We start from the raw sequence: 72,089 nt of genomic DNA, 5'->3' as shown, positions 1-72,089 counted from the left end.
GCTCAAATCAATAATTGTATATTTTGTTATTCTTATAATAAGAACTAACAATTTGGTTTTTGATCTTGGCTACAGTTGAAGATGAATAATTTGAGTTATTTTTGGCACCATACATTTTTAGTTCAATTATAAGGTAATTTTAGTTCAAAACAATTCGTGTCGTAATGGATCAATTTGGGTCAATTTTGGGTATCGGGTTTGTTTGAGTCAAACACTTTGGGTCAATTTTGAGTGTTGGGTCAGGATTGGTTCAACTCCTTTTTCGGGACGATATTTTTGGGTTAATTTTTGGTTGAGTTAGGTCGGGTCGGGTCGGGTCGGGTCATCAGATCTGGGTCAGGATTGCCAAGTCGAATAACATAAACATTTTTCTCTTATATATATAGTGTATATTTCTATAATATATATCCTATGTATAAATATTCCAAATCAAAATTAGTCTCTTACACCACAATATAATGTTTGTATCAATGATGTGTTTTAAATTTGACATATAGATCAAGATTTTATTTAAAAATTTAATTAACAAATTGGGCATCACGTACAACCAAAACTAAAATTCCAAATGAGCAATCTATCGTCTTTTACTTCGAAAAAAAAATCCTAAAAGTCTAGGAGCTTCACTGAGGGATTTGCATAAAGTCTAGAAGTACTCAGGGCCTGTTCACATTTACTGAACTGAACTGAGCTGAACTAAATTGAACTGAACTGAACTGATTGAAGTTGAGCTGAACTGAATTGGACTAATTGGAGCTAAACTGAACTGAACTTAATTGAATATTTTATGAGAGAAGGAAATTAGGAGCTGAAGTGAACTGAACTGAACTGGACTGAAATTAAGTAAATGTGAACAGACCCTCAAATTATTAAATGTCAACTGAACAATAAAATTAAGTTACTCATCCAATTATGAACATTTAAAGCAACTAATGTTTCAAATGTGGATAGAATTAGACATTAGTGATATGCCTTTGGGAAAATAATTATTCCTTATTTTCTATATAGGAAAAAAAGAAAAACATTCCTTAAAATTATTTTATAAGTAGTCAATTAAAGTAAAGATTTTTAAAACATAATGATACATATTACGGAGGGAACTCGGGGCATTGCACGTAGTTAATATGAATCAAATGACATTGCAGCCTTTGCAGGCTTTCTTTGGATATAAGTAAAATTATAAAAACTTCACATTAGTAAATTCACTAGTTTTCTTTCAATATAATGCAAAGGCCAATTCACAAACTAGTTTTCTTAATGAAAAATCCACACTGCATATCAACTCGAAATAAATTAAACACCATGTAATGTGCCGGGAATGGAGCCAGACTTGTCCCGTCAGATGTTAGTGCTTGGGAAGTTTACACCATAAACTTCCAACAGCATATACAAACGTTTAGCTTCCTCCTCGTCGGCCTTCTTCTTTAAACGCTGAGCCTCCTCCTCGTCGGCCTTCTTCTTCAAACGTTGTGCCTCCTCGTCGGCTTCTTTCTTCAAACGTAGAGCCTCCTCTTTGGCCTTCTGTTTTTCCGGTGTAATCCGCAAAGGCCCTGACATAGCTGCCAATGGTCCACCAAGCCCTGCTCCGTAATCCAGCTGATATACATTAGCCAAATCGTCTTCTCTCACAATAAAGGCGGTTGACAAGGAGAACAACATGACTAACAAAAACATAACCTTTACCATCATCAACCCCAAACAATTATGACTACTAACCTTTGCCTTTAATTAAAGTATTGTTGGCTACTGCTCATATATTGATTGGATCAATAACACTGCCCTTTTTTATAGGCACATGGTTTTTCTTTTTATGACCTTTTTCTTTAATTAAGGTATACGAGCGACGTATATAATAGCTACTTGCATTCGACTGTTATGCGCAGCTGGCTGTTATTTGGATAACAATACAACATGTTCAATAGATGATGGTTAGATTATAAATTCACAATCATCATTTTTCAACCATTTCAGTTTAGTTTAATTATTTAGCGTGTGTCGTGCTTTATTATTTTTAAGTTGTGGATATGGATGGATTGACTTGGAAGTTGGAAACAAAGAGGAAATTGTTGTATGGATTGAACAGCGTGATAGCACGATCGTTTAAGACATCGGAAACTTGTACAAATTTAAAAGTGACGACTGTACACGACTGTGTACCCTAGCATTATTGGAAATAAGGCTCAACTACACCAAGCGACAGTATGGTATATTATTCGTCGTATGTATATGCATAATTATGCAGTGTAGTACGCCAATTTTCCAAATAAAATCGATTTAGGCGTCGTTCTTTAGATCAGATCTGCTCTATTCTGTTCTGCTTAGATCAAATCTGCTCTATTTTCAAATAATAATTAATAATAACAACAACAACAATAATAATAATAATAATAATAATAATAATTAATATTCAATAAGAATAATTAATATTGTATTAATGATAATAATAATTTATTATTTTAATAATTATAATAATTATTAATATCAATAATAATTAGTATTTATTCTTCATAATAATTAATAACAATAATTATCAATAATGATAATTAATAATTCAAAATATTAAGAATTAATGTTTGATAATATTATTAATTAATAATTTCAAATAATTATAACAATTCTTCAAAAATAATAATAATAATTTGAACAATTTCTTTTTTTTTTTTTGAAATAAAAATAATAACAATTTCTACTATTTACCGAGAATAATAATATCAAACGGTTAATATTTTTTTAGGGAATAGTAATACTCAATATTTTTTTTTTGAAAAGCAATACTTAATATTTTATAATAATACTAAATACATAAATTTACTTAATAATAATAACCAATTATATAAAAATAATTAAAAAAAAAAACTGCAAAAAAATTGTGTGCTTTAAAATATGTGATAACAACAAAGATCAAAGCAAGATGATGAAAATGAAAATCATATGGAAGTAGATGGTAAATTCACCACGATGTTAAACTCTTATCTAATTACGTTCCTATTTTGATATGCGGTTGTAATAATTTGAATATGTTAAACTATTGTCTTTTATCTTTCTATACTACTATTAACCTATGTTAAATATGGTACACATTTAAATCAATGGTATATGCACTTAATAATAATAATAATAATAATAATAATAATAATAATAATAATAATAATAATAATAATAATGTCGAAATCTTCTATGCTCTGCTCGGTAGGGCTGTTCATTATCGGGTACCCGGGTTTTCAGGTACCCGAAGAGGCAAGTACCCGCCTTTGTGGGTAGTCAAGTGCTCAGCCCATGACCCGACCCGCAAAAAGCGGGTACTCGAGAATCGGGTACCCACTTTTCACAGGTCAGGTCACGGGTACCCGATTAAACAATATTAAACAAAAAAATGAAATTAAATAATATGGAATAATATCTTTAGATTTACTCTATTTGCTTGTTGAAACAAATGAAATGAAGTACCAGTATCACAATTAATTTCCCCATTATTCCCACAAAAAAAATGCTCCTAAATCTTCAATTGGTGGAGTGTGGGGTTGTTGGAGATAGAGGATTAGAGGGTATAGCAGATTTGTGGTGGGCAAGTAGAGTGAAGAGGGAAAACCAAACAGAGAGAGGGCTATTGTAAATACTCCGGCCAGATATGAATACTCTGGCCTATCTCCACCTTATCTTTTCCTCCGTCGTCGTAGTTGTTGCGATTTTTGACCCCACCGCTGCTCCAGGTTTGTGGTGGTTCGTAATTGATTATTTTCTTTTGGTGGTGTAGAATTTGGGAAGCATGATGTTGAGTTTGCTGAGAAGCTAAGATTTGAGAAGGTTATAGAGTAGTTTATAATTGATGAATGTAAATCTAAAGCTTTTGAGAGTTAGACTGTGACATGAGAGACCAAGAAAGACCAAGAAAGTGGTTGAGTGGCTTTTAGAGGCGCATGGGAAACAAACAGATAGAGTAAAAAGTAAACCCTAGCTAGGTTAGTGGTTTTTTCTAGAAAAAAACAAAAAAAAATATTCGGGTTATTAACGGGTACCCGAGTCATTCAGCAGCCGGCCCATGACCCAACCCGAAACTTGAGCTTTTTACCGGGTTGGGTACCCGACCCGAAAAATTGGAAAAAATTCACTAATTACCCTTTGGGTAATTTGCGGGTCTTCGGGTTTTCGGGTCTGGTCAAGCGGGTCGGGTTTTTTTTAACACCCCTACTGCTCGGCTCGACTCTACTCTACTATCCTGAAATCTGCTTTACTCTACTCTGCTGAAATCTAATCTGCTCTGCTCTGCTCTGCTGAACCCTACTCTGCTATGCTCTGCTCTGCTCTGCCCAGAAGCTCAAAAGAATAGAGACTTAAACCATGCATGTTTAGTTAGATTTACTCTGTAAAATATTTTTAATAAAAAAATTAATTTTCATTGAAAATATATTTTCAAGAAAACCATAATGGAAAATTAAGCTTGAATTGCTGCAATTAACCTAATTTCTAGGAAGGTAAGTTGTTTTAATTTATTTAATGAAATTGCTTGTTAATTTTGTTAGGTTTTCTAATTTTCAATAGGACTTTTAACTGAAAATTAGGGTTTTATTCTATAACTGATTTAAGCCCACCTAGAGGTGGGCAACGTGCGGCAGGCCGTGTCTGGTGGTGGTTCATGTCGTACCGTGCCGTGCCTGGATCTTGGCGTGTTAGGCCACCATTTAGCACACCCCAGTCGACAGCACATGGCCCACGTGCGTGCCGTGCCGGGTACCGGACCGCCCATAATTTTTTTATTTTTTATTTTTTTTGAACAACTTTTAAAATGGATATACTATTTAATTAATTAGCGGATGGTGACCAATGTGTTGTTTTCTCGATTTGGTAAAAATAAAAAATGGCCCGGCGAGAATGGTGATCGGGATATTTTTCAGCACGTAAATCGAGAAAATAAAATTTTAATTCACCGGCTCCGCGCGAGAATGGTGACCGGAAAACTCACTAAAGATGCGCTTTGCACCTAAATCATCAGTTTGTGGTGTTTTGACTACTAAGCAAAGTACAGGGTGCTGGGTGCACCCAAGTCATAGTTCAGAGTGTTTAGGCCAATTTTGCCTTTTTATTTTTATAGTTATTTATTATTATTTATGTTGTTTTATGGTCGTGCCTGGCGTGCCGTGCTGGCGGACTAAACTACATACCGTGCCACTCGCGGGTTCGTGTCTTGCTCGTGCCGGATTCTTGAAATCGTGTTCACGGCCCAAGGCCCACTCCTTAGTCACCGTGCCGTGCCGCTTGCGAGCTCGTGCCGTGCCGGGCAAATCTCGTGTTGGGCACATGCCGCCCGCTGGTCGGCACGGCCCATGCCCACCTCTAGCCCACCAATGTGTTTAGGATGGAATAATTAGCAGAAATTTCGATGTGCCAAAAGTAGCATTGTAGTATTTGAATTTTTTTTTTTTTTAAGTATGTGCTTGTTCTATTGAGCTTCAAAGGATGAAGGAGGTGAGGAGGTGGGGTGGGGTTTTTGGGTGGATAGGGATGAATTAACGGGGGTGGAATTGTTAAAAAGTGATAAACTTGACATTTACTACAAATAGCTAATTAAATCTTATTCATGAATAATGAAATTAGGAATGCTATTATTATGAGAGAAAGAGCGAATGTTAAGAAAAAAAACATTCATTTATTAGCATACACAATATTATATAAACGTAATATGTACTCATTTTGTATTAAGAAGAAAGAAATAGAAAAAGTAAGACACACATTTTATAAGAGATAAGAGTTATTGTTTAGTGCATTTGTTTTCCTCTCTATATTACTGTCTCAAATATATTTGTGTGTCCAACATGCTTCCAACAAAGTGTTCCACGCTATATATAATATATGGCAACAAAAAATAATGTCGTACCTTTTCAATACCCAAAACTCACAAAAGAAAATTTGATAAGTGGTCTCTACGAATGAAAACTATTCTCAGCGCACAAGGATTTTGGGAGACTGTTGAAAAAGGTTTTATACAACTAGAAGATGACTCAAAATTAAATGAGGCAGATAAACAAGGTTTGGAAACCGAGAGGAAAAAGGATCAAAATTCACTTACGGTCATCCATCAAGGATTGGATGATGATATGTTTGAGAAAGTTGCTAATGCAACCAACTCCAAACAAGCATGGAATACTCTTCAAAATTCGTTTGAAGGAGTAAGTAGAGAAAAGAAGGTTCAACTTCAAACTCTAAGAGGAGAGTTTGAACATCTTGAGATGTCTAATAAAGAATCCATCTCTGATTATTTTGGAAGAGTTTTATACATTGTGAATCAAATGAAGAGGCTTGGTGAGTTAATACCAGATTCTCGTGTAGTTGAAAAAATACTACGCTCTCCTAATTCCGATTTCAACCATGTAGTGGTTGCTATCGAAGAGGCCAATAAGGACTTGGATTCCATGACGATTGATGAATTAAATGGGTCTCTTAGAGCCTATGAACAAAGAATAGTTAAAAAAGGTAAAAAGGAAGATGAGCAATAAGTGTTGCAAGCTAAAATCTTTTTTTAATAATAAAGGAGACACACGTGATAAGCAAAGATTTCAATCACGTGGTAGAGGCGGTTCACGAGGACGTGGACGTGGCCAAGGAAGAGGAAGAGAAGACCAAAACACCAATAATTATGTTAGAGGTGAAACTTCTACCAGAGGTCGAGGCCGAGGAAGAGGTAGATGGACGAGCCAGTTTCAAAGAAACAGTAACAAAGCTAATATCCAATGTTACAATTGTGATAAATATGGCCATTTTGCATGGGAATGTTATCCAAAAAAGGTGCAAGAAAAAAAAATCTTATTGAAGATAAAGAAGATGTAGAAGATTCAACCATGCTATTAGCTCTAAAAATAGAAGACAAGAGAGATGAAAATTGCACATGGTATCTTGACAATGGAGCAAGTAATCATATGACAGGAGACAAAAATAAATTTGTTGATCTAGATACAACCGTGACAGGGAATGTTACTTTTGGCGATGGCTCAAAAGTAAAGATTAAAGGGAAAGGTATGATAATGATTGAAATAAAGGATTCTAGTCACAAATTAATTCCGGATGTTTATTATATTCCTAACTTAAGAAGTAATATCTTAAGTGTGGGTCAACTCTTAAAGGTCAATGGATGTAAAATAATAATGGAGGGACAAAATTTGTGGCTACGTGATAGATACTCTAAGCTTATAGACATAGTCTCTATGACAAAGAACAGAATGTTCTTGATAAACTTACAAACAATTGGACCTATGTGTTTGAAGACGTGTGTTGAAGATACATCTTGGAAGTGGCATATGAGATTTTATCACCTTAATTTTGAAGGACTAAAGGAACCAGGTCACAAGAAAATGGTACAAGGATTACCCCATGTTGATCATCCGAATCAATTTTGTGAAGCATGTTTGCTGGGCAAACATTCAAGGAAGCCCTTTCCAAAACAAACTAATTTAAGAGCTCAAAAGCCACTTGAGTTAGTGCATTCAGATTTATGTGGACCTATCAAACCCTTTTCACTCGGTAACAATTCATACTTTATGCTTTTCATTGATGATTATAGCCGAAAGACATGGGCTTATTTCTTAAAAAATAAATCTGAAGCTTTTGAAACTTTCAAGAAGGTCAAAGAATTAGTAGAGAAAGAAAGTGGTTATGAAATAAAAGCGTTAAGGACTGATAGAGGTGGTGAATTCACATCTAATGAATTCAATAAATATTGTGAAGACCAAGGACTTCGCCGACCGCTTACTGTTCCTAGAACACCACAACAAAATGGGGTTGCTGAAAGGAAGAATAGACTCATTCTCAACATGGCAAGATCCATGTTGAAAAATAAGAAGATGCCGAAAGAATTTTGGACAGAAGCAGTTGCATGTGCAGTATATTTGTCTAATCGTTCACCAACAAAAAGTTTGAAGAACGTGACACCTTAAGAAGCTTGGAGTGGATGGAAGCCAAGTGTATCACGTCTTCGAGTATTTGATTCAGTTGCTTATGCACAAGTTCCTAAGAAACTAAGGTCTAAACTTGATGATCGGAGTGAAAAACTTCTTTTCATTGGATATGATGAAAAGTCTAAGGGTTATAAGTTGTTTAATCCAAACACCAACAAGTCAGTAATTAGTAAAGACGTAGAGTTTGATGAAGAGGCAACGTGGGATTGGAGCATAGAAGAGGAAGACTCTTAGAACTTTCTTCCTTATTTTGAAGAAGAAAATTCAACACAAATGTTTCAGAGACTGCTCCCACTACTCCACCATCATCTCCTCAAATGTTATCACCTTCATTACATTCAAATGGAGATTTATCTAATTCAAGTGAAGGACCAAAGAAATATAGAAGTATTTCCGATCTTTATGAAACGACAAAAAGGTTAGAAGATACTACTTCTTTATTTAGCTTATTTAGTGATATTGAACCAATGAGCTTTAATGAAGCAACGAAACAAAAGGAATAGATTCATGCCATGAATGAAGAAATACAAGCCATTCAAAAGAATGAAACATGGGAATTGACACCACTCCCAAAAGGAAAGAAGGCGATAGGAGTCAAATGGGTATTCAAAATCAAGAGGGATGCTAATGGTGATGTTGAAAGATACAATGCAAGACTTGTTGCTAAAGGTTATAAGTAAAAGCAGGGAATAGACTATGAAGAGGTATTTACCCCAGTTGCCCGATTAGAGACAGTGAGGTTGCTAATCTCAATAGCAGTACAATTTCAGTGGAAGATACATCAAATGGACGTAAAATCTGCTTTTCTAAATGGAGTTTTAGAAGAAGAAGTGTACATTGAACAACCAGAAGGTTACGCTGTCAAGGGACAAGAGAATAAAGTACTTAGATTGAAAAAGGCTTTATATGGGTTGAAGCAAGCACCTCGAGCATGGAATAGTAGGCTCGATAAATACTTTCAAGAAAATGGATTTTCAAAGTGAATTCATGAGTATGCACTCTATGTTAAGAGGAAAAACAATAATGTGTTCTATGTTTGCATCTATGTAGATGATCTAATTTTCACATGAAGTAGTATTGAAATGTTTGAAGATTTTAAGAAAAGAATGGCACGTGAATTTGAGATGACGGATATGGGACTCATGTCCTATTATCTAGGAATTGAAGTAACTCAGAATGATGAAGGAATTTTTATCTCACAGGAAGCTTATACAAAAAGAGTATTGAAGAAATTCAATATGTTGAATGTTAATCCAGTGAACACACCAATGGAATGTGGGTTGAAATTGTCGAAGAATGATCCAAATGGAGAAAAGGTGAATCCAACCTTGTTTAAAAGTTTAGTAGGAAGTTTACGATACTTGACATGTACTCGCCCAGACATCTTATTTGTTGTTGGACTAGTAAGTCGTTTTATGGAAAATTCATCTACTTCTCATCTGAAAGTGGCAAAGAGAATTCTGTGATACTTAAAAGGTACATTAGACCATGGGTTGTTATACTCTACTTCACATGATTTCAAGCTTATGGGATATTGTGATAGTGATTTTGCTGGAGATATTGATGATCGTAAGAGTACAACAGGCTTTGTGTTTCTACTCGGAAACAATGTTGTTTCATGGAGTTCAAAGAAACAACCAATTGTTACACTATCGACATGTGAATCAGAATACATTGCTACTACTTCGTGTGCATGTCATTCGATATGGTTAAGGAGATTATTGAAGGAACTCCAACTGCCACAAAAGGAACCCACTGAGATCATGACTGATAACAAGTCAGCTCTTGGTTTGGCGAAAAGTCATGTCTTTTATGACCGAAGCAAACATATTGACACGAGGTTTCATTTCATCCGATAGTGCATCGAACAAAAAGAAATTGAATTGAAGTTTGTAAAGTCTTTGGATCAAATTGCTGATATCTTTACGAAGCCATTGAAATTTGAAGATTTTAATAGGATGCAAAAGTTAATTGGTATTGTGAGAAAGTCAAGTTTAAGGGGGAGTGTTAAAAAGTGATAAACTTGACATTTACTACAAATAGCTAATTAAATCTTATTCATGAATAATGAAATTAGGAATGCTATTATTATTATGAGAGAAAGAGCAAATGTTAAGAAAAAAAACATTCATTTATTAGAACAATATTATATAAACGCAATAAAGAAATAGAAAAAGTAAGACACACATTTTATAAGAGATAGGAGTTATTGTTTAGTGCATTTGTTTTCCTCTCTATATTAGAGTCCCAAATATATTTGTGTGTCCACCACGCTTCCAACAGGAATTTCATGGGAGTGAATTTATATTGCGTGAGATGGTGTATGTTGGTGACCAGAGGATGATAGTGAGTAGGAATGGCAACGAATCGGATTCGGGTCGGACCTAACAAGATCTGAATCCGATCCGACTGATAAACGGACTACAAATTTGGATTTGAATTCGGATCCGAATCTGGACAAGCCTCCCCCGAGTCTGAATCCACCGGATTTTCCGGACCTCTTAACTGTCGGACCTACGAATCCAAATCCGATTATCTGACATAAAAACGATTGTAACGGCAAACAAAAGATGTAAAATTGACATCCATCCTTATATATTTACAACAAATGACAAACAAAGCAAGGCCAAGAACAATTGACCACTTTCTCCCAAATAAAAAGTTAGATATTGAAAGGCAGCTAATTGTTAGGTAGTGGAGACTCTTGCATCACCATTTTCGTATCTAATTTCTTCTTGAAAAGAAGAGTGTGAGTGAGAGTCAAACAATGGAATATATTATACTAGAAATTTTCTTGAATTATAGTAAGAAATTAAGGGAAGTGAGGTGCTGAGAAAGAGGGGAGAGAAAAAGAGATTAGATAGGAGATGAACCACAGGAAATAGAATGTGGCGGCTAGGGTAAAAGACATAGTTAGGGTTTTTGTTTCATATGGAGTATTTATATACTCTGTAAGGAGTAATATATAATGAAAAAAAATAGACGATATCTTCAAATGGGTCGAACTCGGATCTTTCGGATCGGACCCTACTCAAGATCCGAGTCCGATCCACCACTCATTTGGAGTCAGATTTTTTTTTAACGGACTCGGATTCGGACTTGTTAATATCGAATTCGAATCGGATTTTTTTTCCTTGAATCGGATCGGATTCAAATCGAATTTGAACTAAATTGTCATCCCTAATAGTGAGTTGGTGGTGGCGGTGAGGTGGTTTTGGTGGGGGTGGAAGTGAGGTGATGGCGGCGATGAGGTGGTGTTGGTGAGCTGAGGGAAAAAGAAAAAAAAAATTAAAGGAATGTGGTTTTATGAGATCACGTGACCCACACGTGCAAAGTCAATTACTGAATACAAGTCAAAGACCTTAAACCGGTTTAGTTACTAAAAAAATTGGTTTTAGGTGTGCTTTGATATGAAAATTTTTATAAGGTGTTTTTTTTTTTTTTTTTGACAATTCACCTCAATATGTTGATTCAAGCAGGTTAACTTTTGTATGAGTTTTACTTTTTTTTTTTTTTTTTTTTTTTTTTTTTTGAAAAAGATTAATCATTTAAAAAAAAACAAATTATAGACCGGTTGGTGCATGAGCTGACATATAATAATACATGTAACATTTTATTTGACCAGTAACAATACTATAAGATAATATAAAACTCCTTGATTAGAGTAATTTACATTGATAAATATTTATAGGGTTACAATGAAAGTCCTAAATCCTAATAATATTAGGTAACTAATGTCTTGTTTAGTTCACCTTATTTTTACTTATTTAAAAAAAAATAAGTTCAGATCAAATCATCGTTTTATGTGTAGTTTTTTATCGCTAAATATCTTTAATTTCGTAATGAAAAAAATTCTAAAAATCACATATCAATAAAATAAACATTATTACGAATCTAACAAAACCCCACTTGATATATATAGATTATCGTACATTTAAGGTCAAAGTTTGGTCAAATCTGACATTCTAATCAGATCATATCAGATCATACCAGACCAGATCAGATCAGTTCAGATAAGTAAATATAAGGCATTCAGATAAGTAAATATAAGGCGAACTAAACAGGGCCTAACAAGATATGTAAATATATCATAAAGATATTCTTATACTCCCTCTGTTCTTTTTAATTTGCATCAGCTTGATAGGCACATTTGCCGAGATGCAATTTTGACCATTAATATATTTAATTGTCTATTAGTAAAAAATTGTAACAAAATTACATTATGAAACTAGATCTTATGACTAATCTAATGATATATTATATAATAACATTTATTTATTTTATAAAGGTGAAAAAATTAAGTCTAACATAGTATGTGAAATAGTGCAAAAATAAAAGTAATGCATTTAAAAAAAACAGAGGGAGTACAAAATATATCCTAAACCTAGGATGAGAATATTCTATGCATATTCTATATCAAATACATTAATATTTGGTTTCAAAAAAAAAAAAAAAAAAAAAAAAAAAACATTAATATTTAATACATGTATGTTAAGCACTTAACATTATGTACGTGAATCAAATAACATTGCACACCTCCAATTCTTCAAAGAAAGAAAAAAAAAATCAAAATTCACATTGCACATTTTCTTACTAAAAAAAAAATAGAAAAATCACACACGAACAAAAAAAAAAAAAAAAATATTACAGTTATGTAATTTACCCTTTTAGTTTAAGATTTGTTGTAATAAAGTTTTTAAACTTGGTTTAGCTAAAGTAAAGCATATTGAGGGGAAATAATATGGACGTAGACCCTACCCCGGCCCGTGATTACTACAAAAGTCGCCTGTTCTTGGGAACCTTTACACCAAGGCTTTCGAACAGATCGTAAAACCGTTGAGCATCCTCTTCGGCCCTCTTTTTCAACTGTCGAGCCCGCTCGTCGGTCTCCTTCTTCAACCGTTGAGCCTCCTCTAAGCTTATGTTGATACTCGATGCCGCAGCCAATGGTCCACCAAGCCCTGCTCCGTAATCAAGCACATAAGCATTAGCCAAATCATCTTGTCTGACAGGAAAGGCGGTCGAGAAGGAAAAGACCATGATTAACAAAACCATAACCATCTTAGCTATGAACCCTAAACAATTGCTAAGCTTTCTCATTTTAGGCTCCAACTAGATAGATACAGTTGACTCTACGTCTCGTTTGGTTGGATCATTAACCCTCCCATATATAAAGTATATATGTGGATTAAGTCGTACGCGGTAGTATATGTTAATAAGAGATTGTGGGAGAGCACTTCTTATTAAGTACTCCGTAATAAGTTAAGAAATGTGAATATATTTTATCAACTTAGCTAAAGTCAAACCATGCACATTATTAGAAAGATAGAAAAATAATAATCCCTTCGTTTCATAATGTTAGTCTCATTTAGGCTCCAATTAGATAGATATAGTTGACTCTGTCTCATTTGGTTGGATCAATAACCCTCCCATATATAAAGTATATGTATGGATTAAGTCGTACCCGGTAGTGTTAAATACTCCGTACTTCGTAATAAGTTAAGAAAAATGTGAAAATATTTATCAACTTAGCTAAAGTCAAACCATGCACATTATTAGAAAGATAGAAACTCCCTCCATTTTACGATGTTAGTCCCATTTAAAATATTTGACTATTAAAAATGAGATGGAATTTTCTAAATTCCTCTTTATATACAAAGACAAGCATAGTCATATAAAATCTATTTTGATTTTTCTTGGTAAGTACATTATTAAAATTTAATTTTTATATTTTTCTACTAGTATGAGAGTAAAGATGTATGCAATAAAAGATTTACATCGTTGTACGTAAATAAGACTAAAAATATAAAATGGGGGAGTAATGTATACGAATTATTAGTTAATTAATTAGTACTCGGTCTCATACACTAATTTTAAGCTATATAATGCTGCGCTATACACACTTGACAATTTGACATCCCAGGCCTTAATTATATTCTTGTTCAGTGTGAGCTCCAATAACTTGTATCTTGGGATCGGTAAAGGTTTATCGGCCAATTAAGTAACTGTATAGTCAATGTGGATTTGCCAAAGCTTGGTTCGTGGAGGCGGATGCACGATCCGCATGGTGCATCCGCTCTAAAGTACAAAAAGGTGGAATGAACATGCAGGTATATACTAATGTATATGGGCATATAAAAGAACATAGTGTTCATTTATAATGTACATGGACATATACATAAAAGAACATAGTGTTCATTTATAATGTACATCAGATTTTTGTGCAACAATTTTGTATATTATTTTTGTATAATAATGTAATTATTTTTTTTGTATAATGAAATAGATAAATAGTACTATAATTATTTTTTTTTTTACCATACATTAATTACAAATCATTTCAATTTTTTTTACCAAAAGTTCACTTTCTCTCTCCAAACAAAACTTCAAACCCATTTAAATTCCTCAAACCTCAAGCAAAATTTCAAGAAATTCGAAATTTTGAGTCCAAAATTGTTCAAGATGACAAATAAAAACGAAAGGTAAGACCAAATTCGACATTCACTACAAGAAAATAACCTTTTCGTAGCGATTATTTTAACCTTTAGTATCGATTGTAATTGCAACAAAAAGCTTTCCCAACGAATGGTCATTCGATACAATATCCCCCGTTGCCTTAGCCTTTAGTAGTGGTTTTCAATATCGCTGGGGTAGGCCTCAATAATCGATACGAAAAACTACATCTAATCGTGGTGATTATTGTAGCGATTACAATCGCTATAAATGTTCAACTCATTTTCTTCAAAAAAAATAAAAACATGCGTATGATCTTTACAAGATTCGAACATGCAACCTCAAACTCTTATATTAAATGTTTCACCAATAAGCTATGACATATTTTATGTATTCTTTGTCAAACAATATTTATATATCTAGTGTTGAAAAGGCTTTTCGTATCGATTTTTAGGATTTAGTGGCGATTGTAAATGATACGATTTCTCAAAATTATATAAATGTGTAAAAATAGTGTGGATATGTATTATTATGCTTTCCGTATCGATTTTATATGGGAAAACCATGGCGATTGTAAAGATGATACGACATCCTTAATTATTTGACAAACATACTTGCATATTGTAGCGAATGAACAATCGCTACGAAATAATCGCTACGAAAAGTGATTTTTCTTGTAGTGATTCATACTTTTTTTATGACATTCATACTTGTCTATTTTGAGTTTAAGTGTTTGTTTTTTATAAATTTGATTGAAAATTGTAATATTTGATTTTATTGGGAATTAATTGCGATTTTGATGTTATTTTGTTGTTGCAATGAGAAATAAAATGAAGTTCTTGAAAAAGATCGACCGATTAATATATTTTGAAAAGAAGAAAGCAAGCAAATAGACAATTTTAGAAAAAGTTGTAGATTCAAATAATACAATGTACATTAAAATACAGTAAAATGTTCTTTTTTCATATACTTACATGATGCAAATAATGCAATGTACATTAAACGTGTAACCAACATTATAACATATATGTTCATTAGAATATAATACAATGTACATTATAATACAGTTAAATGTACTTTTTTTATATACATACATGATCATTTATACCACATGTACATTTACTATATGAATAATGTTCTTTAATATTATCATGTTGTTTACTAATATTACAAATGTTCTTTAGATTTACGAAAAAAACATATAAAACTAGATGTTCTTTATAAAATAGCTATATGTTCTTTACAAAACAACTATATGTTCTTTATTGAACAACTAAATGCTCTTTATTGAACAACTAAATGTTCATTCCGCCTTTTTTTAAAGAAAACCGGATGCACCAAGCATGGTGCATCCGCCTCCACAGAATTTCATGGATTTGCTAACTCGGGTGATTATTCAGGGATAACCACTCCGATGTTAAAGTTAACAATTGATAAAAAGGGTAAGAAAGGGGGTGATCGAGAGAGTGTTTAAGAGAGAAAGAGAGTTAGAGAGATAAAGATCATAATTTAATAATGAATTATGCTTGAGTTTTTATATGAGAATAACTAGACTGGTGCAACCTATTGACATAGATGCGTGGTAAGTGAACTTAGTAAGCAGCAGGTGTCTACGTGGTCAAAAGCAGCTCTCCACGTGGCTATGATGGGGGCTGTTAAGGAGAATAAGCTAATATTGGTAATATGCGGGGAAATAACGGCGTGACGTGGCGAATTGAATATAAATGTGAAGAAGGTAATTGTTAGATTGTCTGTGTATGATATGTCACTAAGTAGATGAGACTATCCGCTTAGTGACAAGCAGCGCAAAAGGCGGACAATAGGATCTCGAGGTGTAAGGTTCGTTCAAACTTAAGAAGGATCATGGAATAGACAAAGATGATGAATGCCATTCTTTTTGCAAAATCTCAAAGGAACATCCGTGAAACTGATTGGAAATGTAAAAGGGCACGCATACACACTCTATGGATTAGATTTTTCTAAGATCGATTAATCGTCTTGTGTACACTAGTAGAAAAATGGAGACTGGCACTGAGCTAAGGCCACCGTTTTTTAAAAACCGGTGGGGAAAAAATGGGGAAAAATGGGCAGGATTTTGAGGGGAGGTATTGGCACCGGTTCAAACCGAACCAGTGGGAAAAATAATAATCCCACCGGTTTGAACCGGTGCCCTATTTATTAAAAAAAAACGCCCCCTTTATAAAACCCTAACCCTACCCCTTTTCTCTCCTCTCCGGCCTCTCTCCTTCTCTCTCCTCTCCTCCTTCTCTATCCTTCTCTCTCCTCTCCCTCTCTATCCTGCTTTCTCATCTCACCCCCTTATCTCCTCTCTAGTCCCCTCAAAGGCCACCACCACCACCGCTACTAACCACCGCCGCCACCAAGACCGACAACCCTCAAAGCCTACTGACAACACCTGGTCTCCTTCTCTCTCGTCGCCCTCCTCTTCTTTCCCCTCAAAGGCCACCACCGCCACTAATCATCGCCGCAACCAAGACCGACATCAACAACAACACCCTCCGCTTATTTTCAGGTCAAATTCGAGGTTAGTGCATGTTTTTGGGTTTAATTATTCGAGATTAGAGTTTCTGGGTTTAATTATTTATGTTAAATGCCTTGATTATTTTGGGTTTGATTGTTGTAATATTGTTCGAAATTGATGGGTTTAATTGATTTTGGAATTTTCTGGGGTTAATTGATTTTGGAATTTTTTGCGTTTAATTGATTTTCGAAATTGATTTTTCTAGGTTTCTGAGTTTAATTGATTTCGAAATTTTTCTGGGGTTAATTGATTTTCGAAATTTTTCAGAGTTTAATTGATTTCGAATTTTTTCTGAGTTTAATTGATTTTTGAAATTTTTGGATTTTTTCAGAGATTACTAGGTTTTTTTTTATTTATTTATTATTATTTTGAGTTCGTGAATTTTCTGGGTTTTATTAGGCGATTTTTTGGGGTTTTCATCCTTTTCTCTTTCTCTTTCATTCATTTCTGAGTTCACGAGTTTATGGGTACATGTATGAGTTTTCTGGGTTTTTTTTTCCGCATTTTTTTGTTTGTTTTATTAATTTCTAGGTTTTAATTGATGCAGGTAAAAATTGATGCAACAAGGATTCAAGACTTTGATTTTAGAATATTGTTTTTGATGTTGTAATTTTTTTTTTTTTTTTTTTTTTTTTTTTGTATTGTACAATAACAATTTAACGTTGAATTTCATTGTCTGATTATTATTCATTGTAATTTTTTTATTTTTTTTTTTTTGGTATTGTACATTAACAATTTACTATTGAATATAATGTGATTATATTTCATTGTCTTTTGCGCTCCTGTTATATTGATTGTGATGTTGTTTGCCTTGTATTTCATTTTCTAATTTCAAGTGCAAAAAGCCACAAAAAAAAAAAAAAAAAAAAAAAACCGGGAATAGTTTTGCCACCGGTTAACCGATGCCAAAAATCAATTATAGCACCAGTTAACCGGTGCCAATATTAAATATTGCCATCCCTTAAATACTAGTCTCCAAAAATCATTTGTTGGATGAATTGGCATCCCTTAAATACTCAACGGTTCAAAATCGGTGTCTTTGGGGGGTTTTGAACCGGTGCCAAATTGACTTTTTCTACTAGTGGTATGGAGAAGTATTATGTTCTAATTAATTGTGTGTGCTTTTCACATGTTAGTTTCTAAATAATACGAGCTGAGTAGTTCATAGGCCTGTTCACGGATCGGATATTTGTTTCGAAATGGAATTTCGGATCGGAAATCCGATCCATCGGATATCTAAATTTGATATACGAATCCGATCCGAAAATTTCGGATATCCGAAATCATTCGGATAGGATATTTCAGATATCCATTATCCGATATTATTGAAAACTCAAAATTGATTATGCCAATCTCCGAATGCCCAAGCCGTACTCATCCGACTAGCTACTGCCTGCTTTTACTCGCAAACAACAACCGTAACAGCTCTCCGATTCCACGCCACAGCTCCTAACCACTGACCACCAATCAACCAACAATTCCCCTGCTCTATTCAACAGCCGCAACACCAACAAAACCAAGCTGCGTCCCTGCTCCTCCACCATACACAACAACTTCTGCCTACTTTCACCTTCAACTAACCACCACAATAACCACCCCCGACTCCACCAGTCAACCTCCATCTCCGTCCAGCTCACCCACAAAATCCGCGCAGCTACACCAGCCACGGTTCTCCACAACACCAACAGCACCCCTCGCACCTCCAACCTTCTGCAATTTCGCACTCACCTGACCACCGTCGCCACCAATCATACCTTCAGCCACCCAATCCGAGCACCAACTAACACCAATTGCAGCCTGAACAGCTACCGCACCAACCCAACAGAGCGCCACCGCATTGTCACCTGCCGCACCCTTTTACACCGACTCCCCTGCCTCAAACTGCCAAAGGCGCAAGAAAGAGCCCCAAAATCAGAGCAAATTGACTTTAGGGGAGGAATCGGTGGTTGATATCCATTATCCGGTTGGTGGCTATGAAAGGTAGGGTGGCGGCCTGAGCGAGTGAGCGTAGAGAGAAAAGGGGAGGAATTTAGGGTTTTTACTTTGGTGAGAGATTGAAATTTGAAAGTGAGTAGGGTGTTTGTCTGATTATTAATTTGTTTTAGGGAAATTCATTTTTTTTAAAATATATCTAATTTCAATATTTATCCTTTAAATTATCGGATATCAGTTTGGATATCCGATATTCGAAAATTTAAAATAAAATATCCGAAATTATATCCGATATCCGATTTTTCGGATCGGATATCCAATCCGAAATGAAAACTCGGATAGGATATCCTAAAATTCAGATCGGTTGCTGATCGGATTTTCGGATTCTCGGATAGTTTTGTACGGGCCTAGTAGTTCATCACAAACTTTTTAAAAAATTGGGCGCACAATAGTTATTGTACATTTGTTATAAAGTTACTTTAAATTGATCAAAAGTTACCCCTTCAAATAAATAAAAGTTATCGATCCAAATATATATAAAAGTTACCCAATACAAATAAAAGTTATCTATTCTTTAGTTTATTGGTAAAGGTATACTTTTTAAAGGACTAAAATGAATCACAAACATTCATTTGTGGCTGTCCACACGAGGTGGCCAACCACATTTTTTTAAAAAAGAATGATCAGGGTTATTTGGTCTGGGGTTAGTTACTCGGTCATTCAGGAATTACTCACTTGGTTAGGGGTTACTCAGTCATTTAGGGGTTACTCACTTGGTTAGGGGTTACTCGGTTTGTCAGGGGTTACTCGGTTAGTCAGGGGTTATTTGATCGGGGGTTACTGGGGCGTTTAGGGGTTACTCATCTGGTCAGGGGTTACTCGGTCAGTTAGGAGTTACTCAATCAGGGATTACTCGGTCAGTTAGGAGTTACTCAATCAGGGATTACTCGGTCAGTCTGGGGTTACTTGATCAGAGGTTACTCGGTTGGTATGGGATTACTCAGTTAGAGGTTACTCGCTCGGTCGGTCAGGGGTTACTCAGTCAGGGATTACTTGATCGGTCTAGGGTTACTTGGTTTGGGGTTACCTGATCAAGGGTTACTTGTTTGTTAGCTGGGCACACAGTGTGGCCAGCCAAACACAAAGCACGCTGCAAATGAAATTTTAGTGATTGAAAGTAATTACATTATATTACCTTTATAAGTCTTATCTCGTTGCCTATTTACATTAAAATCATATCAAATTTAAAGTTATTAGATTATGGCAAAAAGTTACCCTGAATGCTAAATGTTACCCTAATGATATACACTAAAATTATTGTAAAGTGAAGGTATTATTGTGTGCGGCCTGTCATACGCACAATTACATGCGGCAGGCTTGGTTAATATGTTTAATTTAATTTGTTGGTTGATATGTTTCACTTGTTGGCTGATATGTTGCATTTGTTGGCTGATACATTTTTTTTTTTTGTGTTGGCTGATATATTCTTTTTGTTGGCTGATATTTTTTATTTTAATGTTTGATATGTTCCTTTTGTTGGCTGCTATCAGACATCTGTTAACTGATATGTTTCTTTAGTTGGCTAATATCTTTATTTTGTTGGCTAATATGTATATTTTGTTAGCTTTTATGTTTCATTTTGGTGGCTGATAATCTGATATGTTTATTTTATTTGCTTACATGTTGCTCTTGTTTACTGATTTCATCCTTTTAGTGGCTGATATGCTTCATTTGTTGGCTGATATGTTCCTTCTATTAGCTGATATGTATCTTTTATTGGTTGATATGTTTCATTTAATTTGTTGGCTAATACGTTTTAGTTTATGTCTGATATGTTCCTAATGTTGACTGATATCGATCGGATATCAATTGGCTGATATGTTCTTTTTGTTGGCTGATATTTGCATATATTTTGCAAAAATATTTTGTTTATTTATTTTGGTCTTAATAAGGTGAAATTGAAGTTGGGAGTCTCTAAAAATAAATAGGAAATTTTGGAATTTATAGGTACCTCGAAAATGGGGGCTGTTGAATTTTGGTACCCGTTTAAAACTTTATTTTATTTTGGTACCCATCAAAATTTAAAATTATAGCTTTTGGTACCTCAGTCCATGTTCCGTTAAGTTTTCCGTTAGTGAGGCACAGTCATGCTTCTACCACCTCCCATTGTCCCAGCCACCCCTTCCTCCTCCTTAGCCACTACAATGCCAGCCTCCCTCCCTCCCCGTACCGCCTACCGACAACCCCGAAAACCACCCCTTCACCTCCAAAACGAACCATTGACTCCAACCAACAACTCCTTTCAAAATCCACCAGCCAACACCACAAAATCCACCAACCAACACCACCTTTTACGCAAAAAGCACCCAGGCAACCCCATCGCGTTCGCGTCAACCACCACCCCAACAACATCACCCAGGCAGCCCACAATCGACCACCATCAAGCAGCCCATGCACCAGCAATTAATCACAGCGGCACCAAGTAACATCCCACATTCTACACCAAAACCACCACCGCAAACGTTTAAGCCGCCACAACCACCGTCGCCACGAGCGCCCTTGAAGCTGTCACTGCCGTTGTATGATTTGAAGAGAGAGAACCCTAAAACCTAAAAAAATTATTTGGAGGAAGGGGGAAGGGGTGGTATCGGGGGCAACCAAGAGTGGGAAAGGGGAGGGAGATCAGCGGAGGAAAGGGAAGGGGCGGGTGAAGTCGCCGATGCCGAGGGAACGTTTGGGCACCAGCAACCGACACAGGGAGGGGGGAAGGTGGCTGACGAGGAGGGGGGATGGGTGGCAGTGGTTGGGTTTTTTTTTTTTGTTTTAAGTTTTTTTTTCTTTTTTTTTAAAAAAAAAATAAATTATTAATTAATTATATAATGGGCCCACTAACGGAAAACTTAACAGAAGTTGGACGGAGGTACCAAAAACTATAATTTTAAACTTTACCAAAATAAAATAAAGTTTTAAACGGGTACCAAAATTCAACAGCCCCCTTTTCGAGGTTTTATTATGCGATTTTACCTACCGTTAGGTTATTATCATTGTATAACTTAAAGTTATACCACTTGAATTGTTCAAAACAACTGGCCAGGGATCATTATTTACATTACACTAAGGGGCCGTTTGGTTGGGGGTAATAATCAAAGGGAAAGGGAATGATTAGACCCTATTCCCTTTGTTGGTATTTGTTTGTAACTTTTTGTCATTCCTTTTACCTATTTTTATTTTTGAGTTTACCCAATTTGATTCTCCACCCCCCTAGCCTTTACCATTCCCTTTCCATGGCCATCACTTTCACGCTCTCTCCTCAACCCTAGAAAATTATAACCAGCCGCAGCAACCACTGAAGGCCACCGGCGATGAAGCCGAAACTCCGATTAGCTTCCCTCCGACCACTCCCTCCTCCAAACTCACTTTTTCGACACCACTACTACTCCCTCCACGCGCACGTTTCCGACCACCATTACCCTCCATTCGCACGTTTTCGACCACAACCACCCTCCATTCGCACGTTCCCTACCACCACCATTGGCAGCTAGGGTTTCGAGGGTGTAGGGAGGGGTGGACGACGGATTTACAAGGAAAGGAAGGAGTTTCTAGGGCTTTTCGCGAGTGGGTGAATGTTTTCAGGGGAGGGGGAGGGCTTTTCGGGGAGAGAGGATGTGCGGCGAAGGGCGACGAGTGAGGCTGGGTGGTGGTTGGGTGGTGGGGTGGCTAGAAAGGTTTAAAAGTGAAGGAAATAGGTGGTTTTGTGGTGGTGGTGTGTGAAGGAATTGTGTCTTCGATAAGTGCAATTACTAGATATATCAAGGATCACTATTATGGAGATAATAAGTTCATTCTATTGGGGCGTCATCCTCTGTTGCTAGACTATGAGAGATGATCTTTGGGCTAGTCAAATAGCCCAAAGCCCTTTAGAATGGATCCTATATTGGTCACACACAAGGGTATTGGGTTAAGCAAGTTAGAGGCCCATTAATGGGCCTCATGAGCAATCAATTAGTCATAAACATGAGTGGGCTAAGTATAGTTTGAGTGGGATTAGGAAGTGGGCTTGGATTTGGACTTGGGCTATTATTTAGAGATGCGATCTATAAATAATAACCTTGCCTAGGGTTGCAAGACAAGTCACAATTGACAATACAGTGAATTGTGAATCAAGCAACCACCATCCAAAAGCCCTCATCTTCCCTCTCTCACTTGCACGCCTCTCTCCTCCCCTCTCACCCACGGCCGGCCACCCCTAGTGGCCCACGTGGTGTTGCGCGGTGGTTCTTGCCTAGTTGATCGTTCGTCCATCTCCGTAGAAGGTCGATAGAAGTGTTCTTTCGCGACTAACTAGCATTAGTGGAGGTCTTAATCTGTGCCCGTGGACCAAGTAGAGGAATCACGTTTGAGGTTCTTTATCTCCCTTTGTTCTTGCTCGATCGCACGTGGAATCACGCTTCAAAGGTACGATTATTTGTGCTTTATGTGTTATGCATTAGATCCTTGGATTAGGTACTGTATGAATATGATTCATGTTATTTCCGCTGCGTAGTACCTATAAAACCTCCAGTGGTATCAGTTAGCCTATTGCATTTACGCATATTGCCAATAATTCTTTGATAATCCACAATTTTAATTCAATTAGGAGGGAGAATAATTAATTATGGTTCAATCTTTATATTAAATGGAGATTTAATTTTTGGAATATGATTAAATATGATTTAATTGCTCAATTGTTCTAGCAAAATCCGAAATAAGCCCTAGTATTTTCGAAAATTTTAATTGGAATAAAGCCCTAAAGTTTTGATTTTTGTGCTTAATTTTGATGAATTTCGAAAATTTTATGCTTCATAAATTTAATTGAATTGAATTTATACATAAAATATGATTTTTAGTATAATCAATATTTTAATTTAAAAGTTAAATTAAATTTGAATTAATTTATGAAGAACCCTAGATTTGAAATTGAATTATGAATTTGATTTCAAAATTGAATTAGGCATAGAAGTTATGTTTTAATTCAAAAGACCTAATTTAATTTAATTTTACAAATGTTGTTTAATTAAATTAAATCTCAAAAAAAAAAAAAAAGGAGGAAAGATTGAAATTTGGGAAGGGCAGCCGTGGCTGGGTGGTTGAACCACCGTAAGGTGGCCACGGCGGCTGCCCAGGAGGTCGAAGAGAAGGGGAAGGAGGGCGCGGGCTGGAGGACATGTGGCGGCGGCGAGTCACAGCAACGAGCGGCAGCAGCAAGTGCAACAGTTGCACTGCCGCTAGCTGCTGCCAGCGACTTGCTGCAGCCAACAGGCGCAAGTGGCTGGGCTCCGGCCTAGCATCGGCGACGCGCGACAGCACCAGTCAGCAGCACTAGCTCTCGACTGGAACAGTTCCAGCTAGAGTGCTGGTGGCGCCATGGCTGGGCTTTGCCCCTGGCTGTGTTCGTGCGTTGGTTGGGGATCTCCTTGACTGACGCACGCTGCTTCTTTGTTGCTACGTTGGCTGGGATCTTCCTAGCTGACGTGGCAGCAGATTAATTTTTAAAAAAAAAAAAAATTTATTAAAATTATTTTATTTTAAAGATAATTTCAAAATAAAATCTGATTTTATTTTGGGATAAAATCAAATTTCAAAAGTTGGTTTTTGATAATTATCCTTAATTAAGGTTGTTAATTTTGGATAGGATTTGTTAGAATATTCTGAGCATATTTCAAAAAGATAAAGATTGATTTAAATAATGTGATTATCCCATAATTAATTTTGGATATAATTGATTTAAAATATTGTGATTGGCTAGTAATTAGGATAGAATTTCCTAACTTTGTTAGGATAATCTTTGAGGATAAATATGATTTATCTTTTAAGATTAAAATAAGATTTGATTCTATCTCATGACTAATTTAGAATATATGATATTTTATTGATGATCATGAATAATATATGATATTATCTAATTACATTAATTAAAATATGAGATATTTATAGCCATGTTTCCTTCATTATGATCATCAGATGTTATAGTTTAGGAAAGCATGATGAGTGATTTATTATGTGGCAATTTTATAATATATGATGTTGTTTATTGCTATATAATGACTAGTATGGCCCAGTAGATTGCTAAATACGATCTGCGCATCGTGATGTATTTTTGTAATCTTAGTACGGTCTACGTACCGATAAAGTATTTTGTAATTTTATTTTATTTTATTTAAGTAGTAGATAGAATAGAGTAGAATTACAGGTTGCAGTTAATCCAAGAAGCCCATGAAGTGAAGGCCCAAAGGAGCACGGTGGATGCGATCCATGATGATTCAAGTGGGAGCTTTTTACTTTGTTAGTTTTCTTAGGATTAGGGGCCATGCTATGTCTTATTTATGCATTCAGTATTTTATGCATGTTAGATTTTATTGATGTTTTGTGATGATGCGCTAGAGTTCACTATTTAATCACAACATAATAAATCTAGATCCCAGTAATATTGATGCAGCTTTTCCAATTAAAAACCCGACGAAAACCTTGATCGTTTGTGATGGGTCAGCACTCAGCAGAGCATCATAATATATCTTGGGGAAGTGGGGGTAGAACTGCATAACTACACTTTTAATTGGTTATATTCAACAAGGTTACCTAAATAGATTAGAACCTTGAAGCTAAGAGTAATAATTAAACATGCGATGGTTAATTATTCAACCAAGAATTACAAGAGTTGTAATCAGTAAAGAGTTTACTCACCTTGAAAATGTAATGGTTGATGTGGGGCTTCACTCTGGTTAATTATTACACAAATAAAGGATCTTGGAATCATTTTATTCAATAGGGGTCAATTTAAAATTGAATAAAATGCTTTAAAGTTACCAATAAATTCTAAAATTACTTTTGGTACTTTAAATTTAATAAACATAATTGAATTTTGCGTTTACTTATTAGTAACATGTCGTTCTAATTTTTTTTTTTTATTATATATAATTTCCTCGATTGAAAATAAAGTTGAGAAACGTTCTCAAAAAGTTTAAAAGATAATCCATAAACCTATATTCCAATTTTGCTAAGATTGTTCTAAAAGGCAAGTTTTAGAAATTCATGTCACATGTCTAAGGTTGGTTTTATTCAAAATGTTTGAGTAAAATACCAACACATCTTCATTTTGAAAAATGTTTCAAGGGATATAATGAGATGGGAGGTACAAATCCTCCAAAAGACAAGTATAGAAATCCAATAAAATCTCTTATCTTCAATATGATTGAATATGAGAAAGTGATTGGAAATCTCTATGATCAAAAGTTGATCAAATGACAATATTCTTCATCTACTTTATATAGAGTTTAATACTTGATTAAACTCAAATATAAATAATGATAGAATAGACTTAGCAAAATCATGAAAAATGCTTAAAGTAGTTGAGCAAAGTATCATTTTGAACCTAAGAGAAATGTTCTAAGTGGCTCAAAGGGAAAGGTTTAGGAATAAATGAGGATTGCATTGAGAAGTTATAGGCCAAGAAATGCAAACAAGTTGCTACTTCTCAAACCTAGAACTACTTATATGCTAAAAGTTGTTATGAACAACAAATGTTTCTAATTAAATGGATCTATTCCAATTGGTTAGATGTTACCTCATATAGTTGGAAGGTAAGGAATGGAAATGTTCCAATTTAAGAATTATATTATAGAAATTGATTTAGCATATTGCTACTTCTTGGACATATGATGTCTTGTTTAGATCACTCATTGCACAATGTGATTGAACTAAAGGAAGAAGTTATTGCTAAAGGAGAAATATATCTACAAGTTTAGAAGCAAATGTTGCTACTTCACAAGTAGAATCTACAAGTTTGGAAGCAAAAGTTGCAACTTTACAAGTAGAACCAGTATTTCACCACTAATGATTAGCTAGAATTAAATAAATGTTATTCATTCTTGCCATTATCAAAACACCATTCAATGTTAGTAATTACTAAGCATCGAAGATTCAAAAACGTGGAATAAATGTTATTCTATGCTTCATTGAGTCATAATGTGTTTTGAATTGCTAAATAGGTTTAAAATTCTATATGATAGAAATAATTAAACAATTTCTATATATATATAACTTGTCTCTAACATGTCAATTAATTCGAATGAAAATGAAAATTGCATGCGAAAGATCCAAAGGGATGGACTTTCAATATCATTAGATTATGAATCTATTGATATATGTAATTATCATTCTAATTTGAAATTATGACTAAGTCACCATTTAGAGAAATGATGATGAGAACTCAAGGTCGAATACATATCGATGTAAGAAAACCAAAGGTTCAAGGCTAGAGACGGACAGTGAAACTTCATTTGTGATATGATCACTTGTGCTTAGTTGAAGCACAAGAGTGAAGATTTTGAAAAGTGCAAAATGTTCAGTATGAAGTTCAGTATCAACTTGACAAGAAAATGATTACATTACAATATGATTGTCATTGTAAAAAAATTTAAGTCAAAGACATGTACTTGGCAACATATTCGAAATATTGCGATATGATCGTAATAATGAGAATTTAAGCCAACACATTGATAAACATCCAAGAGTTGAGATATCGTTTTACAACAAACTCCGAAAAACCTTGTGAAGTGTTTATGAAGGAAGTTATCAATCTATATGAGATATATTTTGATAACGGATGAAAATAACTTATCTTCCAACCATTGTTCAAGGGATATACTTTTAAGAAAAGCTACAAAACTAAACAAACTACATACGTCAAATCTAATGTAGCAAAGGTTTCATATGTGATATGGATAAGAAGAGTTCTTATTAAGTCTTTCTACAAGCAAGGAATAAAAGTTGTATTGAAACGTTTAATGCACATTCGATTCCTATATAGAGCACGGGGTACTACTACACAACCATACTTAGCACAAAATGTTTGTTGCTCAAGTAGGTGCCCTTATGGAAATTGTTCCAAAAGGTCAAGTGGGAGTAGTATAAAACTCGAAAGAGTTTGAGAAAAGCAACAAACAAACGTGGTTCAAACCATGATTGGTTCACCCTATGCTAAATATGCCTCCTCAAAAGGCATGTGGGAGTATAAGAATCTCGAAAAGTTCGAGAACCTTGAAAGAGTTCAAGAAAAGTAATTTCAAAAATCTCGAAGAAATTTGAGAAGTTATCGAATAAAAGCAACAATATGAGCATGATTCACCTCATGTTACAAATGACAACGCGTGGTCTCATTATGTGTAATGGGATTAATAACCATGTGTCGAAGGTAGTACATTCCAAGTGCACATCCTCTATTGTCGTTTCTCATTGAAAACTAAACAAAGTTGTTGTATGAGTTTCAATTGTTGCATCAAACCCACAATGATGACTAGCATATGTAGAACTTAGCCAAAGAAATATGATTTCATAATGACTAAGAGTTCTAAAATATTTATTTTGGAATATGATGATTATGCAAGTAATAAAGATGATTTGACAAGTTATGACTCCATATGGTTTAAAACCAGGAAATCTGAAATAGATCCTAAGTCTATAAGCAAGTGTATGACAGTTGAGTAATTTGCCTAAATTGGGTGAAACCCAATATAAGCAAAGCAGACAAGAAAGAAAAATGTTTTCTAACTAAAGCAAAGATTTGTTAAAGGATTCAACAAATTTATAGTATGACTATGATTACGATGAAACCTTTACATGTTGCAAAGATCTATTAAAGATATTTAGTGATTTCTACCTTATAAGATTTGGTAGATGGATTTCAAAACACTTTCTTGAAATTGTTCATGAAATAAGATCAGTATATGATAGAATCAAAAGTTTGGAGATCCAATAATCCTCGGGATGCCTAAAAGATCAATATTAGATTGAAGTTAGCATCAGGGAGTTAATGTTCTTAATTTTATGAGTTAATCAAATCGTTTGACGTTCTTGTAAAATGAAGAAAAGGTCTTGTATGAACAAGATGTTTAGTGGGAGCTATGAAGTCTTCTTGGCCTAGTACAAAGAGCAATTAATGAAGGATCAAGTAATGGCTATTGCATTTTGTATGAAAACCTTGAAGAAGAAAATGAGTACATTTGGGATTCAAGATCTATATAGATAGGTCTCGAAGGATGTTTGAGTTTGGTTAAGAAGCTTATATTGATAAGATTCTTATAGGGTTCAACATTATATTGAAAGAGTTTCAATCCCATGTGACATGGCACGTTGCTTAATGATTTAATACTTTAAGAAAGTTTGATGAAATTAAGATTTTGAGAGATGATCCTTATGCAATTTGCAAAGGATGCATCATGCATGTCATGGACTATACTCGTCTATTTGATTCACGTGTTTTAAAGAACAAGTGATGATAGATTTCAATCGTAATCCAATGTAACGTTGGAATACAAATTAGAAATTCCAAAGTTCCTTGCGAAAGGGCGAAGGAAAATTCTTAGTGTATGGAGATGAAAATGATTATAAAATTTAGAAATTGCAAAATTCATGTTTATGAGAATGTCTCATGAACTCTACTTTCTAAACCCCTTCCATAACCAAGGTATGAGAGTCATACTAAGGTTTTTGGATTGAAGCAAGTTATGTAATTTTAGTTGTGTATGTTTTGAGAAAGCATATTACAAAAGTAAATACATTAGCTTGCAGAATTATGTTTATCAATTGAAACAAAGTTTCAATCTTATTTAATCGTGGTTTCAAGATTAAATAAAATGTCCAAAATAATTATGAATTGATGGGCTCACTAGGTTAATGACCTTTTGAATGAAACCCCACAGGTGAACTAAATTCATATATTATTAAGTTCCTAGTTCGGAATCATTAAAGTGGACATAAATGATTTCTTATACTGAACTAGCATGTTAAGATTGATTGGATAGCGCAGTTTCATGGGCTATAGGAGCGTAGTGATGCTCGGTCAATCACATGGATATGCATGAATGATGCATGATCGAACTATTGACCTACTTTGAAGTTCAAGTATAGAGCTTCCGGATATATTAGTGGATTCCTTTGACATGAGTGGAACATTGATCTTATTCAATGGATGTTATAACTGTGGTACATTCAAACGTCTTTCCGTAACTGGAGATTATAAAGGGTGTTTCCTGGTTATTTCAGAAGTTGAGTGGGTGCTTTGGTTGCCACAAGATTGGATAGAGTCTACCTATTAAATTAGGAATGTGTCGTGTTTTGGCCTCTTGAAGAGGGAGAATTCAGAAAATGCATGGCCGTGCTCAAATGTGTTACATAGTAACCATTTGTTTTGTAATTCTAACTCGGATTTCAAGAAATGATTTGTAGATTAATATAGATTACATAAGATGCAATCATATTATCAAATCGACACAAAATGACTTAAGGAATTTGAATATTGCGCACTTGTCTCAGACAAGTGGGAGATTGAAGGAATTGTGTCTTCGATAAGTGCAATTACTAGATATATCAAGGATCACTATTATGGAGATAATAAGTTCATTCTATTGGGGCGTCATCCTCTGTTGCTAGACTATGAGAGATGATCTTTGGGCTAGTCAAATAGCCCAAAGCCCTTTAGAATGGATCCTATATTGGTCACACACAAGGGTATTGGGTTAAGCAAGTTAGAGGCCCATTAATGGGCCTCATGAGCAATCAATTAGTCATAAACATGAGTGGGCTAAGTATAGTTTGAGTGGGATTAGGAAGTGGGCTTGGATTTGGACTTGGGCTATTATTTAGAGATGCGATCTATAAATAATAACCTTGCCTAGGGTTGCAAGACAAGTCACAATTGACAATACAGTGAATTGTGAATCAAGCAACCACCATCCAAAAGCCCTCATCTTCCCTCTCTCACTTGCACGCCTCTCTCCTCCCCTCTCACCCACGGCCGGCCACCCCTAGTGGCCCACGTGGTGTTGCGCGGTGGTTCTTGCCTAGTTGATCGTTCGTCCATCTCCGTAGAAGGTCGATAAAAGTGTTCTTTCGCGACTAACTAGCATTAGTGGAGGTCTTAATCTGTGCCCGTAGACCAAGTAGAGGAATCACGTTTGAGGTTCTTTATCTCCCTTTGTTCTTGCTCGATCGCACGTGGAATCACGCTTCAAAGGTACGATTATTTGTGCTTTATGTGTTATGCATTAGATCCTTGGATTAGGTACTGTATGAATATGATTCATGTTATTTCCGCTGCGTAGTACCTATAAAACCCTACAGTGTGGTGGTTTGTTTCCTTCTGTTTTTTTTATAACAAACAACATTATAAATGGAATGGTTTTTCATTCCATTCTCTTTCTTCCCCTTTGTTCATTCCATTCCGTTTACCCTATACAAACCAAACGGCCCCTAAGTAAAATCACATTGCAAAGATCAGAATATAAAAACTGAATTCAAGATAAATTATTTTAATAGAATTCAAGATAATTAATTAATAATCAATAGCTTTTGAATACTACATGATTTAGACTAAGATAATTACATTTGTCTTCTTAGATCTTTAATAACAAAATCTACTGTAATTACAATTTTATTTCCTAAAATATTTTCTTAAATAACATAATCTAGAGGGATTAAGATTTTCATTTAAAAAAATTATTACTTAGCTAAACAACATATTTATGGAAACTACTTGGCCATCAAGTAACTCATTATTCCTAATTCTTCCTAAATTCTTCATATATTCCTATATATATCATATCAATCATTATCATACAATTTAATTTTTTTTTACTTTGCAAAAATTATTCACGTACCCTAGCCACATTCGTTCGTTCCTTGTAAGCATTTTCCTTCTTTCTTTTTCATTGATCAAATCTTTATCAAGTAAATTTCATATTGCAAAGCCTCAAACCCTACAAAACACTATGGTTATCAACAAGAATGATGATCGGAAGCAAGCCGATAAACGGACTTATGCTATGGCTTTTTCCGTACCAAGTACTTCCCAAGAAGAACAACCAAAAGCCAAGAAACAGTTGAGTAATAATTCTATTATCTCCAGAAAATTAACCCTTTCAAAAAGCAAAAGTGATCGAGCATCTATTGATGATGATGGTATTTTATTAGCATCAATAATTGACCATATGAAGCACGATTTGAGATACGAAGAAGTTACCGATGCCAAGATTATTATGGAGAAGAAACTCACAAAAGACGACATCAAAGGTGATAAAGGACGATTAGCCATTCCAAGAAATAGTCTCATTGAGACGTTTCTAACAAATCATGAGGAAGAACACATTAATTTAAAGGTGGATGGAAATAAAAACTCGAATATAAATGTGAAGGTAATTGTTGGAATGTCGGAGTATGAAATACTACTAACTAAATGGAATTACAAACAAAGCGAGAAGCAAAAGGCGGAATATAGGGATCCCGGATATAAGTATGTTTTGAAGAACGGACGAAGTGGTGAGTGGTCTAAACTTAAGAATGATCATGGGCTAAAAGAAGGTGATGCCATTGTTCTTGCAACATTTCGGAACGATAACTTTGTTCACTTTGTGATTATCAAAGGAACGCCCGTGAAGCACTTTGGAAAAGTAATAGGGTATCGATACTCAATGGATTAAGTTTGTCTAAGATCAATTAATCGTATTGTGTATGGAGATTGGAGAAGTATTATGCTTTAGAAGTATTATCAAGTTAATTCTAGCTAATTAATTAGATAGTGTGTTGTGCTATCTTTTAATTACTCGTATGAGAAGTAGTAATTTCAATTCTAGATGTTTTAATTTGATTATTAATTATTAGGGCATGCATGCATGCTGTATTATTTAAGACACTGTTTTTAGTTATTCCATGATATTATTCATTACAAATTTTTGAGTTAAGTATAAAGGAAGGATCTCACTTTTTACATTTTTCACTTTTAAGGACCTCCTACTTATTTTTTCATCTTTAAGGACCTGTGGTTAGTTTTTCAGTTAGTTAACCCACCTGAACTCCAACCAAAAAGTGAAGTCCTTCAAATTGAAAACTTAAGTCCTTCAAATACAAATGTTAAGTCCTTGGAGAATTTAAATTCATCAAAAACTTAATACTTTGGCTTCAATATATTGTAACTTCCAAGTTAATAATCCATGCGTGATTGAAATTAATCGAAATTAATCATATTTGACTCAAATTTTCAGCTGATTAATTTGCATTATTTTTTTGAGATGGTAAAATCAATTACAAATAAAAAAAATTAGTACTAAGCAACACTCTCAAATATACACACAGATCCATCAAAACAACACTCAATTCAATAAAATCTAATTTTCAAAATCAAAGAAAGAAACAGAATGTTAACCCATTACTAATTGAATCAAATTAAATAACAAAAACATAAACTAAAAAAAATACAAATTTGAGTTTTAGATCCTATTGAAAACAAAATCAAAATTGAATAACAAAAACAAAAAAAACCTCAAAATCGATCGAAGAAACCAAATTATGGAAAAATAGAATACAAAAATTTCGACCTAAATTACGATCGGATAAATAAAGCTTGAACTAAATTCTACCAGTTACTGATTGAAGAAGAAGAACAAGGACCTCGACGACTACGCCTTTGAAAGTATTTATAAATCGAAAATTATAAATAAAAATGAAAAAATTCAAGGAACAAACAAATAAACAGAGGAGAAGGGATTTAATTTGTAATTATATACCATACAACCTTTAAAAAATCATCAACGAACTTGAATCATACCACTACGACACTACTTATAATTTTTTTTTTTAATTTTAGTTTACAAACGGTCGAAAGAATTGCAAAGTTATTAATGAAGATTGAAGAATCAAAGACGGGCAATAAATTCTGCTACCCATAAATAAAGCAATGAAAGATTGAAAGTTAAAATGAAAAACAAAGTTGTGAATTAAAAATAAATAAATAATAAAAGAAAAAATAAAATAAAAAATAAATAAAAAAAAAAGAGGAGAAGGGCTTTAGGAAGAGGAGAGAGAATTAGTGAGGAAGAAAAACGTGGGGTATATGTGGTTCAATTAACCAAGGCTTAACTCAACTTGGGTTAATTATTGTTAATTGTTATCGAAAAGTAAATGTTAGGTCCTTAAAGGTGAAAAAAAAAAAAAAAAAGTGAGAGGTCCTTAACAGTGAAAAATTTGAAAAGTGAGGTCCTTCTTTTATGCTTAACTCTAAAGTTTTTGTTATTAACCATTCATGTGATTATTTTCGTTTCATTAACTAACCCTTTTGTTTATAAAAGGATGCATGTTTTCTATTTTAATTAATAAACTTGAATTTGTTGCATTCAGAAGATGTAATCACTTGTTATTACATGCATTTAGGGTGTGTTCCATTCACCTAATTTTCACTGATATGAACTTATCTGAACAGTTGAACTTACAAGACCTTATTAAAACTTATTTTGTTGTAATTTGTAGTTGAGTAACCATTATTGGAACTTATTAAACCTGAACTGAACTTAACTGAACTTATGAAATAAGTAAAAATAAGGTGAACAGAACATACCCTTAATTAATGAAAATTTTGAAAGAATTATTGTAGCTCGATATTGTAGGTAAAATTATCAAATTGATTTGCAGGTAAAACTCAAATAATCACTTGTATGTTTAGAGAGTACTTGAACATATGGCTGTTTCTATAATTGTTCATAGAGTCAAACGCATCCGATCTCTACTTGGTTAAAGAAGTATTTATTTTAGATTAAGAATTGCTTAGTTATACTTGTACTTCGTATAATTGAATTGTCCCTTCTTGCTGTTGTCTTGGTCACCTTTTAAATATTGAGGCATCTAAAATTTCAAGTTAGAAAGTTATAATAATAATGTGTGTATTACAAGGTTGTAGTCTAGAATTGAACCCTTCATTTGAGTAGGTTAGCTGGTTAGGAAAGTTTCCCGATAGCCTTGTTAGTAGGATCGAGCACTATACTACATAGGTTCCAAGTATCAATTGTACAAATTAAGTTGAGAGTTCATCAATACAATAAATTTTTTTTTTCTAAACACTTGTGTTCTCTTGCAACTCAATTGCTTCTTTCCCTTTGTTGTTTAGGGTAAAGTTAGTTCTTACTCCATTTGGGTTTAACTATCACTGATTGCGTAAGTTAATATATTAAAGTGACAATTACATCACGAAGTAGTAAAAATTTGACATTTACATCATTAAGGAGTGAAAAATTGATGTTAAACAATTAATTGGTGATCTTGTTGTACGTGAGAAAAATGACGACAAGAAATTTAGTCGTAATTATAAAATTGAATCGTTATTAACATTAAATCATCAAAAACAATAATTATGACGAGTAATCTGGTCGTGTATGTGTACAATGGCAACAAGTTAATATATTCTGTTTTGAATCGTTATCTTGTTTGCAAAAACTTAAGTACGATAGAAACTTCTAAAATAATACCAAAACACTAAGAAAATAGTAGAACACAATTATATAATTATACAAGTAAAAAGAAGCAACCCAAGGCATCACCACACTAGGGAGTACTACTTTTAAATTTGGTAACATATAATATAGCTTCTACACTCAATATACAGAGTTTTCTGATCTTTCTTGTTTTCTTGAATTTATAAAGCTTAAACCAGTCTCAAATGTTATTGAATGTCATCACGAAAGCGACACAATGGAGTTGAGTATTCCTCCGCCACATTCAAATCCTTTCTCTTTATGGTATAAAAATACTACATACAACAATTACCAGAACAGATCAGGAAAAAATGTTGCAAACAGAAGACAATGGAACAAACAAAACAGCAACCAACAAATCACCCCCCCCCCCCCCCCCAAAAAAAAAAAAAGAAAGAAAATATATATATATGTATATATCAGTATATCCTTGGCTTCACACGTCTTCCATTCATGTCTCCACAATCTGGCATCGGATCACTCCCAAAACCCACTACAGATATAGAATGCTCACTGATTTTAGCAACAAATTGCAGTAGTTCACTAATTACGGATGGACAACTCAACTTCAGGTACTCGAACCCTTCAGTTTGCATAACAGCTGAAACACCAAAAACAGTTTTGTTATTTTCAGAAATCAACCTTTCAAAAAAGTGCTTAAACAATAATAGCCCTAGAATGTGCGCATAAGCTCTTCATTTAGAGAACAAGATTTTCTCGACTCTAAAGTAGTGTTCAATTTTAAGTTTTGTTCTTTTGGTTTAAAAAAGTATACAACTTGTAAAGTCAAATAAGTTATAGGTTCAGATGTGCTCCTCTACACAAGTTCAATTCACTCTTCACAACTAAAAATAAGTTCAGAAAGATTCCGATCAAGTATCGATAATTGACTAGTTCTCAGGTCAAAAATGACTTTTAAGTTTTAACATGATGTTCCTTCAATTCTCAATAAGAAGCCTTTGTACATGATAAAAAGTCATAGTTGTGATTTACCTCTCAGATTCTCACGTGATGCAACAAACTTCAGGCAAACAGATTTCAAGTGGGAGCAATGATGTTGCTCTGCCAATGCCAAAGTTGTTGCAACGTTGTTTATGGCAACATCTTCACATAAGGTAGCCTCACAAAGCAGTTTGAGCCGTTCAAGTCCGTATCTATCTGCAGCAGCTAGCAAATGCTGGGCCATTAACGTGGAAGCCCCTTTGGAATTCAAACCTGCTAGCTCTTGCATATCCGGCAAGTCATCCCAATACATGAAGTGAAGCAACGCCTGTGGATCAGAGTTGTATACAGCAAGTTATATTTAGCAAACCACCAACTTAATGATGATCAGAGCCCTTGACAATCTTAACCTGGTAGGGTAATCAAGCCAAGGAACCGCTGCTGAACAAGATGATGAAGCCACTTAGAATAAGGAAAAGACCTTTTCAACTGCGAGTCATCAGATTCCACCTTTTGATGGAACATTTCTATTCCATATAAAAGTAGCCAATGAGCCTCAAAAAAAGCATCAAGATACTGTACATTTTTAAAGCTATCTTACTGAAGTTTCAAAATTGAACAACTTATAGTGCACCCAAAGAGAAAGTGAACAAAAATAGTACAATACTCAAATACTCTTTCCTTAAACAAAAACCATCACCACTTGTTCATAGGATCAATCTGATGATGTTAAGATGTAAGCAACCATAACCAACCCCCCACCCCCAAAAAAAAGGAAACGAAGTATATTCTAAAATCAAAATTGCAAAGTAACCAAAACTAACCAATAAGTGACCAAATCACCAAGCTCAGTCCATGAACAGCTTTATAGGCTCACCATCTTAGGAAAAAACTCAGACCATAATAATAAGTTAATAATTTCCATATCAAATTAAGCCTAGTCTTTCTTTTTCAGCTTAATAAAAAGCCCTAATCATGCAAAATTAAGACAGGATAGGGTGCAAAGCTCATTACAAACTATATATCATCTATATCCACACTGCCAGAAATTTTGCATAGCAATGTGATTTCCATAAACAATTAAACGGAGCGGAAAAGGCAACAAGGACCAGACACAACCATATTTCAAATCCCACCACAGTAACATGCAAGTGCAATACAAAGACAAATAAAAAGATGATCAGAAAGAAGTGAAAACCTTGAAAACTGGTGCTTCAATGTCTTCAACAATTATACATTTTGTGCTTTTATCCTTCATTGGACCAAAAAGCTGAGCCCTAAACACAGGTGAGCGTGCTGCTAATACCAACTTGTGAGCAGCAAATACTTCGCCATCAACTTCAAAATGTACATCAGTTCCCCTTTTAGTTTCTAGAAGTTGTCCAAACTGCTGTCCCATATCAGAAGGTGGCATTGGTATTCTGTAAAGTTTGGGTCCCTCTGTTTGCGTCTTCACAACTCCCACAATACAACGAATCAGAAGGCAATCGTCTTTAAGGTAGTCAGATTGCTCCAAAGATGTCCTCTTATAAAATCGTTTGTAGCCCCTGAAGTATGTCAAGAACATGACAGCAAGTAAGTGATGACATTCAACCACCCTCCATCCAAAAAAAAAAAGAAACGCTGATGAAAAGTCTGAAGCAGGAAGGACAACAGAAAGACAAGTAGGTGGCTAAGTTGAAACCTTTCATCTAGAAGTAAATGACAATAAACTAAGCCAGAAGAATACAGATTGAGCAAAATCTGTGATGAAACTTTGAGGGAATTTAAAGAAACATCTGTGATATACTTTTGAGGTGCTCTCCATGAAGCAAAGATACCTCAGCCAAGCCTCCGAACAGCTTCCAAGCTATTATTCTACTGCCTCCTTTGTACTTCAAAGACTACTTCGAATTATCCGTCACATCCATTTTTTTCGCAATTTAATCAAATTAAGATATAATATTCAATAACTATTCTTGTAGTACAAATTTACATAACAATATGATTTATTTTGCAACTCTTCAGTTCATGTAATTCTAATTATTTCTTCTCTAAACATGCACTCAAGATGTATACAATTAGGAAGGTGAGATATTTCTTATTCCATACACCTATCTCACCGAATTGTATCCCCTAATTAGTCATAGATTCACTACAAAGTATCAGCACCAAAAAAAAAAAAAAAAAAAAAAAAAAAAAGAAGAAAAATGCAAGCATAGGATAAGACTTACAAGCTTAAAAATCATATATGGAGACGATACAAATTAGAATCGACAATGAAAAATAAAGGAAAGAAAGATCCTGATTTCTCAACATTCAACAAGTTCAGTAAATAGCCAGTAAAAGTCAGCGAATCTATATTAGAGTTTTAGGACCCAAAGAAGATGGGCTATTGCTTTAGGTGCCCAACCTTCATACTTATTATTAAGAGGTCAAATACTAGGAGCAGTCTTTTTTCTGATCTTTATAGAATCCGCTATTAAAGTTTTAAGAGGTCAGATTAAAAAAATTAAGTTAGAAATACAGATCATGCAATGTGGGAGCTTTTCCATGGGAATACACTAACAGAGGCATAAACAATTCCAACAAGCAACCTGATTTACTACCCTCCCTTCAACATTCATATAGGACAACATTGTACACACTCTCTGCCCAATTCACTAACAAAACCAGATTCCAGCAACTGGGATTCCCGCGAAAAAGGGTAAAAACCTCGGGCAGAACAAAGATGACATGTGGCTTGAGATCCATCCCGGATAGGATGTCAATGAACAGATGCACTCTTGAATAAGCTCAATCAAAGCTTGGTGATAGCTTGTTCATTTAAAAAAAATAATTAAAAAAAAGGCCAAAAAATATTCCAAGCTCGTTTTGTTAAAAACATGGTATTCATCTCATTTAGGCGTGCAGAAATTTTGTTTGGTATTGTTTAAATGCTCTTAATGTTCATTTAAAACTCCCCCGAGCACACACAAAAAATAAAATAAAATCATGGCCGCTATTTTAATTTTAGGTCATGAATAACATCTTTTGAGACATTTACAGTCAATATCATAAAAGATATTTAAAACATATATTATATCATTGCATGTATATCACATCCTAAAAAGGCCATAATAATCATATAACCATAATCAATAGCATTTTTGTACTCCCTTCGTTCCTGAAAAATTGACTCACTTTCCATTTAAGAACAGTGGCGGAACCAGGGGGGGCTAGCGTCGCTGCGTGGGCCATGGCCTCCCCCTTGGTATTATTTATCTATTAAACATTGCAATAATTTATGTTAGATGAATAATGGCTGAGTTGGTATTTTGTATGGGATTTATTATAGAGGTCTTAAGTTCAAAACTTGATCCTAACATTTTTTTTTTTTAAAAAAAAAAATTATTTTAATTTGCAATACTTTAGTGCGCTAAGTTCACTATGTCGTATAATAATATTATAGCACAACTCTAGGCATTAAATTTGCTTTATTATATCTTTCCATTATTTTTTAAATAATACTTAGTCTCATTATTTATTCACATTTCAGTATTATATTTGTGTAAAAGATACAAGGACAAATATCAACTTTGGCCCCACTAATAAAAAAATTCTGGTTCCGCCCCTATTTAAGAATGTTTCTCACTTTTAATTTTATTCCTTTTAGCATAATCCTGTTAGACTCTCTCTCTCTCTCTCTCTCCCCCAATCAGTTTTTACGCCTACACTCCTAAATGGTAGGGCTTTAAGATAGTTAAAAAGGAATCGGGTTGGGTGATCCCTTACCCACTCCAGTCCTTAATTTGCTTGCCCAAGACCCACCCCCACAAAACAGGGCTAATGACAATGCACGGCAGATAATTATAATTTGACGAACAAGCACAAGGTTCTCTTCATAATAGCATGGTGTTATCCCAATTCTTCCAAGGGCCAATTCATACAAAAAAAAGGGACCCAAACACCCACCATAAGTAGCCAACAGAAATCTTAGTCTAGAACACATGTTTTACAGCCCAAAATACAAATAATCATCGTATATAACAAGGCCCATAAGATTTGTACAGTGAATGGACCACAAAGATTTGTTTTACAGCAGGGCCCCCAAGTTATTGGTACTCCTCTAATATACATGCTCAATGAGAGCCTCGGCCTCGCATAAATATTGGTCTCAGTTCTGCAGCAAAGGCATGACCACAGAGATTTTCCTACTTATCTAGAATACCAGGACAAATATCAGTGCAGTCATCTCCAAATAATTCTGGTTTTAGATATATAATAATTAATAACTGAACGCATCTTACCCACGATTTATCTCGCTTCATTGACAAATCTCACATATTTTTAACAAAAAGATGGGGATGTGGCGATCCAACTTCAAACCATCAAAAACCTTAACAATTAATAATCTGCAATCAGACTATCTTACTTAATAATGCACTACTAGGGTACTTGAAATCAAATCGATTCCTCCTGGCACTCAAGCATAGCTAATAACTCATCAGCCATATTGTGGGTAAGAACTATACTTGTATTGGTATAATGATAGCTATCAAACAGTCTAGATGCTGACTAGAATCTAATAAAAGCTTCAAATTCTGTAAATCTGTCAGGAACACCAAATCCACAAGAATTAGTTCCAATTAAGCCATTCTTAATCTCTGATAAATCATAATTCTTTTGAAAATCAACATAAAATGAGCCAGTAAGAGTAGTGCTATTCGATTCACCATTACAATTTGCTACCTAATATGTCAAATTTAGACCATAATTTACCAGTTTCACGAATAATTTTCTTTTTTTGAGTCTTGTTAGTGGTAATACAAAGAAAAATAAGCAAATTGAGTAGCTATGAAACAGAAAGTAATCTCCAGGTAATGAAGGCAGACTGATTTCCCCCCACAACTGAACACCACTTTCTTGTAAGATACAAGCGAGGAATATAATAAATATACAGAAGAGGGCTAGCTAATCATTACAATGCAGTGAAAGAAGTGGAGAGAGGAAAGTATTAGAAAAATTATATGAAGGAAACAGCTTTCTAATAATCCATCCTTTCAGCATCAAAGTTGCTCAAATCAGAATGAAAAGATAATAATCTCAGCAAAATCTTCAAGAACACCATTATCCCAAATCAATCATAACTCAACTAAAAGATCAAATTATTAATAGATACTCCAATTTAAATTTCCTTTCCTACCTAAAAACCAAATTCTAGAAAACACTTAAAAGAAAAGAAAGTCATTATCCTAATGTTCATATAACTATTACTGGAAAGTCTATTATACACCTTAGCGTACCTTCCAAGGCTATTTTCTATACATTCAGAAGTTCAGAACTAATCTACCACTGCACTTATTAGTTCATTTCCAAATGACCAAAAAATAAAAGTATAATGGAAACTGCACAATTACCCAATTCCAAACAAAAATACTAAAGAACAAAGAAACCACCATTACAATCTCATCAACAACAACAACAATTCAACAACAGAACAATCATGAAATCATCAATCTATGTAATTTCCAAACATAAAGGAAGAACAGCTCACCACATACTACCGCGATACTTAAGAGTATATGGCCCGCTTTCGAGTGTCCGGCCGAAATGGGAATGAACCTTATGCCTCCCTCTCCCACTCTGATCTTCAAGCTTCAATTCAAACAACGCCCTGACATCGGTCCCCTCGCTCGCTAAAGCGATAAACAACGACACATAAGTAGCATTATCTTCAGGACTCTTTCCATCAGGGTAGAAGTAAATTGCCCACAAATACCCTCCCACCATAAACGTATCAGAAGCTATATACTTCCCACTTCCCATCCCTTTAGATAAAGCATACCCATTAATCTTAAACTCATGAGAACCATTTACAGTATCCATTTTAGCAGTAGACGTTGTTACTTCCGTTGAACAAGAAGAACAAGATGGTTTTGCGGAATCCCCACAAACCCTAGAAATTCCCATTTTTCTAATTTGGGATCGATTTTGCTTGAAATTGACTCGATTGTGGGTGTCGGTTCAAGAATTGAGGGGTTATTGGTGCTGAATCGAAGCAAAAAGGGGTTAGATTAAGGGAAATTGAGGAGGGTAAATTAGGGTTTGATGATGGGATTGGGAGGGTAAAGGGTATGAAGAATTGTTCTTTGTTTGGTGGGAGGAGAGAGAGAGAGAGAGTTAACGGGGTAGAAGAGTTGAGAGTAAGGAAGGTTCTGATTCACAGAAAGCGAGGTAAATGAGCTGACACTTTCTGTGCACTACTATCCGACATTAGGGTCCCACTTTAATGTTTATTTTCATTTCATATGATACTACTTTAAATGAATTGAGTTGAACTGAACTGAATTTAATTGAATATTTTATGAGAGAAGGAAATTAAAATATGAACTGAATTGAATTTATTAGAGCTGAACTGAACTGAACTGAAAATAAGCTAAAGAGAACAGGGCCCTAAATCCGTAATAATTACAATAGTTTGACTTTTGCATTATTCATACGTTTATTTTGACTACGTAATATACATCCTCCGTCTTTTAATAATTGCAACAGTTTGACTTTTACACTATTCATGTGTTTCATTTTGACAAGCTATAACGATTTATACTTAATTAAAAATATAGTCATGTGATATCTTGTTAGATTTGTATCAATTTATAGAATATTAGGGTTTGTTCTCTTCAACTTAATTTCAGTTCAGTTTAGTTTAGTTCAGTTCAGCTCCAATCACTTCAATTCAGTTCCTAATTTCCTTCTCTCATAAACAATTCAGTTCAGTTTAGCTAAACTAAGCTCCAATCACTTCAGTTCAGCTCAGCTCAGTAAATCGCAACAGGCCTTTAATATCTAATGTATAAAAATATAATCAAGCATAAAAAGAGAAGTGTTGCAAGCTCGCAACTATAAGAAAAACAGAAGAAGTACATTTTACCAATATATAAAACATAATTTTTGTATTTATGTATATTTTTATTAAATTAACCTTTTATACTTCTTAACAATATACTCTCTCGTCCTTTTTTATTCTTCCCATTTGGAAAAGGTGAGAGAATTTTTTAAATTGCTCTTAATATATACTCGTAAGACATAACAAGGTCATGTCAGGTCTTATTTTATTTGTCTCAATGAATAGCAATTGTTTTATTTTCACTAATAAGCAACTAACTATAACTATTGTCAAAATTTTGCATTGGCAAACGTGCACGGTCCAAATGGGAAGAACATACGGTGACGAATAGAGTATATTACTCATACAAATATTAGTGGTCAAAGTTGTGCACTGGCATGTGTGCTGGTTAAAGTGTTGCAATTATTATAAGGCGGAAGGAGTAATGAAAATTTGTATAGTAATTAATCTAAAAGAAAATGAGAGAGCCTCAATTTATCACCTTGATTTACAAAATTCGTTTGTTAGGTGACAAAATCGAAAATTAATCAACAAAAATGTCTAGTCAGTATGGCATTTTCGTAATTATATCAACAAATGCGGAGCCTATATTTTGTTGATAAGCTAGTATTTTCTCTATTTTAACATCAATCAATTTGATCCTGAATTTTGGATCGAAATTGATACATGCACTAGGGTTTTGTTGAACTTTTGAGATCTTTTGCTAGAACAAGGGATAGCATGTTAAAGATATGAAATAACTTTAGGAATAACATTACCCATGGATAGACAGCCCCAAACCTCAATTACTCAGCAATGAGTGAAACCCGCCCTCTGATCTCTACTGAACATATCTTTGTCATGGAGCACGCTTTTCTTGGATTACCATTCGATAACTACCATACCATATGATTATGTTCCTCTGAATGTGAAGAAGTACCAGAAGTTCTACAAGTGGTGAATAACCCAAGAACATCATGCACTATGATGTAATTCAACTGCATAGCTCCATGGCAATTTACTTCGTTGAATTATATTCTTCAAACCTTTTTCTTGAATCCTTAAGGAAAATATTTTCTTTTGCATTCAAATTTTTTCAAAAGCCACAATGGCAGAACAAATTACAAATATTATGGAAAGAAGAATTTGAACCTGTGCTTTACATAAGAGGTTTCATAGTATATTACTGAGTATTAGCGTTGTCTTATGCAGCACGCCGTAAAATTAACATTTAATAGAAACCATGCTAAAAGAATTGCCCCTATATAACAATATCCGGAGATTACCTTGTCAAATACACTCACAAAGTCTAACAAACAAGGATCTGTTTAATTGTCTAACAACCTAATTTATTAACTCGAATAATTCTACAAGAAATTATGTACTCAATATAACCGCTGCTTCACTCTTCTTCCATTCATGTCGCCACCATCCAGCATAGTGACCTCACTTCCATAGGCAAAAGAAGCCTTAGAATGTTCACTAATTCTCGCTACGTACTCTAGTAGCTCACTAATGACAGACGGGCAGCTCTCTTTGAGGTACTCAAAACCTTCTGTCTGCATTACGGCTGAAACAAACCATTTACAATTTCAGAGAGCTATTCAAAATATCATTAAAGTGATGAAGAATAGGTAAAAGAACCATATGGTCATATTATTTTAATACATAATTGTGGTGATAATCTAAAGAGTGATAATCTACAGATACAAAAGTAAACAAAAGCCAAAAAATGACTACCACATCAAATTAACTGCAGGCCTGCAGCACACTTGACAAATAACATAAATAAGCAGCTTCCTAATTCTTTTTACGAGTATAGAAAAAGTGCCACTATATCAACTTGATTGTATTTGTTAGAATACATTACAGTTTGAGACAAGATACAGATGCAAAAGAAAACAAAAGCCAAAAGCATGACTACCACACCTAAACTAATTGCAGTACACTTAACCAAATTCAAGAAGAAGCTGCTTCCCTAATTCTTACCCATTGAGTCAAGACAATAATATCTCACACACAGAGTGTTGAACATCAAACATAATTACATTCAGTTCTTAAACAAGACTTATAAATTACTCCGTAGTATAATTGCATGAGTTATTTGTACATATCATAAATCATTAAGGCTCTGTTCTATTTATCTTGTTTCCACTTATTTCAGGAAAAATAAGTTCGGGCAGGATTAGGGTTGATATAATTTCAGAAAACATAAGTTCAGAAAATATAAGTTCTGATAAGGGTAATAAGGGCTACACAAGTCCAATTTACAACTAAAACAAGTTCTAATAAGGTCTAAAAAGTTTTCCGTCTAGCTTACCTCTTAGATTTTGATGCAATGCAATGAACTTCAGACACTTGGACTTTAGTTGGAAACACTGATGCTGCTGAGCCAAGGCTAAAGTTGTTGCTACATTATTTATGGCAACATCTCCACTTAGTATAGCCTCACATAGAAGTTTTAGCCTCTCCAGTCCATACCGGTCTGCTGCAGCAAGCATATGCTGAGCCATTAAGGTTGAAGCTCCTTTGTAATTTGAACCAATCAGCTCGTTCATATCTGGCAATTCATCCCAATAAATAAAATGCAGCAAAGCCTGAAATTTAAAACACGAAAAAATTAGAAACTCTACGGAAAAAAAATAAAAAATAAAAAAAAAAATAAAAGAAAAAGAAAAAGAAAAAAAAAAACAGAGAAAGAAAGGAAAAAAAAAATCTCTAATTTTCAAAGATGCAATAGTAATCAAGTAGAAACATTCTTTGAGGCTGCAACAAAGATGCAATAGCTAATTAATAGATTGCTCTAAGCTCAAAGCCATAGCACCTTATGAGATCTGATCCTTCAATAGAAGTAAAATAAATTTATACATAATGACCTATTCAAGTGAAATAAAGCTGTATTGTCAAACACCGGGATAAAATTATAACTTCTTTTACTAACATAGAGAAAAAATGATCATGAAAGATATTAGCAATGCCAAAAGAAAAGTCCCATGAGAGAAGTCTGCAAGGCTTATTTCAACAAAGCCAAAATAAGGCATCAATGTGCAAAACCAAATACAAAAATCTTTATAAATAGAGGGGAAAAAATGGCAAATGCTTCTCTCGATTATGATCCAAAAGCTTAAAATATCCCACATTGAGCCATCTACATCTGGAACGTCTAACGGAAAAGATTTAAATCTCTATTAAGATTTTAGGCATTATCTGCAAAGGTAAAAGAGCATGCAACATCCTGGAGAACCAGAGAAAAGGAAACTCATAAAGTAATCAACTCGAATGTAACCCATTAATCATGCTCCTCTCATGTTCAAACCAAAAACTCACTTGATTATTTTTAATGCTAGTACGGAACAGGGGAGGCCATCTGAGTGTAATCTTCGCAAAAAGATGATACTATTGAGAGGGATTATAACCTGAGTGGTTCTGCAGCTAAGGTGCAATTTAGCAGAAACTATGACCCTTGAAAAATAATCAAGCTCCATGAAGAGACCCCACTGCTATGATTTGTAATCCTTAACAATTGTTGATATTGTTGAGTTAAATATAGGCATATCTTAGCAGCTACTGTTACACATTTCTTAAAGAGCCTACAGGGCAAGATAATTCCTAGGATGAGAACAAAAATAGTACTACTCCATCAGTTGGACAATAATACTAATTTAGATGTCTGGGAAAAAAAAGACACATTTCCTAAACCCCAACTCAGAGGAAATGATGGGGTAAGGATGAGAAAAAATTATTATACACGGTATTTAAACACAAAGTCATTATGAATCCTTGATAGTGATGGATTAAGACAATAATACACCACAAACAAAGCATCTAACAGAAACTCTTTTGCAACGCCATAGGGCAAACATTGCTCTACGGTCTCATCATATATTCATATTGGAGGTAGGGGCTTAAACAGAGATATCTCCTCAGTCCCCACAAGCCAGAACAAGGAATAACACCCACCCCAGTTTCACCACCAATAGACTAAATTTGTCCATTCACGCATTCAAAAACCAATATTATGCAAGTAACAAAACGAAACAGAAGAAATGACTTAAAACAGAGCAGTAATGCAATCAGAAAAAGCAATAATATGCATACAATATTACCAAAGGGTAGAGAAGTAAGACAGAAAAGGACCTTGAACACTGGAGCTTCTATGTCCTCAACTCGTATGCACTGCATATTTTTTTCCTTCATCGGACCAAAAAGTTGAGCCCTAAACACAGGTGATCTGGCTGCCAGGATCACCTGGTGTGCATCAAAAATCTCCCCATCGACTTCAAAGCTTACATCAGTACAGGTCTTGCTCTCTAAAAGTTGCCCAAATTGTTTTCCTATATCAGAGGGTGGGACTGGTATTAAGTATTGTTTAGGTCCCTTTGTATGCGATTGCACAACACCAACAGTGCCTGTGATCACAAGACAATCGTCTTTAAGGTAGTCAGATAACTCCAATGTTGTCCTTTTGTAGAAGCGTTTATAACCCCTGAGACAATCAACAAGTTAGAAGCAAAACCAACATCATGGCAATCACCAATTAAAAATCAGGCCAAAACCAATATCAGGGGAGCCACCAAATAAAAAATCAGGCACATTTTGAAAAAATCAAAACCAACCAACCCCAAAAAAAAGATATTACGAATGAAATGTAAAGATAATGACCATATATATTCCTTTAGAGATAAGTGATAAGGCTCGACATAGAAAGATGCTAAGGGAGTATCTTTTATGTATATGAGGGATATGTACAACATCATGCCCTTCAAGGCTTCAACACAGCTAAAAAACCTATCAAAAAAGTGTGAGATAGAGAAAGAAACAAGCATAAACAAACTAATAAACAAAAAATTTTAATTCACTAGAAGCCCATTCAAATGACTCTTAACAACAAACAATAAACTCTTTTTCTTATTCTTTCACCTTAGTTGCTGAGAAATTGTACTGTAATTGTATATTTACAGAGCTGATTTGAACCAAGATCTAACATGCTTAAAGTCACTTAAGCGAGCTTACTAGAATTTATCCAGATAATAAAGTTCAATAATTTGAAACATAGTGATCATCAAAAACCCTTCGATAAATACAAATGGCTACCTATTTCAGCCAAAAGTCCCATATTTGAGATAGATATCGCCAAAAGTGCCATCCTTCATATACCATCTTCATTATTCAGTCAGTCAGTATCAATCTCCAGGTTCATGCTTGGTTTCTTCATACCTTAATATGTATGTAAGCATCAAACCATCTAAATCAACCCACACTTATCTTAGTTATCTATATATCACAGGTTCACAGCAACATTGTTCCAAACCACTCACCTGATCATAAACATCATGACCGCTATACACTAAACGAGCAATCGAACACACACACCTGATTTAAAAGGCAGACAAAACCTCTAAATAATCTCACCTCATTCAACAAAATCATCCATAAGATTCACCAGCACCCATAACATATACACATAAATTAACACTCAGCATACATACCAATAACAATACATCATACATAGCTAATAGCAGCCTATTTTGTATGATCATCATCCTACCAATCTCAAAAGTCAAAATTACCATCACATAACAAACAAATTCACAAAAATTAACAACAATCATAAAAAAAAATGATCCAATAAACTCTAAAAGTACAAGAAATCTCCAGGCTTACCACATACTACCGCGGTATTTAAGAGTATACGGACCGGTCTCAAGGGGCCGGCCGAAATGAGAATGAACTTTATGATTCTCCTTCCCACTTTGATCTTGAAGCTTCAATTCAAACAAAGCTCTAACATCAGTCCCTTCACTAGCCAAGGCGATGAACAGCGAAACATAGCTCGCGGCATCTTCGGGACTTTTACCATCAGGGTAGAAGTATATAGCCCAGGAATAACCTCCAACCATGAAAGTATCAGAAGCAATGTACTTCCCTATTCCCAGCCCCTTTGACAAAGTATAACCATTAATTCTGAATTCATGGCTTCCATTAATAGTCTCAATGACAGCAATTGATGAGGTAATCGGAGACGAGGAAGATGAAGTAGAAGGATTTGAGGGTTCTATGGAAACCCTAGAAATCCCCATCAATTATCAAGCCAATGAATTCGATTGTGAAAAAGAAAACCCTAATTGACGAGCTGAAATTGGGGGAATTTTGAAATTGATGATGATGACGAAATTGACGAATCGATCGATTAAATTAAAAGAGGTAGAAGTGAAATTGAGAGGATTTAGGGAGGAATTTGAATTGAAAATGAGAGAATTTAGGGTTGAATTTGGGGGAAAAAGTAGCGTGGTTGTACTTTTTGAATGATGGAAGAGACTTTAATTCTCCACCTTGTAGTTAATGTGCTTTTCTGGTGATTGGGCTTACGTATGAATGTATGATAGTCGTTGGTGACTGAATTTTGTAGATGCGTATTTCCTTTTTATTTTATTAGTTATTGGTACGGCTTTAAATACTCGATCCGTTTTCAAATACTTGCTCATTTTCTCCACTTGTAGAGTTAGGAAAAATTGAATAAAGTAATAAAATATGAAGGTAATGGAGTAGGTGGCAGAATAAAAAATTGTAAAAAGCAAAAATAGTGGAGAGAATTGGAGGAGAGAGAATATGAAATTAATAAAATACTACTATGATTTATGTTGGGTCCACTAAGTGTGAAAAATGAATTAAATATTGTAAAAGTTTGCCTAATAAGAAAATGGAGCAAGTATTTAAAAACGGCCGAATAAGGAAAGTGAAGCAAGTATTTAAAACGGAGGGAGTATCATTTAAGCGTAGTCTCTAGTTTTTTTATACTACCTTCGTTAAATGTTACTCCCTCTGTTTTTAAATACTTGCTCTACTTTTTTTTTCGGCCGTTTTTAAATACTTGCTCTATTTCCTTATTTGGAAAACTTTTACAATATTTAATTAATTTTTCTTACCTAGTGGACCCACCATTAATCATATTTTATTAATTTCATGTTCTCTCTCCTCCAATTCTTTCCACTACTTTTGCTTTTTAAAATTTTTCATACTTCCACCTACCCCACTACCTCCATATTTTATTACTTTTCTCTAATTTCTCCTAAAATTTCGCATAAGGAGAAATAGAGCAAGTATTTTAAAATAGAGGGAGTATGTGCAAATTTGAAGGGTGTGGGGTTACCAAGGCAAAATTTGAGAGGGCAAAAATTAACTAGTGTAATGGAAAGTAATTAAAGAAAGGGGAGAGAGAAAATGAGACCACTCTACTTTAAAAGAGGTGGGGAAATATAATTTTATTAGGAGAGAGAGAGAGAGAGAGAGAGAGAGAGAGAGAGAGAGAGAGAGAGAGAGAGAGAGAGAGAGAGAGAGAGAGAGAGAGAGAGAGAGAGAGAGAGAGAGAGAGAGAGAGAGAGAGAGACCACTACACTTAAATAAGGGTGAGGAAATCTGATTTTATTATAAGGAAGAGAGAAAATGGGACTACCCCACTTAAAAAAGGGAGACAGAAAATGGGACCATTCTATTTAATTATTCAAATCTGAGTTTTTAAGTAAGGGTATATCAGTCTTTTTAAGCCTTTTTGTTTACTAAAATAAGAAAAAAAAAAGTTGCACATAATCTTGATCATCCGTTTTTGGCAAAAGTTGCACATAATATTTAACGGAAGTAGTACTCCTTTTGTTTCATATTAATCATAGCACTTTCTTTTAACATGTGTTTCATATTAATTGCAACGCTTTCATATTTGGAAAGGACCCCCATTATTTTATAATTTCTCTCTCCCACTAATCCCACTTTCACAAATATTTTATTTTTTCTCTCTAAGGTTATGATTTCAATAAATCTACACTCTTTGAAGGTAGTAAGTAACCCTATAGTGGGTTTGAGTGTAGTAAGTGCCTATATGGTAGGTTTTGTTCTAGTTTTGTTTTTGTTTTTTGAGTTTAGTATGGTACAAGTTGTAAAGATTTATGCGGGATCGAGAAAAAGGTTAATCCTTCTATTACAATCAGATGATTTAGATAGAAATTTTCTTCACGACTACAATAGATCGATAAACCCCCTCGTTGTAAATCATAGCGATATGAAAAAAGGTATGAAGAATGTCCGATTTGCAAAAACGATCGTAGCTTTGCTGAAAGGATGTTTTTATTTGATTCAATTGTCATGTATTTATTATATTCAAATATCTTTGTAGATATCGTATGACTTTTTACTTATGAATTAATATTTTTTTTTTAAATATATTATTATTTCTCTTTCCTACCAATCCCACACAAACTACTTTTTTTATTATTATTATTTTCTCTCTTACTAATAAAACGAGTACTTTATATTATAAGCCTACTCTATATTTTTCTAGTGAGTAGCTCGGGCGTTACCCTGGTTGCTACTATTTTAGACGTACAATTGATAATTTTTTTATAAATGCTTTTCAAAACTGAAATTGTTATTGTCAACTAAAATTGAGTTGTTCTTTAAGTGTCTTTTTTTTTTCATTGAACCTTTTGCACTTATGTAATTTTTTTTACATATTAATTACATAGTTGATAATTTGTTTAGATGCTTAAATAGCCATTTTTGTTATAATAGGTTAAGAGTTCGAATCTCCATATTGCTATAATTTGTGACATTAAAAAAAAATAATAAAAAAAAATTAACTATACACGAAGTTTTTTTCAATTATTTTCCTAATAAAATTTATTTAATTGTATTGAAAAATGGAGCAATGTGAATATCCATACAACAACATATTTTGTTATTTCTTGAAAAATCTATACTATATATTAAAAGAAAAAGATATATGCAGCCCTTACGGTTGCATATAAAAAGCTAAAAGTAGAAAGAATAGACAATAAATAAACATTTACTACACCGATTTACTTGTGAATTTTAGATAAATTCCCAACTTAAATACTAATGATGTGGATTATCGTGGTGGATTATAGGGTTTGGGATAGACTCAAATCAATCGCAAGACTTGAGGGTTCAATTTTGAAATCTAGATCAAAATTGTTAATATATTTATGAGAATCGAAAGTATATTTATAGGACATACATCCCATGTTAACTAGAACTCTAAAAGATAAAAATAAACCCTAGGAAAGTGAAAACCTTAATTATACCTTATAAAAAGATAAAATTTAGATTTTCCTTAAACTAATTATGAAAATAAACACTGATCCCATTAAACATGCGTAACTTCTGGATTGACGAAACTCAATCTCACGATTAATGGACGATTCGAGCAAAAATTAAAATAAAGCAATTAAATTTCAAACTTGACGCTTTTGATTCGCATCATTCTCCCCTCCTTAGAAAAGCACTTGTCTCAAGTGTTGTCAAAACATGGTCCTCAACTTTGAATGAAGCACAAACACCTTGACCAAGTAGAACTTGGAAAGTATTGTAATTCTCCCTATGAATAACCTTGAAAGGACCTTCTTCAATGCCGTTTTGCCTCCCTTGTAGCTTGGGGTGTAACTTTTGAGCATTCAAGGATAACCAAACATAATCTCCTATGTCAAATGGAGGTTGTTGTATGATTGCCAATGAAGACTCAAATTCTTGTACCTTCCTACCCTTCTTATTCATCTTCTTTTCTTGATAAACACCTAAATAAGTGATATCATTGATGTTTGGTGTTGTATTTTGTTGCTCTTCTAGACTTGGTTGTGGAGCTAATATGGGCGGTAAGGGTTTTAATTTCACCCTCTTTCCATTATGAGCTATTGTGTAGACATTCTCCTTGCATAAATGAATTGCATCATTATCCCATTGCCACGGTCTACCAAGCAACAGAGAACAAGCAGTCATAGGAAGTACATCACACCATGCATTACACTTGTAATTTCCCATAGAAAATGAAACCAAAACTTGATCTTTTACCCATAAGTTCCCAGCATCTGAGAGCCATGAAATCTTGTAAGGTTTAGGGTGAGGTTTGGTTTCCAATTGAAGGGTGTCAACCATCTTTTGAGATGCTACATTAGTTCTAGAACCCCCATCAATTATCAAAGAGCAGCTTCGATCTTTAACCAAACACCTAGAATGAAACAAATTACGCCTTTGTTGTTCATGCTCTTCAAGAGTAGGTTTTGTATGTAAAACCATTCGAAGCAACAATGTGTTATAATCAGGTTCGGGTTCGATTTCCTCTTCATATTGTGACAAGCCTTCTTGTACTCTCAAAGCTAAAGCTCTTTCTTTCTCTCTCTCGACCTTATAATGTAACATAAGAGCCATATGATCCTCGAAAGCCATCATGTTATGATTAGGACATTGTGACTTAATATGGCCCGTACCGAAACACTTGAAGCATGTCTTATCCTTAAATTGCGCTTGTTGAGGAGTTAAAGGTTGTACTTTTAACGAGATACTGCCCTTAGCCGAACTGCCAGAAGCATTGTTATCACTTGTGGATGAAATAATGTCACTTTTGATGGTGTGAGGCCCCGGCTTTGGCGAAAAGTAGTTGCGGGTTTGCTTGGTCTTGCTATCTTGCTACTGTTTTTCAACCTTGCAAGCGAGATGACATACTTCTTCAAAGCTATAGTACTGCTGCAATTCAACTTGATTAGCAATAGGTTGATTTAAACCTATGACAAATTTCGACATCTTTTGCTCATCCTCGTCTTTGCAATCGCACGCTAATGATAACCTTTCAAACTCTTTAATATACTCTGCTACACTCATGTTGTTTTGTTACAAGGAGTTAAATCGATGATAGAGGTCTTGTTTATGGGTACGAGGGACAAACTTCTTACGAAATTTCTGTTTTAACTCAGTCTAAGAATTAATCTTGGATTTTCCATCCCTTACACGCAGAGATTGCATGTTATCATAAAATAGAGAAGCATGCTTTGTTAACTTTAAGATTGCATATGAAAACCGCTTACCATCATCAAGGTCTTTATGATCGAAAATGCGATCAACTCTGCGTTCCCAATCCAAATAAACATCGACATCAAGGTCTCCATCAAATTCGGGGAGATCATGGAGTTTAATTTCATCTTCCTTCTTGGGTATGCTGCGTGAAGAGAAGAGAGAATCACCATCGCTTCGGTTCTTCATGTAATGTTGTAATTTATGGATGAACTCCGTATGGGATTTTAATGCGTTGGTCTCCTTATCTCGGTGTTGGAGGCGTTCTTTAGTTTTGTCCATATGAGCATTGTGTTTCTTAAATTCATCAAGTAGTGCCGCAAACTCGTTTTGGTTTACCATGGTTGTATCAAGTCTAAACAGGGCATCAAATGTGTAGTGCTGTACAGGATTTGTTACAAATGAAATAGGCCTCGAAATTTTGAACAAATAAAATTCAATATGTTAGTAAACTACTGCAGAAATAATCTTTGAAAAATTCTAAGCAGGTTGCTCGCAGTAGCTAAAAACATTCAGTCGCTCCAAACTGACACAAAACAGAGTCTTTATGAATAAGACGCCTAGTTTAATAATTATGCACAAATAAATTCTGAGATTTTGCAGGTGAAAAGTAGACAGAAAATTATCCAGATTCAAAAAAAGAATCGTCGAAAAAGACTTTGTAACGAAGGAGATATAACCACCGGAAATCGGCCTTTTAAACTAACCAAAATAGACAAAAATAGAGCACTTCTAAGATCATGATGAATTGAAAAATTCTTCAAAAACCTGGCTCTGATACCAATTTGATGTGGATTATAGGGTTTGGGATAAACTCAAATCAATCACAAGACTTGAGGGTTCAATTTTGAAATCTAGATCAAAATTGTTAGTTTAATCGCAAAAACTAAAGCAATCTCACGCTCACAATGAAATCAACAATTTAATCAATTTAAATATTCATAACACTCTAATTTTATTTATGAGAATCGAAAGCATATTTATAGGACATACATCCCATGTTAACTAGAACTTTAAAAGATAAAAATAAACCCTACGAAAGTGAAAACCTTAATTATATCTTATAAAAAGATAAAATTTAGATTTTCCTTAAACTAATTATGAAAATAAACACTAATCCCATTAACCATGCGTAACTTCTGGATTGACGAAACTCAATCTCACGATTAATGGACAATTCGAGCAAAAATTAAAATAAAGCAATTAAATTTCGAACTTGACGCTTTTGATTCGCATCAACTAAAAAAGGAAGTATATTAAACATAAAGGTAATACATTTACCATATCGACCAACTTTTATTATTGTTTCAATTCAAATTTCATATAATATTATATATATTATTCCTTTCATTTATTAAGTAAATTAAAGGTAATATAATTCATTTATTTTTCACAAGACTAAAATATAAATACATATGAGGTAAAAAAAAAGTGACAATCGAGACAATGCTCGAACTACACACTGTATACAAATAGTTGAATATAATCATCAAATTAAAGAAATACACAAACTAGCAATCGGGGACATTGCCTGGGACACACACTAGTCAATTATTATAACAAAAATCAATCAATAATTCATAAGCATATATTAAGAACTATATACGGAGTACCCCCTCCGTTTTTTTATAAGCTAGAGTTACTATTTTCGTTCGTTTTTATTATAAGCTAGAGTTCCATTTTTGGAAATCTCTTACAATTTAATAGTATATCTTTACCCACTAATGTCCCCACTCTTCCTTATTTTATCATTTCCCACTCTTCCAATGGTCCCCACTCCCTCTCACACCACTTTAATTTTCAATAAAATACTAACTTTATCTACCCCACTAACATCTCTCCTAACATCTTATTTTATTAAAGCACCTAAAACTCCGTGAAAACTCATCTCTAGCCTATAAAAAACGGAGAGAGTACTATTCATCAATATATAATAATCAATGAATAATCCATACATACTCTGTATATATATCATGAAATAAATACTAAAAGACACTAAAAACAACATGTGCTAATTACTTGATTCTTGGCGTGACGATATGTTTTTGGCCCTTTCATTATTCTCTTGTGAAAAATAATTATACAAGATAAAAATGTAATTTTATTTTTGTTTTTTTTAATAAAAAATTTCCATAAATTTTAAAGGAATAAATGTGATTTGGAAATTGAACATAATAAAATTAAAGGACAGTATAATATAATGAAATAAAAAATTAACAAGAAGGATTCTGAATAGAAAAATTTGTCAAGATATAATTTTAATATATAAACAAAGAAAATGTGTAGTAAAAATTTGTAAATAGAAATTTGAATGAAAAAGAAATGATATCTATTAACTACTACTGAAACAAAATGTTGCTGACGTCATCACTGTCCACATGTCACTATCATAATAAATTGGACATTTTGTGAAAAATTACCTTATAAAACACTTTTTTTGCGAGAAACTACCTAATAAAAAAAATGTTGTAAGAAACTACCTTACAAAAGGGTAAATATTGTAAGAGACTACCCTTGGTCGAAAATTCATCGTTGATTTTTATTTTCCGGCGTTGACCACGTCATGTGTCAATTAAGAAAAAAGGAGAGAAATGGTGAATTAAAAGTCACATGATTGGCTCGTGATGAGGTCAACGTCGAAAAATGAAAGTCAACGGTGACTTTCCGACCAATGGTAGTCTCTTACAACATTTACCCTTTTATAAGGTAGTTTCTTATAACATTTTTTTTATTAGGTAGTTTCTCGCAAAAAAATGTGCTTTATAAAATAGTTTTTCACAAAATGTCCTAATAAATTTTTTTCCCGCCTAAATGCAAGGATGATGTCATCTCTCTCTCTCTCTCTTTCTTTTTTTTTTTTTTTTTTTTTTTTTTTTTTTTTTTTTTTTTGTGGAGTTACTATATTTAACAAATTTGAAATTTGAATATTAGGATCTTCTACATTATAACTAAAAGCAACCTATCAATTTATCCTAAAAAAAGATGAAATAATTGTTAGCACACTAATAAATGGACTCCTACATTGAAATATGTATTAAGCGACGTTGAACAAGAACTATATCATAATTTTGATGAAAATCTAAAATTTTAAAATTACAAATATTTTTTTAGAAGGTGCATAATTCTTATTTATATTTATCCATTTTTTTTAAATGTACAAATTATAAAAATATATTATAAACCTTGCATTGCACAGATTCTAACCTAGTATGATCTAAAACAAACTATAAAATAATCGGTGAATAAAAAAATCGTCAAATGTAAAAATTAAAAAAATAAATTCAATAACGCCATCAAGCTTTGTAATAGAAGAAAATTTGCATAAAAAATAATATGTAATAATGACAGACAAAGAATAATATTTTTAGTTTCTTGACTTGGGATTAAATAAAATAAATAGGTACTTTTTTTTTTAAATAGCACCAAAAAATGTAGTATATTCTTATAGTTTTATAAATAGTTTTAAAATACTTAGTTGATTAACAAGAAGAATAACGGGACCAATTTTTCGCTAAAATACACAAATAATTCTCATATAGTAAAGTACATAGTTTAAAAAAAATGTGTTATATGTGGCTATTTAACAACATATATTCACCAAAAAAAAAAACACATATTCATAGTACTTTTGGACCAAATTATTTTGCATGCTTAAAAAAAGGTATTAAATTGATAACAATTAAAGAGTGAAAAATAGTGCATGGCATGGGATCTAATTTATACATAAGATAGCCAAATCAATGCACTTAAGAAAAAGGATTTGCCGTGAATCTCCTTTGGCACGACAATGGTCAACTAGAACAATTACAGATTAATTACTACAATAAATTCAATAACTGTGTAACATTATACTCTCTCAAATGAACCACCAGTCGTAGCCCCTAAATCCACAGAATTGGCGGATCAGGTCACTCATTCGAATAACAAACCTAAAAGAAAGATAACCCATCAAATCTTTGACAGGAATGGTGATGCTGAGAACCCTTCTATGGATATTGACTCATCCATAACCCCTATGGGTGGGCAACCTTTGAATGTTGTTCCATCGCCGATAATTGCTAATTCACAACCTGCATTGGGTGGACCTAGTCCCAGATCCTTTAGGGATCTTCTGAGGGACACGCAATTGGCGAAATCAGGGGATGGTAATGTCCAGACCTTCGAGGAGGAGGAGGATGAGGATGTTTCTGATGATGATTTGCCACCGAATGATATAGAGGACAACGAAAGATGCCCAATTATACTTCTGACCAAGGAGGAGAAGCAAGCAATTCGTTGACCCTAGAGAAATACTCTCATAATAAGAATGTTTGATGGGAGTCTTGGGTATATGGGTCTAATGAAGCGATTGAAGCGGAAATGGCAACTCAAGGGAGACATGCGTCTTACTAATATTGGGTGTAAGTATTTTATTGCTAGATTCAATAATCAGGAATACTACAATTATGTGTTAACTCAAGGGTCATGGCTAATTGATGACAAATACCTCACTATCCGAAAATGGATGCCCAACTTCATTCCGGAGGAGGCCTCAATCAAAGTACTCACTGCTTGGGTAAGAATTCCCAATCTTTCTGTAGAATACTTTGATAAAGAATTCTTGACCAAAATTGGCTCTAAGATAGGGAAAGTCATTCGAGTTGACAAATCTACTGCCTATGCGGGGAGGGGACAATTCACAAGACTAAGTGTAGAGATTGATTTATCTAAAACTTTACTTTCAAAATTCTGGTTGAAAGGGAAGATTTGGAGAATTCAATATGAGGGGATCAAATTAATTTGCTATAAATGTGGAAAATTGGGGCATATAGGAGATTAATGTGTTTCCTCTATGCCAAATGATAATATGGTAGTTGATCATATAAATGATCAACTAGAAAATGACAAGGTACTAGGAGAACAGAGACCGGAGAAACCAGAGGAACACCATGACTTTGGCTCATAGATGCTCGTAAAAAAACTGGTTCGGAAAAGACCTCCTAAACCGGATAAAGGCTTGAACCCGAGTGGCAAAGATAATCCTTCAGCAGTAAAGCAGCCGGTTCAGCGGAAGGCGCTTAACTCGAGTTCAAAACAGAATCCGGAAGTACACTCGGGGTTAAGATTTAGTGCTCTAAATCACGAGAATATATTGGAGGAAGGGAACAAGAGGATATTCATTTGAATGATTTTGTTTCAAAAGATATGGTAAATATCTCCCAAAAATCTTTCAATAATATATCCAACCAAATCCTAACCATCAATTTAGGTGATTCTTCCTAAAATTTATCAAAAGAAATTTCTTTTCACCTAGGGAATAATAAAGGCAGTGGAAAAAAAGATAATCCCAAGGAAAAAAATAGCCTAAATTCAAGCTCTCAAATTTATCAAAAAAAGCCAATACCAAAAATAACCCCTTGAGGTCAATTGAAAATATTCCTACTGATTCTTTTCCAAATAAAATTACTCATGAAAACAGGATTAGTGGGAAGGAGAATTTAATTCTCACTGCCTCGGGAAGTATTGAACAAAGTGTCCAAAATTCGATTGTAAAGGAGAGTAGTAAGGCTAATCAAGAAGAGCATTAAGAAGCCATTCACCATGAACCAATATCCCAACAAAGTGATCACCTTGAAAATTCTCTTGGAGAAAACATTGTTTGCGGGGCAACTGATGGAGATACCGTATTTGACCATTGTCGACCCCCTGACACACATTCTGGAAGTACGAATGGAGACGTGGATAGAACCGGTACCCTAACCACCAGAATTGGTGGTGAATGTACTAATTCCACTTGATGTTCAACAAGTGATCAAACGAATTCAGGATGCATGTATTAGTACCTTATCTCATATACCTGATTTAATGGAAGATCGATCACCAGTCTTGGATAACCAATTTTCACCTATCTCTTGCATGATATGGAATGTTCAAGGGGTAGGGAGTAGAGAGTTTTTTACTGCTCTTAAAGAAATTGTATGGATTAATAAGCCCAATGTTATTGCTTTAGTTGAAACCCACATGGTGGGACAACAAGCAGAATATATTGCAACTCGTATTGGCTATAATGGACATAGGAGGGTGGATGCACAGGGGTTTAGTGGTGGTATATGGATTTATTGAAACCAGAGATTGTGTTGGTGGAACCAATCCGTAAACATAACCAATTTATTAACATGGAAATAAAACGAGTTGGAGGGGAACCATGGTACTTCTTGGCATTCTATGCAAGCCCAGATCCAACTAAGAGACAGGAATTGTCGAGAGAATTACAGAATTTTGCCAATAGCCATAATAAACCGTGGCTATTAGCTGGTGATTTCAATGACACTAGGTTCTCGTGGGAGAGAAGTTCTAGTTGTGTGGAGGCAACCCGAATATCCGCAAGGTTTAATGAATGGGTAGAGGATGTTGGTTTACTTGAAATTGAATTTTGTGGAGCCTCCCATACTTGGTTTCAGGGGAATAGTGTTGACACGTGGCAAAGTGCTCGTCTTGACCGAGGACTATGCAATGGGGAATGGAGTTTAGCTTTTCCAAATGCAACTGTCCGCCATCTCTTGGTGGTAAATTCGGACCATTGTCTGATCTTTATAGCTCCCAATGGCTTTGCCCCGATTACTAATGTTAATAAACCCTTCAGATTTCAGGTAGCATGGATGACACACGAAAACTTTCGAGATTTTATTGAAAGTAAATGGGACAAAGATGCTCCTCTTGTGCCACACTTACAAAGGTTAGCTAATGATCTTCAAGATTGGAATCAACATACCTTTCATAATATTTTTTAAAAAAGAGAAATTTATTGGCTCGAATTGCTGGTGTGCAAAAAGCTTTAGCTTTACAAAAAGCTAAAGATTTAATAAAACTTGAGTCGAAACTTAGAAAAGAGTTACATCAAGTTTTAGAGCAAGAAGAGCTATTGTGGTACCAAAAATCAAGGGTGGATTGGATTAGGAACGGGGATAGGAACACCACCTATTTTCACCTAAGCACAATTACAAGATGTTGGAGGAATAAAATCTCGAGCATAAAGAGTACTTCTAATGGAGAGTGGCTAACGAATAAAGATGAGGTTCAAGGCACAATAGTTGATTATTTTAAAACTTTGTTCACTGAAGAAGAAATGCAGGAACATGAAGATCTTCCTAGGGATATTTTCCCTGAATTTAGTACTAGGGACTGGGAGTCCATGCTTCGTCCCTAAACTAAGTGTGAAATCGACGACTTTGTTGTAAAGAATATGGGTGCTCTTAAGGCTCCGGGTCCGGATGGTTTTCAAGCTCTATTCTTTCAAAAAAAAAAATTGGGATCTCGTTGCTGATAATGTATACAAGCTTGTGATGGATGCTTTGAATGGCAAGGGATTACCAAATAACCTTAACGAGACATTCATTGTCCTTATCCCAAAAATTGATAATCCGGAGTTGGCCTCTCAATTTCGTCCTGTAGGACTTTGCAATGCGATTTATTAAATTATCACAAAGACAATTGTTAATCGAATCAAGCCTATGATGACCCATCTTACCTCAAGTACCCAAACTAGTTTTGTGCCGGGGAGACAAATCACTGATAATATAGTGATCGTACAAGAAGTTATTCATACTATGCGTAACAAACAAGGTCGAACGGGTTTCATGGCTATTAAAATAGACTTTGAAAAGGCGTATGACCGTCTTCAATGGGACTTCATCCATGATACATTGCTGGAAATCAGATTTCCTCCGAGATTAGTAGAAGTAATAATGGAATGCATAACTACGGCCTCAATGAAAGTCCTATGGAACGGAGAACCTACTGACTCCTTTTCTCCAAGCCGTGGGATTCGCCAAGGGGATCCTCTCTCCCCGTATATTTTTGTTTTATGTATGGAACACCTTAATCAAATTATTGAGGAATCAATTATCCTCAATAAATGGAAACCCATACGGGCTAGCAGAAATGGTCCCAAATTGTCAAATTTGTGCTTCGCGGATGACATCATATTGTTTGTCGAAGCCAATGTAACTCAAGTTGAAATTATTAGGGACTGCCTTGCACGATTCTGTGTAGCGTCGGGCTCCAAGGTTAGCTTCACTAAGTCCCATGTCTACTTCTCCAGTAATATGCAGCCGCAAGAATGTGAGCAAATCTGCGGGGCTTTGGGGATTGATGCTACTGACGACTTGGGTACTTACTTGGATATGCCAACCCTCACAAGCAGAGTAACTATGAACACCTTTGACTATTTATGTGAAAAAATAGATAGAAGGTTGTCGGGATGGAAGACCAAATATCTTTATCTTGCTGGGCGTATAACTCTTGTGAAGTTTACCATCACAACTATGGATTCGTATGCAATGTAAACCGCTCGCCTTCATAGGGGTATTTGCGATGACATCGATATAAAAGAACTAGGAGGTTCGTATGGGGAGGGGATGAAGAACATCGTAAAATTCACCTTCTTTCATGGGAATGCATCCAAAAGCCAAAGGAACAAGGGGGTTTAGGAATACGTTTTGCTCGTCAAGCAAATGCAGCCTTTTTAACTAAATTAGGTTAGCACATGCTAACCGAACCTCACTCACTTTGGTCAAATGTATTAAGAAGTAAATACTACAAGGGGCGATGTGATATAGACATGTTCGAAGCAAGGTCTAATTTGTATGTCGAATGTATGGAAAGGGATAACTGAAAATGCTAGCAATATCAATAAGGGTGCGAGAGTGGCGGTTAGCAATGGCTCTAACACCTTGTTTTGGGACCATAACTGGGCTGTTGACTCACCTCTGCGTGACCATGTAACTGGTGCAATTCCTCTTGATTATGAGGGAGCAACTGTTGAGGAAATGTGGGATGTAGAGGGTGTAATACCCCGTATTTTTGAAATGTATTTTCTAATTAATTAGTATTTTCTAAAAAGGGTATTTTAAGTAATTTATTTTTCTATTTGAATTTTGGAGCCAAAGTGATATTTGAATTTTGGCGCCAAAAGTATTTTAAAACTTAATTATTATTTTTAGAATTTTGAATAAGATTTATCATCCATTTATTTTATTTTAAAAAACCGGATTATTTATATATATTTCGGATATTTTAATTAAACAAAATTATATTTTATTATTTATTTAAAGGGGCCGAAAATTCCTAAATTATTAACTATGATTTTCGGATTTTCTATGTGTAGAAAATCTGATTTTCTTAGTTATTTTATTTAGTGAATAATTGGAATTTTATTAATTAATTATTTTATACAATAAATATTATTTACACAATTATTTTTAATTCCTTAAAACTAGTAAATTAATTTCCTAAATATCTAAAGCCACCATGATGGATTTTTGGGTGACTTATTTTGATAAATTATATTTTTAATTATCTCCCCAAAATCTGTTATTTTCCTTAATTCTAATTCTCCATCTTTTTAATATCTAATCATCATATTTTCTTGCCATTCATTCTTCTTAATTATTCCCCAAGTAATTCTAATTTCCTTATTATATTTCATGACATACATATCTTCCATATTCAAGTATACAAAATCACCTTAATATCCAAACTTTCCTTAATTCTTTTACTCACTTCTCCAAGTAATTTCCTTAGTACTTTTTACCATAATTCTTCCTACATTCTCCTACCATAATTTCCTCATTCATGAGCCTATAAATACCCCTTCATACCTCTCATATTCTTCACACCAAAACTCAATTCTCTTCTTCTCTCTTATTCTTATTTTCCCTCAACCTTTTCATATTTTTCTTCTCCTCTTTTCGTACAAATATTATCCCGTATACCTTTGAAGCCAGTTTTCGGGTACTTCTGGTCAGTTTTTGGGGTATTGATGTTTCACAGAAGATTGTTTCTCTCGAAAAATCCTTGAGGTTAGGCTCAAGAATCACCCAATTCGGAGTTATATTAAAGGAGTTATGACCTCTGCAAGTTCTGCCTATTATTTCCTACGAAAATCCAATTCTCTTTAATCCTATTCTTTTATCTTCTTCATGGTTAGTTTTCTAAAATACAAATAAGCTATAATTTTATATCAAAGTATTATTTTAAAAGAGTTTTTATAGCCCATGCACATTAGATTTGTGTTTATGTTGTGATAACCTTATGGTTATGTTATTTGCAAGGTGTATTCGTGATTGAACTTTGAAAGTGCGAAGTGTTGATTGATATTTGGAATCAGGGTTCTTGAGGTTCTTTTTGTGTGGTTTTTCTAGCAAGGATCAAGGTACGTTTAGGTGGCTAGATACCTTTAAAAGTGATTGGTTTGAATAACATGTTTTGAATGATTTTATGATGATTGAATTAAATTGATTTGAATTATGATTTTGAAATAAATTATGTTTGAAGGTATTGATTTTAATAAAAGTATTTTGAATGATTGATTTTTAAATCATGTTTTGAATGGTTTGGATTACTTATCATGTTTAAATAAAGGAATTGATTTTAAAAGGTTTGTTGAATTTACTAAAAAGTTTTTCAAGGGAAAGTTATTGATTTTGAAAAGTTATTAATATGAGATTTTATTCTCAAGTATCTATTTAAAAGGTTTTGATTTTCAAAGTATGTGGAATTAATAAAAAGGATTTTGAATTATATTGGAACTATTGGATATTAAAAGGAGTTATTGAACCATTGAATTATTATTATTATTAATGCTTTATAAGCATGTTGGTAATCCCACTATGCAGATTTGGTTTATTGATAAGGCCTTAGACTTTGTATGACCAGGTCTTTCCTCAAGAATAGCCTTGTTACATAAGGAGACTAGCTTGGAGGGTGTGCACACTTGGGAGAGGAATTGGTTTAATTGGTTTTAAAATAATTGGAATTGGTTTTATTAATTATTGGGATTTGAATATTGAGAATTGGTTTTGAATCATGAGTTTGAAATTATTGGATTAATTATCGGAATTGATTTTGAAAGCATGTTTGCAAATAAATTGAGATTACATTATCTTGCACTTATCGTACTTAGCATATTTTTCTAATTCGTATTTCTTATTTGTTTTGGTTCGCCCTGTTTACCGTAATGGTAAGCAGTGTTGACTATTTTCAGGTGGAGTCATGATTGAGCATGTGGAGTCCCGGGAATGGTTTCACCTAGTTTAGGAATGTTGGTCTTGTCTTTATTCTTGAGTACTCATAACAATGTTACTATTTTTATAAGTATTAATAAAAGAAAATTGAGTTTCTGCTGCAAGTTTTGTTATTGAGTTAAGTATTTTGAGTAGCCTTGCGTAATCACGCGGCGGTAATACGCCTAAGTCTATCTCTATGGTATAATTATACGTATTATACTAGTATTTCATAGAGGGAGATTTGGGGGTGTTACAGAGGGTGGCTGGAAATGGAACCTCTTTGCTGACATCCTCCTACAAAATATAATTTGTGAGATAGAATCTCATGAATTGAAGAAAGATGCTGACAGAGGGGGATTTGCTCTATTGGAGTAATGGCTCAAAGGGCAAATTTTCTATCAAATAGGCTATGCAAATCATTAAAATAGATAACATTGAAACAGAAAATGGATCCGTAGGAGTATTTAGGTACAAATGCGGAAAACAAGAATCATATTCATATAGCACCTAATCCCAAGATCATGCATAACACATAAAGAATTAGAATTAATACCTTTGTAGCGTGATTCCACGTGTGATCGAACAAGAACAGGGGAGATAAAGAACCTCAAACGTGATTCCTCTACTTGGTCCACGGGCACGGATTAAGACCTCCACTAATGATAGTTAGTTGCAATTGAACCCTTCAATTGACCTTCTAAGGAGAAGAACGAGCAACGAACCAACCACGAACCACCACACGCGCCACTAGGAGTGGCCGGCCGTGAGTCCAAAAGGAAAGAGAGAGAGAGAGCCATGGGTTAGAGAGAAAGTGTGAGGGTTTTTGGGATTTCTGGTTGCTTGATTCACAATCAACTGTTAATTGTTCTGTCAATTGTTATGTCATACAACCCTAGGCATGGATCTTATTTATAGATCTCGTCTCTAAATAAGAGTCCATGACAAAGCCCAAAACCTAACTCTAATCTAACTATGCTAGCCCAATCCAATTCATGATTAGTTAGTTGCTCATGAGGCCCATAAATGGGCCTCTAACTTACTTAACCCAATACCCTTGTGTGTGACCTCATAGGATCCATTCTAGCGGGCTTTGGACTATTTGACTATCCCAAAGATCATTGATCATAGTCTAGCAATAGATAATGACGACCCAAAAGAACGAACTTATTATCTCCATAATAGTGATCCTTGATATATCTAGTAATTGCACTTATCGAAGACATAATTCCTTCAGGATCTTGGTATTTAGTTTGGAGGCTATGGGTACAACAAATAATCAAAGTATTCGTTTGGCTTGTGCTCCATGAATGAATTATGTGCAATGCTAACCGTTATCGAAGGACTCTAATGGATAATCCTTGTTGCAAGCTATGCCCTGAGATTGAAGAGTCATCCCTTCATGTTTTACGTGATTGTAAGGCTACTAGGTGGTGTGGAAATAGGTGGGAGGACCTGCTAAGCTGCTGACTTTCGAGCAGGTAACCTTAAGCAATGGATTATTCGGAATGTCAAAAAACAGGTACATAATGATATGTCACCGGAAATTTGGCCAACATATTTTTCGATTGTTATTTGGTGGATCTGGAAATGGAGGAACACGGTTGCTTTTGATTGAACACAGGACATGCCAATTGATGTTAAGCAATTCCTCTTGGATAGATTTGAAGAGGTATGGAACGTGCTAGGCAGTGACATTGTTAGTGACTCACAGCTACCTAGACAAAGACAGGAAGTTTTCATCAAATGGATCCCTCTTCCTTTAGGATGGATGACCTTAAATTCTGATGGGGCTGCTAAGGGATCACCGGGGCCTTCTGGTGGAGGGGGCATTCTTCGTGACAACACTGGCAGGTTCAGCTATGCATACTCTCTGAAATTGGGTTATTGTAATGCTTTCAAGGCTGAAATTCTTGCTGTAGAATATGGGCTGGAACTTGCAAAAAGACTCGAGGTTACAAGATTGTAGATTTAGATTGATAATCAAGCTGTGGTGTTGTGTTTGAATAATACAGAAGCTACAACAGGGGAGTGTTATCACAACATTGTTCACTGTCAGAAGCTTTTAGCAGAAACAAGATGTGAAGTAGAGGTTAAGCATATCTATAGAGAGGCGAATCAAGCGCCAGATTGGCTTGCTAATCAAGGCGTAAACCAGAACAACAAATTTCAGTTGATTCAAGTCCCCCCATTAGCTTTGGGTCGTATCTTACATAATGATTTTGTAGGAGTGGATGTGCCACATTTTATCCCTCCCTAGTTTTTATTTCTGTTTTTTATTGGAGGTTGCCCCTCGTGTGCACCAAAAAAAAAAGGAATTAATATTTTCTTCATTCTTTTTTAATTGCACGTTTCTTTTATCACGTTTGTGTACAAGTTCAACGATTAATATCTCTAAGTATCAACAAGTAAAAATTAAAAGTTGATAACTATAAATATATACATTGAGATTATTCTAATTACATCTTACATGACTATAGTACATAGTGTACCATAATAATGAATCACAAATGGTAGTCAAAGTAGAGTTTGTGAAATAGTCAAAAAAGTCAAAATGTGTCAACAAAAACAAAACGAAGGAAGTGTTTAAGAAACATACTGTCATTTGAAAAGTACTTGTACATGCTTAAAAAAAAATATTTGCTCCATCCCATAATATATGTCCATTTTTATTTTTATTGGCAAACTTTAAAAAAACTTTGACTAAAATTTCTCATCAAATATACAATTAAATATGATCATGGGGGGTATCGTTAAATTTGTCACAATATGTAGTTTTATAATATCAACATTTTATATTTTTTTGTTAATGCGTCCAGAGTAACAAAAAAACATTGATGGTCAATTATATGGAATATTTAATATCAAAATATATTCTTGGTATTATCTTGGTAATATATTTGCACGCATTGAGGCATTTTTAGTCTTTTTTTTTTTTTTGGTTGCCAACTTCGACCTGAAATTTTTGCCATAGATCCAAAATGATCCTCAAAATTTTAACCAAGTATTTTTCATAGTATTCAAACTAAAGCACCAAACCTAGCAAGATATATTCCTTTGTTTAATTAAGGGTTAATAAGTTAATAACTAATGAAGCTAACAACCATTTTAGTCATTTAGGGAATTTGGGGTTTTTAAAAAAACTCCGGGGTATTTGGTTAATTTTGAAAATAGTGGGGGCATTTGGTGAATTATTTTTGGAAATTCAAGGGTATTTGGTGAAAAAATCTTAATGTTTATGGATATTAACGACAAAATCTACAGAAAATATAAAGTCAATTAATTGATTATTGTTAGAAGTATCATATATAAATAGGCTAAAATGTTGACTTTCAACCAATTAATTTACTTTATTTTAATTTATTTTTTGTTATGATTATTATTAATAAGCATTGTCACATGAAAACTCTATCTATTAAATTCAAAGCTCCGTCAATTAATTGATGCATTAGAAATTTCTAAATATTGTAAGAAATATTAACAAGGTGAGTACTAGAATGTTCAAAGTTTATTTAAAAGGATTTTTTATGAGAAACTACCTAATAAAATCCGGTTTTTGTGAGAAACTACATATTATATAAAAAAAATGTTGTACAGTAAGAAACTTCCTATTAATACGCAAATTGTTGTAAAGACTATCATAAGTCGGAATCTCGCCGTTGACTTTTTTCCTCTAAATGACTTGTTTTTAACTCCTTTTCCACCCAATTTTCCCTTTTCATTTATCAACCTCGTTCTTCTTCTCAAATTCCAAGCATGCACAAACTTTACTACACAACCACCTCTCCCTTAAGCACATACTTTCAGCCACCAATTTTGAAGATCAAATTTAGTCAAGCCAGATGTAGCCTGCCAACATCATTAACCAACAACAATAACAACAACAAAAACATGCAATTGACGAAAAATTGAGATGGATTTTGGGCTTAATTGTATCTCATAACTTATGATATATATGGGTTTAAATGGGTACAACGAGTGGTTCTCATGTAGCAATTGGTTGTTCTAAGGGCGATGGGAAGTGGTGGTTCCTTATTGACGATGACAATTTGTAATTTTGTATACCCCCAACAATTGATACAACAAAATAACCCTAATTAAATAAAAGAAAGTCTTACATAATTGAAAGGAAGAAGAAGGGAACGAATTTGCTGCAATGAGGGGAAGGACAATGAAAATGAACCGGTAATTGGAGTTTAGGGCTATAAGGGGGTGTATCGAAGAACTGGGCTAGAAATTTGGGTGGAAAGGGGTTGTTAATGGTCACGTGGTCAGGTCAACGCCGGAGAAAAAAGTCAACGGCGAGATTCCAACTTATAGTAGTCTTTTACAACATTTTGCATTTTAATAGGTAGTCTCTTATCACATATTTTATAATAGGTAGTTTTTCCATCACTTTTTTACAAAAATCGAATATTATTAGGTAGTGTTTCACAAAAAAATCCTATTTAAATTAATAGAGTAGGCCAATTTTAGTATGAATTGTAATACTCGTAAATATTTTTAGTCTATTAAATTAATTTAGAAATAGAGGCAATATGTAGTCAACCAATTACAATAAAGTTATCCCTTAATACCTAAATGACTAGCTATCCTTTGTATTTGACTTAATTAAAAAGTTGAAAATGGGATGACCAAGGATTGTACCATGTACTACTCCCAAAAAATAAATAAAAAAAAACTCCTGAATTTTAATTTTAAAAAACATAGTTTTCATGTAACCATACTTATTGACAGCAATCATAACAATATGACAATAATCTATATAATGTATAACAATAACTAACAACCGCAAAATAATACAAAGTACTTTACGGTTAAGAAGCTAGAAATGATGTACTCCCTCTGTCTCTATATAATTCTAGCTTTATTTAACATATTTTGTGCGACAATAAAATAGTCAAAGTAGGTAAAATAAACTATATTTTGTGATGGAGGGGTATAAGTCTAGCATTGATATTTATTACTTTATCTTAAAGTTATAAGTTTCAAGTATAGAATCTTTATCCCCATCAGTATGGCCAACATGGACGTCAAAATAATCCTTGTATCGAAATGTCTTATAGAGTGGACCACAATCTTCTGCTTCTACAAGAACTTTAGCTGGCTCAATAATGCACTCCATTGATGGACTAACAAAGAACACTGCAGTTGTTTGTGTGCCAATTGAATTTGTCACGACTCGATGCACCACCCCTTTTATTTTCCCATTGCTAACAACCTACCTCAAGGTGCACTTTATTTAATAATCTTCAATGTAATGTATGTACTTATAAATTAAAAATCTTACAAGGTGTTTGGTACGAGGAATATAATACAAATATTATGAAAACTTAGGTACATAGATATATTGTACTAGTTGATATGTAGAACAATGTAAAAATTGTATAATATCATTTAGAACAACATTTATTACCTCAAATTGATTTCCCACAAAGACTAGAAATGCATTAGGAGCCGGCTCAAAACCAAACCATTGACCATCCTTAAAGAGTTGTAGCCCCGGAACATTGGCAGGTGCATGAACTATATTTATAAGGGTTGGATCTTTGTGCTTGGTTAGTCCCATGGTCAAACTTGGATCAAGGCATTTAGGATAGTGATTTATAGTTAAGATGTTGTCTTCAGTTAGCTCATTTGCAAAATAAGCTTTTTCTAACCCAAGCCCTTGGGATATATGCTCTAAGATCTTCATTCCCATGCCCTTCAATGCAACAACATAAGCTCCGACTATCTCCCTAAATATTTTAGCATGAGCACAATGTAAAAATGACTGTTAAATTAAAGTTGTACATACTAGGTCTAAATGACTAGTGTATTCAATGGGTAGATTTTATCATTTTAGTGTTGAGATGTAGGTAATTGCACTTTTAAAAGAAGCCAATAAGTCTAATTTCATTTGAATGTATATGTTAATTAAATGAGTGGTGTGAACACAAGCCAACATGTCATTATATGTCACATCTCAGTTCATATAATATTTATTACGTGTTAAAATTTATCTTTACTGAGTAATTTGAATGATTACCTATAATTTTTGGGATTTTGAGGCCAATATTTGATGCATTCCTCCAAAGGGTTACAATTGTGCCTCAAAACATCCCTCCAAAAGTGAAACTCCTCGGTATTATAGTTGAAGCTACTCGAATAAATTCTGCATATATTTTTTAAATCCTCTTTTATGTTTATTTTTGATCTTTCTTCTGGAAGCAAATCAAATACTTCCTTGAACACTTTCATTGCATCATACATTAACTCGATAGAAATTCCATGGTTTATCACCTATTTTAAGAAAAGAAAAATATATAAATTAACCTTACTATCAAATTGCTAATGAAAAACAATAATAACACATATGGTGATGTAGCTATATTTACAATTGTTACAAAATATATATCATGAAGTATGCACCTGAAATAATCCCAAATCTTGGCTAGCCTTCATAATGTGCTGGGTTGAATTATTTTCGTCATGAAGATCAATTATTGGAATCTCTATTTTGCCCACTGTATGACCTGAAAATAATATAGAAAATTTTCAATTATGATTTCATGCATGTCTTAATAAGGGTATGTTTAATTCACCTATCTTGTTACTTTTTGTCAAAAAAAGTACCTTATTACTTACTCCTCTTTTTTCTTTTTCTTTTCTTTCCTTTTTTAAGTGCCCCATGTTGACCTTTTTTTTAATTTTTTTTTATTGCGTCAAATATAACGCCTTCTCTCATCTCCATGTATATGTAATAGTAGAGGAAGTCCACTCACATAAAAAAAAAAAAAATCACGCACATACCATTACCATCATATATATGTGATTAATCACATATACCAAAAAAAAATTATGTGAATCCCACCGGTGGATTTAATTTTCTATCCCACCGGCAGGGAAAATGTTAGTAAATACTCGTAAGACCTAACCTGCTCTTGATAACATGACAAATTTGGGGGAAAGAGAAAATAGAATGGAATGGCTTACTTATTATTGATCAATAGGTAGAATATTTATATAAAACCTAACATCATAAGATAAGAAACAATATTCCTGGAGGATATACTATCATAACCACATATCCTAAAGATATATTCACTAAATAATATCTTAACACGAATAAACCTAAATATATTATTCTCCTAATAATATCTACGGAAAATATATCACACATATATTTTCCGATATATATATATATATATATATATATATATA

The 72,089-nt window shown here is 34.1% G+C and overlaps 4 protein-coding genes across 4 annotated transcripts; 2 read left to right on the top strand and 2 right to left on the bottom strand.

Annotated features, from left to right (window-relative positions):
* The first annotated feature begins 5,921 nt into the window (after positions 1 to 5,921).
* On the top strand, positions 5,922 to 6,488 carry LOC145580885 (uncharacterized). The gene has a single exon (XM_081637968.1). It carries the CDS (start codon positions 5,922 to 5,924, stop codon positions 6,486 to 6,488), a length of 567 nt encoding a protein of 188 aa, XP_081494094.1.
* A 28,723-nt stretch (positions 6,489 to 35,211) lies between these two features.
* Positions 35,212 to 42,311, bottom strand: LOC145583002 (BTB/POZ and MATH domain-containing protein 1-like). The gene is made up of 4 exons (XM_081640101.1): positions 41,659 to 42,311; positions 37,342 to 37,690; positions 36,195 to 36,471; positions 35,212 to 35,802 (listed from the first exon to the last, which is right to left on the bottom strand). Exons 1-4 carry the CDS (start codon positions 42,072 to 42,074, stop codon positions 35,621 to 35,623), a joined length of 1,224 nt encoding a protein of 407 aa, XP_081496227.1. The 5' UTR covers positions 42,075 to 42,311; the 3' UTR covers positions 35,212 to 35,620.
* A 1,740-nt stretch (positions 42,312 to 44,051) lies between these two features.
* Positions 44,052 to 49,373, bottom strand: LOC145583001 (BTB/POZ and MATH domain-containing protein 2-like). Its single transcript, XM_081640099.1, has 4 exons — positions 48,655 to 49,373; positions 47,128 to 47,476; positions 45,311 to 45,587; positions 44,052 to 44,560 (listed from the first exon to the last, which is right to left on the bottom strand). The coding sequence occupies exons 1-4, from the start codon at positions 49,068 to 49,070 to the stop codon at positions 44,376 to 44,378; spliced, it is 1,227 nt and encodes a 408-aa protein (XP_081496225.1). The 5' UTR covers positions 49,071 to 49,373; the 3' UTR covers positions 44,052 to 44,375.
* Positions 49,374 to 59,999: 10,626 nt separating this feature from the next.
* LOC145580883 (uncharacterized) lies at positions 60,000 to 61,298 on the top strand. The gene is made up of 2 exons (XM_081637967.1): positions 60,000 to 60,473; positions 61,188 to 61,298. Exons 1-2 carry the CDS (start codon positions 60,000 to 60,002, stop codon positions 61,296 to 61,298), a joined length of 585 nt encoding a protein of 194 aa, XP_081494093.1.
* Positions 61,299 to 72,089: the final 10,791 nt, after the last annotated feature.

This window comes from Chenopodium album, chromosome 15 (assembly GCF_948465745.1).
Source record: "Chenopodium album chromosome 15, dcCheAlbu1.1, whole genome shotgun sequence".
In the NCBI taxonomy this organism is placed as follows: domain Eukaryota; kingdom Viridiplantae; phylum Streptophyta; class Magnoliopsida; order Caryophyllales; family Amaranthaceae; genus Chenopodium; species Chenopodium album.
This window is presented reverse-complemented; position numbering and strand designations above follow the sequence as displayed.

Bases quoted from the DNA above. Each gene is read 5' to 3' on its own strand.
- LOC145583001 (XM_081640099.1), bottom strand. From the start codon at position 49,070: ATGGGGATTTCTAGGGTTTCCATAGAACCCTCAAATCCTTCTACTTCA. The intron at 45,588-47,127 runs GTCCTTTTCTGT...TTTAAATTTCAG, and splicing joins TAGAAGCTCCAGTGTTCAAG to GCTTTGCTGCATTTTATTTA. The intron at 44,561-45,310 runs GTAAGCTAGACG...GGTTTGTTTCAG, and splicing joins ATTGCATCAAAATCTAAGAG to CCGTAATGCAGACAGAAGGT.
- LOC145580883 (XM_081637967.1), top strand. From the start codon at position 60,000: ATGGAAATAAAACGAGTTGGAGGGGAACCATGGTACTTCTTGGCATTC. The intron at 60,474-61,187 runs GTAGCATGGATG...TTGAATGGCAAG, and splicing joins ATAAACCCTTCAGATTTCAG to GGATTACCAAATAACCTTAA.
- LOC145580885 (XM_081637968.1), top strand. From the start codon at position 5,922: ATGAAAACTATTCTCAGCGCACAAGGATTTTGGGAGACTGTTGAAAAA.
- LOC145583002 (XM_081640101.1), bottom strand. From the start codon at position 42,074: ATGGGAATTTCTAGGGTTTGTGGGGATTCCGCAAAACCATCTTGTTCT. The intron at 36,472-37,341 runs GTTTTCACTTCT...TCTGATCCACAG, and splicing joins TTGAAGCACCAGTTTTCAAG to GCGTTGCTTCACTTCATGTA. The intron at 35,803-36,194 runs GTAAATCACAAC...TTGGTGTTTCAG, and splicing joins ATCACGTGAGAATCTGAGAG to CTGTTATGCAAACTGAAGGG.